General features: G+C 36.7%; 1 protein-coding gene and 1 pseudogene across 1 annotated transcript; both read right to left on the bottom strand.

The window, feature by feature from the left end:
- Positions 1-692: 692 nt before the first annotated feature.
- Positions 693-31,814, bottom strand: Taf7l (TATA-box binding protein associated factor 7 like). The gene is made up of 13 exons (XM_027933804.1): positions 31,559-31,814; positions 27,055-27,122; positions 26,201-26,279; positions 21,695-21,828; positions 20,473-20,599; positions 20,208-20,263; positions 15,111-15,152; positions 14,280-14,352; positions 13,828-13,938; positions 13,160-13,393; positions 12,852-12,964; positions 11,632-11,698; positions 693-757 (listed from the first exon to the last, which is right to left on the bottom strand). The coding sequence occupies exons 1-13, from the start codon at positions 31,812-31,814 to the stop codon at positions 693-695; spliced, it is 1,425 nt and encodes a 474-aa protein (XP_027789605.1).
- Positions 28,632-28,902, bottom strand: LOC114091873 (U6 snRNA-associated Sm-like protein LSm1 pseudogene; annotated as a pseudogene).
- Positions 31,815-60,948: the final 29,134 nt, after the last annotated feature.

The raw sequence follows: 60,948 nt of genomic DNA, 5'->3' as shown, positions 1-60,948 counted from the left end.
TAAAAGAAAAACATATTGGAGATTTATTTATATCATTTGATGTTCTATAACTGGACCTGTTATCAATAGGATGTGTAAAGTTTTATGTTACTTTTTACATTGAGGTATGATTCTTTAATTGTAAAAATGAAAAGACCATTCTGGACGCTTTGCCTGATTGTGACCAGACTCCTCATTGTCTCCCTCGTGGCATTCATCGTGGCCACAGGGATGGGAACTGGACTTGCTGGCCTCTGTACTTCTTTACAAATGTGCAATAAGCTTTCTCAGCAGATGATAGATGGTATGCACCATGTTGCCAACACTATCTTAGACCTGCAATCTCAACTCATTCCTTGGCTACAGTTGTCCTCCAAAACCGTCATGACCTGGACCTACTTACCGCTCGAGAAGGGGGACTATGCCTATTCCTACAGGAGGAGTGCTGCTTCTATGCCAATCGCTCTGGTATCGTCCAAGACAAGATCAAGAGACTACAAGAAGGCCTTAAAACCTGTTGGAATGAACTGCAATCTAGCTTTCTAAGGACTGGACTAACGGGTGGGTGGCTCCCTTATCGAGCCAGAGCTGTTCAACTGATGGTGGTCTGGCAGCAACACGCTGTCTTACAAGATGCTGACTGGGAACCCTATGAGGTTGGTCATGCCCCTACCAGGACAAACAGGTGTAAGCCGGGAGCAGAAAGGTGTCCTTCACAGGCGATAGACATCTCCCTTTCTTAAAGCTTCCCATTGGGTCTGCCGACCCTGCAGGTGAACTGCCAGAAGAGCCAGAGTGGTAGTCAATGACGGGTAAGATCCCCAGAGGGGGACGACCTAAGACAGGCACACTCTCAAGTAAGGCAAACACCTGCTAATAAAACAAAACAGGGGAGATGTAGGTCATAATGTAACGTGGGGCATGTTGCATCAGAAAAGAGGAAACTTAACTTGCTGGCTGCTACCCGCTTCCCAGTCCTGGGGCCACATGTGGCTAAGAGAGCACCTAGCGATTAGCCAGAAGGCATTGCCCTGGGTTGTGATGAAGAAAAAGACCACCTCTAGGATAGGCTCAGAACCCCTCTGCCCTCATGGACATTACTGCCTGTAGGATGGGTGTAGATGTAAATTCTCCCCACCTTTCTGACCTGATTGGCTCCTGTACATTATATTAGCTGTGTATGTTTTCTCATTAAATGAGATCCTGCTTTGACAGTTCTCCCTGGAGCGTCTGATTGTCCTCCAGGGAGGGAGGGCTGGATGTGGGTGGCCAGTCGACCTTTACCTTTCTTGGCATGCTCCCCCAATCTCTCCCACAGGTCAGGAGGGAATGGGGGACTAAAAACCCCGACAAGAGCCCATAATACAAAGAAAGAAAATCTATCCTTGCCAACAGTTTTGAGCACCTCTGGAAATAAGCCCTTTATTTCTCATTACGATTTATCATATTTTTCCACATGCCCCTCTTTTAATTTTTAATTTAATTTTTCACACACATATACATATATATTTATTCATATGAATTTACTTTAATTGCTTTCTTCATCACCCATTTATTATTTAGCTTTGGTCTGACTTAAGTGGGATAAAATTATATGTGGGTTTGAGTTGATCTTACATTTGTCCCTATTATTAGGCCTACTATTACCACTTCTTTACTCTCTTCCCCCACTAGTAACCAAATTTTCCTGTTGCCTCTTCCTCTCTTTCATTTTTTTTTTTAAACCGAGGATTGAACCCAGGGGCCCTTAACCACTGAGCCACATCCCCAGTCCTTTTTATGTTTTATTTAGAGACAGGGTCTTGCTGAATTACTTAGGGCCTTGTTAAATTGCTGAGGCTGGCTTTGAACTCACAACCCACCTGCTTCAGCTTGCCGAGCTGCTGGGATTACAGGCATATGCCACTGCACCCAGCCCTTGCTTTCATTTTTAAAATTACTTTTAGTTATTTTTTACTCCTTCTTTATAGCCATCATCTGCTACCTATCTCCTGCCTCTTCCCTGTTAGTATTTTAAATATCTCAAACTTTATCTTGCCTTCCTACCCTATTTTCTCTTCATTTAATAAACTGTAATTGTAATATCTGATAAAATAATACAGTTTTTGTAATTCCTACCCCATTTATGTTGTGATTAAGTGGATGTTGTAGTAGACACCTGGTGTATAATGCTCGATCTAGTTCAGTTTTCTTTTTTTTTTAATGTTGGAGCTGATATTAAATGCTGACCCTACCATTCCTATGCAGGTAGCAGTTAGTGTTATAGATATCAAAACAGACACCAGACATTTATCTTAAGGCTGTACATCTGTTGCTAACATTAGTGCTATTCCTGGCTCCCCTCTTCCTCTAAGAGGGGCTAGGAAGGGATTGAGACATTTCAGTTTTGTTAAGTAGAGATCCTGCTGCTGAGCAATACTCACAACTCAGTCAAGTAACAGCAAATCTCACCCCACATGATCTAGCCCCACCTGAGCCCCAACAATATTTCAACACAGAACTGGGAAGACAAAACCCCTAAACTAATAACCTAGCCCCAAGGAGGAACAACCAGAGTGGGACCTCAGGTCTCATTCCCGGATACATATTCATACATCAAAAACAGGGAGAAATCTCAGAACAAAAAAATATAACTACATATAAAAGGACATATGTATGAAAGAGAAAGAGGAATCCATTTCAATTGATGCACAAGTCCAGGACCTCTGAAAACATATGAAAAAGGCAAACAAATCTTCTCCCTACAAAATTTACAATCTCCAACAAAGGATCCCACATATACAAAAGTGGATGAAATTCTAGATAAAGACTATGGAAACTGTTTATTAAGGGGCTGGGGTTGTGGCTCAGTGGTAGAGTGCTTGTCTAGCATGTGCGAGGCCCTGGGTTCAATCCTCAGTATCACATGAAAATAAATAAATAAAATTTAAAAAGAATTGTGTCCAACTACAACTAAAAAAATTTAAAAACTGATTATTAAAATGTTCAATAAACTAAAAGAAGCTCTAAGGAATGAATTAAGAGAGCAAATACAGGAGATGAAAGATCATTTCAATAAAGAAATAGAGATAATGAAAAGAAACCAATCAGATTTCTTGGAAGTGAGAGACACAATGAATCAAATTAAAACTTCATTTGAAAGCATCACCAATAGATTAGATTGTGTAGAAAATAGAACATCAGGTCCTAAAGATGGGGTATATGAACTTGAATACCAAGTATACAATAAAGAACAAAAAATAAAAGACCACGATCAGAATATACAGGAACTCTGGTACAGCATCAGATAATAAATTCAAGAGTCATTGGAACAGTAGAGAACATGGAGATATAGGCTAAAGGCATAAAGAACATCTTTGAATGAAATGGTAACAAAAATTTCCCCATATCAGAAATGAGATACACATCCACATACAGGAGGCATATAGGACCCCAATTAGACAAGATCAAAAGAGAACCTCTCCAAGACATACCATAATCAAACTGCTTAACATAGAAAATAAGGAAAGAATATTGAAAGTGTCAAGAGAAAAACATCAGTTCATATTTAGAGGCAAACTAATAAGGCTCTTTTCTGACTTATCAATTCAGAGTCTAGAGTCAAGGAGGACCTGAAATGATATATTCCAAGCTCTAAAAGAAAACAATTGCCAGTGAAGATTGCTATATCCAGCAAAGCTATCTTTCAAAACTTAAAAACTTTCCATGACAAGGATAAACAACACCAGCACTACAAATATCAGAGATATACTGCCATAGAGAAACAACAACAAAAAAACCTCAAAGATCCCTCCAAAATGAAGACCATTAGAAGGACAACAACTAAATGAAAATCAAGACAGATTTAAATACAGCCATCAAACCAAAATGTCAGGAAACAACACATACTCAAATAACACTGAATGTAAATGGTCTCAACTCCCTAATTAAAAGACATAGATTTAGTAACATAGATTACTAAATGGATTAAAAACAAGATCCAACTACATGCTGTTTGCAAGAGACTCTTCTAACAGGCAAAAACAACCACAGGCTGAAAGGAAAAGGATGGAAAAAAATTCCATGCAAATGGGAGTCCAAAATCAAGCAGGATTAACTATTCTCATATCTGACCAAGCAGATGTCAAGCAAAAATCAATCAGAAGGGACAAAGAAAGCCAATACATACTGGTAAAGGAAACAATGAACAAGAAGATGTAGCAACAGCAAATATATATGTCCAATGTCAGTGTACCAAATTACACTTAAAAACCCACTTCTTGACATTAAATCCCAGATGTGCCCCAATACAATAATATTTGGTGCCAGGAACAGTGGCACAAACCTGAAATCCAGTGGCTCAGGAGGCTGAGGCAGGAGGATTGAGAGTTCAAAGCCAGCCTCAGTAATTTAGTGAGGCCCTAAGCAACTCAGTGAAACCTTGTCTCTAAATAAGATACAAAAAAGGGCTGGGGATGTGGTTCAGTAAATAAGTGCCCCTGAATTCAATCCCTGGTACCAAAAAAAAAAAAATTGGGTGATTTCCAATCATATATATTCCAAATAATATAAATTATTATTTATAATACTATAAATTTCCAATTTATAGTATTATAAATAATACTATAAATCAAATGAACGGAATAAATATCTATAGAATATTTCACTCTAAAACAACTGAATTTACTTTCTTCTCAGCAGCTCATGGAACATTTTCCAAAATAGGCCTTATTCTTGGTCACAATACAAGTCTTAGTAAATACAAAAACTAATATTGTCCTATGAGATCATAATGGAGTGAAATTAGAAATCAACAGCAAGAAAAATAATAAAAACCACATAAAAACAACAGAGATTGAACAATACTCTTTAAAATGAGGAATGGATTATAGAAGAAATGAGAGAAGAAATCAAGAAATTCTTAGAAACAAATGAAAGCAGAGACACCAAAATCTCTGGGACAGTATAAAACAGTTCCAAGAGGAAAATCTATAGCATTGAGTGCCAAATTAAAAAATATATCCCAAATAAATAAGTTTATGCTCCACCTCAAGGCCTTAGAAGAAAATTAGCAAACTAATTACAAAACCAGTAGAAGACAGGAAATAATTAAGATCAGAGCCAAAATTAGTGAAAAAAAAAAAAAACAATACACAAGATCAATGCAACAAAGAGTTGGTTCTTTGAAAAGATAAAGAAGACTGATGAATCCTTAGCCAAACTAACCAAAAGAGAGAGAACCAAATTTTAAACAATTAGAGATGAAAAAGGAGATATAACCACAGACATTTCTGAAACCCATGGGATCATTAGAAACTATTTTGAAAATTTACATTCCCATAAACTGAAAAATCTAGAAGACACTGTCAAATTTCTAAATACATATGAGCTCGACAAGTTGAACAGGAAGAGAGAGAAAAATCTGAACAGACCAATATTAAGTAATAAACCTGAAACAGCAATTAAATGCTTTCCAACAAAGAAAAGCCCAGAACCAGATGGCTTTCAGCTGAATTCTACCAGGTCTTTAAAGAAGAACTAATACCAGTCTTTCTCAAATGATTCCATGAAACTGACAGAGAACACTCCCAAATACATTCTATGAAGCCAGTATAACCCTGATACAAAAGCCAGACAAAGATACAGGAAAGAAAACTACAGACCAATATCCCTGATGAACACAGATGCAAAAATCATTAATAAAATAAGCATTCAAAAGATATCAAGAAGATAATATACAACATGATCAAGTGGGTTTCATCCCAAGGATACAAAGTTGGTTAAACTTGCACTAATCAATAAATGTAATTAACCACATAAATAGAATTAAGGACGAGAATCATATGGTCATCTCAATAGATGCACAAAAGGCCTTTGATAAAAATCCAGCACCCAATCATGTTGCAAACACAGGAGAAAATAGGGATAGAAGGAGCTTACTTTGACATTATAAAAGCTGTATATGACAAACCCAAGCCAACATCAAACTGAATGGAGAAAAAAATGAAAACATTTCCTCTAAAATCAGGAACAAGACAAGAATGTTTATTCTTACCACTTCTATTCACTATAGTTCTTAAAACTAGTCAGAGCAATCAGGCAAGAGAAGGATATTAAATGGATACAAATAGGAAAAGAAGTACTTACATTATCTCTGTTTGCTGTTGACATGATCTTACATATAGAAGACCCCCCCCTCAAAAAAAAAAAAAAACTCCACCAGAAGACTTCTAGAGCTGATAAATTCAGCAAAGTAGCAGGATACAAGATCAACATTCATAACTCAATAGCTTTCCTATATTCCAACAGTGATTCTACTGAGAAATAAATCAGGAAATTTATCCAATCTGTAACAACTTAAAAAATATTTGGGGATTAATCTAACTAAAGAGGTGAATGATCTCTACAATGTCAATTATAGAACACTGAAGAAAAAAACTGAAGAAGACTTTAGAATATGAAACCTCCCATGTTCTTGGATAGGCAGAATTATCATTGTCAAAATGGCCATACTGCCAAAAGCAATATACACGAATCACCATCTAAATACCAATGATATTCTTCACAGAACTAGAAAAAAACAGTCCTAAAATTCATTTGGAAGAATAAGAGACCCAGAATAGCCAAAGCAATCCTGAGTAAGAAGAGTGAAGCCGGAGGCATCACAATACCTGATCTCAAATCATACTACAGAGCTATAGTAACAAAATCAGCATGGTATTGGCATCAAAATAGAAATGAACACCAAAGGAATAGAACATAGAGACAAATCCACATACTTACAGTCATCTAATACTTAACAAGTGTGTCAAAAATATATATTGGAAAAAAGGTAGCCTTATAACAAATGGTGTTAGGAACTGAATATCCATATATAAAAGAATTAAACTAGATCCCTATCATTTACCTGCTAAATATACCCAATTAAAATGGATCAGAGACTTAGGAATTAGATCAAAAACCTTGCAGCTGCTAGAAGAAAACACAGGGTCAAAAATCCATCATATTAGTTGGGCACAGTGGCACATACCTGTAATCCCAGCAGCTCAGGAGGCTAAGGCAAGAGAGTTGCAAGTTCAAAGCCAGCCTCAGCTACTTAATGAGGCCTGAAGCATTTCAGCAAGACCCTGTCTATAAATAAAATGTTAAAAGGGCTGGGGCTGGGGATGTGACTCAGTGGTTAAGCACCCCTGGGTTCAATCCCTGGAGGAGGAGGAGGAGGAGAAGGAGGAGAAGGAGGAGGAGGAGGAGGAGAAGGAGGAGAAGGAGGAGGAGAAGGAGGAGAAGGAGAAGAAGAAGAACAATCATATTGGTATAGGCACTGACTTCCTTAAAAAGATCCCTACAGCTCAATAAATAAAAATAGGAATCAATAAGTGAGATGGCATAAAATTAAAAAGCAAATAAAATGATTTAAAAGTGTGAAGAGAAAGCCTATAGGAGAAAATCTTTGCCAGCTACTCATCTGAGGAATACTATCCAGAATATATATAAAAAACTCAAAAAGCTTAACACCAAAAAAACCAAAAACCAATAACCCAATCAATAAATGGGCAAAAAAATGAAAGAGACATTTCTCTAAAGAATATATGGTCAATGAATATATCAAAAAAAAAAAAATCAACATCCCTAGGAATCAGGAAAATGCAAATCAAAACTTCTTTGTGACTTTAACATACCTCTTTCACCACTGGATAGATCTTCCAAACAAAAACTAAACAAAGAAACTACAGAGCTAAATAATACAATCAACGATTTAGACTTAACAGACACAGAGTATTTTATCCATCATCAAGCAAATATACCTTCTTCTCAGTAGCACATGGATCCTTCTCTAAAATAGACCATATGTTATGCCACAAATACAAAAAAAATAAAGATACTACCCTGCATTCTATCAGATCTTAATGGAATGAAATTAGAAATCAATGAGAAAATTAAAAATAGAAGCTACTCCAACACATGAAGACTAAATAATATGCTACTGAATGAACAATGGGTAGCAAAAGACATCAGTGAGGAGATAAAAAATTATTAGAGAACATATCAAAATACATAAATACAACATATCAAAATCTCTGGGACACCATGAAGGCAGTACTAAGAGGAAAGTTCATTGCATTTAGCTCATTCATAAAAAGAATAAAAAGTCAACAAATAAATGACCTAACATTACATCTCAAAGTCCTAGAAAAGGACGAACAAATCAACTCCAAAAGCAGAAGACAGGAAATAATTAAAATCAGAGCTTAAATCAATGAAATTGAAACAAAAGAAACAATTGAAAAAAAACTAACAATGAAAAGTTGCTTCTTTGAAAAAATTAATAAAATTGATAAACCCTTAGCCATGCTAATGAAGAGGAGGAGAGAGAAAACTCAAATTACTAATATTTGTGATGAAAAAGGAAATACCACGACAGATACTATTGGAATACAGAAGATAATTAGAAACTAGTTTGAAAATTTATACTGCAATAAAGGTCTAAGACATCAACAAATTTCTAGAGACATATGATCTGCCCAAACTGAATCAGGAGGACATAAAAAATTTAAATAGATCAATTTCAAGCAATGAAATTGAAGACACCATCAAAAGCCTACCAACCAAGAAAAGCCCAGGACCATATGGACTCTCAGCTGAGTTCTGCAAGACCTTCAAAGAAGAACTAAAAACAATACTTCTCAAATTATTCCATGAAATAGAAAAACAGGGAACCCTTCCAAACTCATTCTATGAGGCTAGTATCACCCTGATAACAAAACCAGACAAAGACACATCAAGGAAAGAAAGCTTCAGACCAATATCCCTGGTGAACATAGACACAAAAAATTCTCAATATAATTCTGGAAAATTTAATACAAAAACATATTTAAAAGATAGTGCGCCATGATCAAGTGGGGTTCATCCCAGGGACGCAAAGTTGATTCAACATACAGAAATCAATAAACATAATACATCATATCAGTAGACTTAAAGCCAAGAATCATATGATTATCTCAATAGATGCAGAAAAAGCATTTGACAAAATACAGCATCTCTTCATGTTCAAAACAATTTAAAAACTAGGGATAGTAGGAACATACCTCAACATTGCAAAAGCTATCTATGCTAAGCCCAAGGCCATCATCATTCTAAATGATGATGAATTCCCTCTAAAAATTCCCTCTTTCACCACTTCTATTTGAAACTCTAGCCAGAGTGATTAGAAAGACAAAAGAAATTAAAGGGATACAAATAGGAAAAGAAGAACTAAAACTATCACTATTTGCCAATGACATGATTCTATAATTAGACGATCCAAAAATTCCACTAGAAAACTTCTAGAACTAATAAATGAATTCAGAAAAATAGCATGATGTAAAATCAACACCTATAAATCAAATGCATTTCTATAAATAAGTGATGAATCCACTGCAAGAGAAATTAGGAAAACTACCCCATTCACAATAACCTCAAAAAAAAAAAAAAGAAAGAAAGAAATACTTGGGAATCAATCTAACAAAAGAGGTGAAAGATCTCTACAATGAAAACTACAGAACACTAAAGAAAGAAACTAGACTTTAGAAAATGAAAACATCTCCCATATTCTTTGATAGGCAGAATTAATATTTCCAAAATGGCCATACTACCAAAATTGTTATTCAGATTTAATGCAATTCCTATTAAAATCCCAATAACATTCTTCATAGAACTAGGAAATGCAATCATGAAATTCATTTGGAAAAATAAGAGACCCAGAATAGCCAAAGCAATCCTTAGTAAAAGAGGCATCCAATACCAGACCTTAAACTATACTACAGAGCAATAGTAATAAATACAGTATAGTATTGGCATCAAAATAAACATGTAGACCAATGGTACAAAATAGAAGACACAGAGACAAACCCATATAAATACAGTTATCTCATAGTAGACAAAGGCGCCAAAATCATACATTGGAGAAAAGATAGCCTATTCAACAAATGGTGCTGGGAAAACTGGAAATTCATACGTAGCAAAATTAAATTAATCCTGTCTCTCTCTCTCTCACCCTGCACTCAACTCAAAGTGGATCAAAGACTTAGGCACTAAAACAGAGACCTTACACTTAATAGAACAAAAAGTAGGCTCACATCTTCATCATGCCGGCTTAGGACCTGACTTCCTTTACAAGACTCCTAAAGAACAAGAAGTAAAATTAAGAATCAATAAATGGAATTGATTCAAATTAAAAAGCTTCTTCTCAGCAAAGGAAACAATCAATAACGTGAAGAGAAAGCCTACAGGAATCTCCAGCAATTAGAGAAATTCAAATCAAAACTACTCTAAGATTTCATCTCACTCTAGTTGGAATAGCAATCATAAAGAATACAAGCAATAATAAATGTTGGCAAGGATGTGGGGAAAAAGGTTTACTCATACCTTGCTCGTGGGATTACAAATTGGTGCACACCACTTAGGATAGTATGGAGATTCCTCAGAAAATTTGGAATGGAACCACCATTTGACACAGCTATCCCACTCCTCGGTTTATATCCAAAGAACTTAAATTCAGCATACTACAGTGATGCAGCTACATCAATGTTTATAGCAGCCCAATTCACAATAGCTAAACTATGGAACAAACCTAGATGCCCTTCAACAGATGAATGGATAAAGAAAATGTGGCACATATACATAATGGAATATTAGTTAACCTTAAGGAAAAATGAAATTATGGCATTTGCCGGTAAATGGATGGAACTAGAGAACACCATGCTAAGTGAAATAAGCCAATCCCCCAAAACCAAAGGCCAAATGTTTCGTCTGAATCTTTACTTTGAATCTTGCAGAGGGGAGTGAGGGTAGGGGTGGGGCTAAGGGGATGGAAGTATGGTAGGATTAGACAGACATTATTACCCTATATACATGTTTGATTACACTACTGGTGTGACTCTGCACCATGTACAGCCAGAGGAATGAGAAATTGTGCTCCATTTGTGTACACCGTCATGTTTAACTAATTACAACAAATTTTAAAAAATGGAAGGGAGGACCAGTAGAATAGAAGAAGATGATAAGGGGGAAGAAGAGTATGTAAAAAAAAATCCTTATCATGCCTGCAAGGGACCATACACTGCAGCTTCTGCCACTTCTCCAACTTTATGTTAAGCCACTCTCTTCCTTGTTTAAATATTCCATAGGTCCTCAGAGAGGCCAAATTGTTTCCCAATGTGAAAAATTATATTTATTCCACCCAAAGAATCTTTTTATCCCAGTCTTGGGTTGGACTTATTCTTCAGGTCTAGGCTTAAATATGGTTTTCTCAGAGAGGTCTATCATGATCCCTCAATTTAATTTAAGATTCTCTTTATTCTAATAGCACCATTAACTTTTTTTCCTTCATAGCACTTCCTTACAATTTTTACCCTTATATTTGTATGATCATTTGTTTGCTGTCAGTATTTCCTGCTAGAGTGTTAGCTCCGTGAAAACAACATTGTAACCCAATGCTTTTTCATTCCATAGGCCATCACTGTTAAATGAGTGAATTTTCACAAGGACCTTGATCTATCCTGATACCCTTATTAGAAGATTTGTCCACCACTATTCCTTTGAGAGTAATAGCCAAAAATAACAATAGAAATAAGATTAGTTGTAGGGTGGGGAGTTCTTTGTATCAAATGTTTTCTGGTTAATTTAAAAACATACTTCTCACCTGATCATTTTTTTGTTTTTCCTGTATCTTAAGCCTCTCCAGCACAGAGTGTAGATGACTCTGGAAAACAAATTGTATGAATGATTACTGCTGAGTCTCAAAGGAAAAGAGAACCAAGGGAAACAGTTCGTTAAATGATTTGATAAGAAAACTGTCAGTTACATAAAATACACTCCTTTTCAAGAAATTAGTGTGTAAAAACTACTCCCTAACTATGTGCTATCCTCTTTGATTTTATACACTCTACACAGCAGGCCTTTTCTAGTTTAGCATAAATCATTTGGCAATGGGGACCTATTAAAGAAGCTGTCTTGGATTCTAGTGCTAATTTCTCCTCCATTTCTGATTCCTACTCAATTTCCACTCACTACAGCAGAATATTGCTAATCTTAACTAATAGCACTCGTAGTAACAATAACTATAATAATACCACATACCTATATTTTTCAGAATATGTTCATAGCTATTATCTTTGGATATTCTAAAAGAAAACTCCCAAAGTGGGTACAGCTTGTGTAAAGTTGCTCCCCTTCTATGACTACCGTTCTACAGGGAATGAAATCTCGTAAATAATTCTCCAGATGCTTCAGAATTTCTCTCACTATCATGAGGGAAGCAAATGTTGCCTAAACACACATTTTCCTTTTGTTGATGCTCTTAAACATGTAATAATAAAAATAAGGCAACATATTTGTTCTTATTTAAGCATGCATCAGAAAAATTTTAAAATGAATTTAGCTAATTCTTTTCACTGAAATGAGTACATTTTGGTACAAATAACAGGGTTAAATCTATGCCCTAACATTTACTGTGATTCTTAGTTACTTAAACCTCTTTGAGGTTCAATTCTTTAATTATAAAATGGGAATGATGAATGTATCTGTTTCAGAGCTCTGAAGATGAAATGAGATGATACAAAGCTCTTTATGTAAAAAAAATAAATAAAAGCTCTTTATGTGCTAATTGCATAGTAAATGCTCAATACTGGCATTTCTTTTGTCAAGTCACCTGTTACCCTCTACGAAATGCTTACATTAGATGACCAAAATTATGTAGGTAAAATGAAACAGGGTTTTTATTGGAGGTTTCTAAGAGGTTTTTTATGTTCATGAATGAATAAAAATACTGTATAAATATATGTGTGGAAATACAAAGATAGAGATTTTGAAAGTAAGATATCAGGATTTCTTTATACCAGCCATCAAGAACTTACCTTGAGAGTCAGGTTTTCCACTTTTCTGATGAGATCCTTTTGTCTTTGTGCTTTGCTCTGAATCAGCTGGAGCTTTTTCTCCTTGTAATGAATGTGCTTCTGAATCTCCACAACTAACAGAAGTAGAGAGAGACTTTATATGTTTGAATGTAGCCTAAACTAACAGATTGAGATTCAAGTAAAGTAAAACCACTAGATATCTAAGCAAGGACTCTCAAATTTGGTCTTCCATCTGTTGTGTATTTAGCCTTAGGCTTTAGCACTGCCACTCATCTCTATCCCATCCCTTGTCTTTTCCTCTAACTTACCTATTGAATTGATACTTTCCTTTGTCTCATACTGGCTACATTCAAAAATTCTGGCCTGTAGCTCCCTTTCTAGAGCCTCTTCAGAATCATCTTCCTCGATCTCTTCCTCTTCCTCCTCCTCATCTTCATCTTCATCATCCTCTTCCTCCTCTTCCTCCTCCTCCTCATCCTCATCCTCGTCATCATGATTATTACTGCTGGAATCACTGAACATCTCCAGAAGCATATCATATTCTATTGGTTTTAAACAAAAGGAAAATGAAAACTCTGAAGCTTTGCAAATGACTCCCACTCCAGATACAATTATACTCCTTACCCTCAAATCCACTGGGCAACCAGAGGATTTTATAAATGTTTTTTTTTTTCTTGTAGGAAGATTATTCCCTTCATGAAATAAGGAGAGGAAATACAAACACTAACATTCATTTATCTATTCCATGACCAAGACATTTAGAGAATCTAAGGGTCCATAGGAAGTTGAATACCAGGGATGGATGGGAGGTAGAATTCTAATCTAAAACACTTAAGGCACTGGAGAACCAATAAAAGGGAAGAAGGACAAAGGTATCCTTTTTCTATGACTGGCCTGTGAGTCTCTGAATAATGATCTGGCATACAGTTAATGCCTGCACCTATCTGAAGCTCCCGCTCTGTCTTTACTAAAATACCTGAGATATGGCCCTGCTTGTAGCCACTCATTCCTGGGGATATTGGAAAGCCTGGAATGCAGCCTTGACTTTCTATTTCCTTGGTTTCATCATCAGCAATGACTTCCCATCCTGAAAGGAAGAGGCAGTCAAGGGAAAAACAGAGGGAAGGGAGAAGGCACTGTTGAAATGGAAGAAGCTCTTTGCTAAAAGTGCTATTTAATTTCATCCAACTTTAAATCATTTGTATCTGTATTCCTAGTGTGGAGATGTGGCTTATATTAAATTACACAAGTAAATAAATTTCTATTACATGTATTTACTGTTCCTAGTTATTAAGTAACATTTCTCAAAAATCTCAAGTACTGTATATATACTTCAAAATTGGTTCACAAATACTGGAAGTGACATTTGTCAGCACATGCACATGGGGTGGAATAGACTATACAGAAAATATTTGGTACAAAGGATACGGGCACTGACAGCTTCAGCATCTGAACACAGCAGTCTCTTCACTTCTTTCTCCACATCTGGAGAGTCAATGTACTGAAGCAAAGTACAGGAGGGAATACCAGTGGCTTCATTTGACAAGCTATGTTTTGCAGGATGGCTTTTTTCCTATATACCAAGGAATTTGAATGATTAGTGCTCATCACATTCTCATCCTAGATGCTCAAAGTTCTATTTTATTTATTTTTATTTTAGTAAAGACCTCCTTCAGAGGTACAATCCTTAGGCTCAGTTATTACTTATTTGCCCTGATTCTTACTGGCAAAGAACTATAATACCTATTAGTTATTTAGAAATAATTTGGTTTAAAGATCCAAATTCCTAGATTTCACCTCCCAGTGTCTTTATTATTAGAGATGTTCCTATAAAAACTTAATCCTAACTACATGTTCTCCCTTTAATCCAGCTTTAGACAATTATCTCCACAGCAACCAATTTGTCATGCCACAAATAGAAATCAAGAGGAAATAAGCAATTAATTGTAAATAAACGTTGGTAAGAGTGAATCCTGGCTTCCAAGGAGTGGCTTTTGAAATAAAATCAGATAAAAAGCAGACTGGAATATACAGGGCCACTGGCCACACTGTATCTTTTCATTTAGGAATTACTGGACATTCAACAATGAATTCATTATTCAGGAAATCAAATCTAGTATATGTATATGGGGAATGGGTGTTAAAAGTGAGAAGGAAGGCTCAGAAGTAACCTTTACAATTTATATTATTTGTTTGAAACTAGTGAGCTATTTAAACACATTAAAAGTAAATGATGATGTTACATTATGATTTTTCTACCTCAGTAAAGGTGATTTCTTCAATTTGCTTGAAATCAGCAGTCTATGAAATAAAACATAATAAACATAATAAAAAGTTACTTTATGATTGCTCTATTTCAGTAAAGCTTCAAGAGCGCTATAACTATTCTTTAAAAAAATTTTTTTAAGTTTAGTTGGACACAATACCTTTATTTTATTTATTTATTTTTATGTGGTACAGAGGACTGAACCCAGCACCTCGCACATGCTAGGCAAGTGCTCTAATGCTGAGCCACAACCTCAGCCCCATACAACTATTCTGAACTTAGTTTTACATTTAGTAGGCCCTCAATAAATGCTGCTGACTAACAAGAGTATAAAGTCCAGGCAACACATGGATTAAAAAAACTCAAGAGTAAAGATATCAGTTCTCCCCAAACCGATCTATAAGTTTAATGAAATTCGGATCAAAGCAAGGCTTTTTGTAGATACAAACAAGCTTATTCTAAAATTTATACAGAAATGTATAGGCTCTAGAATGGTTTAAACCATCTTGACAAAGAAAAATGAAGTGAGAAGTTTTCTGATTTTTAAACCATTGCTTTGAGATGTGCTGGAGAGATTGACACATGGATCAGTTGAACAGAATAAAGAACCCAGAAATAAATACACACAAATACGTCCAACTGATTTTTGGCAAAGGTGTGAAGGAAAGAATACAATAAAGGAAGAATAATAAATAGTGCTGGATCAACTGAGCATTCTTAAGCAAAAAAAAAAAAAAAAAAAATGAACCTGGAACTAAACCTTATACTTTTACAAAATTAACTAAAAAATGGATTGGAGACTTAAGTATAAAATGTAAAACTTTTAGAAAAGAAAAAGGAGAAAGTATTTGGGATCTGGGCTAAGAAAGACTCCTTAGATTTAACACAAAATGCAAGATCCCTTAAAGAAAATAAATTTAATAAATTAGACCTCATCAAAACTAAAACTTTTGCCCTTCAAAAGATCCTGTAAAGAGGATGAAAAGACAAGCTACAGTCTAGGAGAAGATACTGGCAAACTACATATATGATCAAAGACTTGTATTCAGTATATAAGGAAAACTCTTCAAACACAACTATAAAGTCATTTCAGAAAATGAGCATAAGGCATGAACAGATGCTTTACTAAAATGTATATATCTGTGCAAAATGAACACATGAGATATTCAATATTGTAGCTATCAGGGAAATAAATACAAATTATTATTGTAATGAAATCACTATATACCTATCAGGATGGTTAAATTTTTAAAAATGGTGATATTATGGCTTTTGGGGAACAAAGGCAGAATGTTACAGTTTAGATGTGGTATACCCCCCCAAAACCCCATGTGTGAGACAATGCAAGAAGGTTCACAGAGAAATGATTGGGTTGTGAGAGTCTTAATCCAATTAATGAATTAATCCTCAGGGATTAACTAAGTGGGAACTGAAGTGGTAAGGTGTGGCTGGATGAGGTGGGAATTGGGGGTGTGGCTTTAGGTATATATTTGGATCTAGCGAGTGGAGTCTCTCTGCTTTCTGATCACCATGTAAGCTGCTTTCCTCTGCCACACTCTTCCTCCATGATGTCCTGGAGCTGGCCTTCTATGGACTAAGACCTCTGAAACTGTGAGCCCCCAAATAAACCTTTCCTCCTCTACAATTGTTCTGGTCATGTCTTTTAATCACAGCAGTGGAAAAGCTGGCTAAAACAGAAATTGGTACCAAGAGTGGGATTGTTGCTGTGACTAGCCTGACCATGTGGTTTTTGATCTTTTGGGAATTGGTGAGAGGAATTTTGAGATGTGTGGCAGTGCAAGCTGCTTTAGATTGTTGTAAGTGGAGTTTACAGGGATATTATAGGGAAGCTCAGAAGACCAGAATGCCAATAGGATCGTAGTCAGTGAAGACAGGGCTCAAGAGGGTTCAGAAAAGGAGAACTCTATTGGAATTTGGAGTAGAGGCCATTCATACCATTCATGTTATGTTCTGGCTGAGAAGTTGTCTACATTTTGCCCCTGTCCTGAGACTTTCTGTGGAGATGATTTTAAAAGCAATGGACTTACTTTTTTAAACGTTTTTTTAGTTGTTAGTGGACCTTTATTTTTTATTTATGTGTGGTGCTGAGACTCAAATCCAGTGCCTCAAACATGCTGGGCAAGCACTCTGCCAACTGAGCCACAACCTCAGCCCCCAAGCAATAGACTTCTTAATCTGGTAGAAGAAATGTCTAGGTAGCATAGCATTCAGATGTCGGCACAGATATTGCTGGCAAATTTTAGCCAAATTTATTGTGATATTCAGGAGCAGAAAGCAGAGCAGAAATATTTGAAAAACTTGAACTTGAAAGGCAGGAGTAAAACTGGAGCTAAGAAAGTTGCAGTTGTTAAAGACATTACTGACACTAAAGAAATGCTAAGGACTTTGCCTAGAGACTATTAGAAAGATGGCTTTAGGGCATCTCAGGAGCTGGCAAGACCACACCTCTCTCAGGCTCAAGGGAGTAAAAGTGAAAATTCTCTTGAGAAGAGACCAGTGAGGAATCCTTCTGTACAAGGGGACCTGTAAAGCTTTTTTCAATATGCTCAGCCACCCAGACACTGAAAGGCTGCTGCAGCTAGGGTCCGTGGAGGCTTGGTACTGCTCAAGATGGCAGCAGACCTTGGCGTCAACCACATGGTGCTGGTTCTGCAGGAATGCAGGATGCTGGAGTTAGGGGGTCATGGAGGCTTCCACCAAGATTTCAAAGGAAGGCCTTGGAAGCCAGGCAAAGTACAGCAGGGTCAGAGTCCCTGCAAGCACTCTCTGAGAAAGCAAGGTATGGAGATTTGAGGAGGTAGCCAAAGCTGCCATGGAGACCCCGAGATTAAGAAATGCCAGTGACATGGGATACTGTCCTAGGAAAGCTGCAGGAATTGAGCAGAGACAAGCCAAAGAAAAGCCACTTGCATTGTAACCAACATGGCCACAGGGGTGGAGTTATAAAAGCATTTTGGAGAGAACATCACAATGCCACGTGCCCCAGATCCTGGACATGGAGCTACAGGACTTGTTTGCCCAGCTGGATTTCCATCTTCCCTTGGTCCTATCCATGTCCCTAATTTGGAAATGGAAATGTTTACTCTGTACCATTATATACTGGGTACTTGTTAACCGCTTTTTAATTTTACAGGAGCTCACAATGTGAGTTGTCTTGAGCCTCAGAAAAGATTTTGGACTTGAACATTGAGCAATCTCTGAACTATTGAGACCATGGGGACTCTTGGGAATGGACTAAATGTATTTTGTATCATCAAATAAGTATGAGCCTTTGGGGGCTCGGGATGGAATGTTATGGTTTAGATGTGGTATCCCACAAAAGCTTATATGTGAGACAATGCAAGAAGGTTCACAGGAGAAATGACTGGGTTGTGAGAGTCTTAACCCAATTAGGGAATTAATCCCCTGATAGGGATTAACTAAATAAGTAGTAACTAAAGTGGTAGGGTAGGGCTAGAGGAGGGGGAAATTGGGCGTGTGGCTTTGGGGTATATATTTAAATCTGGTGAGTGGAGTGTCTCTCTGCTTCCTGATCACCATGTAAGCTGCTTCTCTCTGACACACTCCTCCTCCATGATGTTCTGACTTACCTTGAGCCCTGAGAAATGGAGTCAGCCTTCTATGGACTAAGACCTCTGAAACTGTGAGTCCCAAATAAACCTTTCCTCCTCTGCAACTGTTCTGGTCAGGTCTTTTAATCACAGCAGTGAAAAAGCTGACTAAAAGATGACAACACCTAATGTTGATGAAGAGGTAGATAAACTGAATCACATTTTTGGGGTGGAAATATAAAATGGTACCTTCCTCTGAAAAAAGCATTGCAGTTCCTTATGAAACTAAATATGTAACTGCCATACAACCCAATAATTGCACTTTTGGGCATTTATCCCAGAGAATTGAAGATTTATGTTCACTCAAAAAACCTGTTCACAGTTTTACTTATAATGGTCAAAAACTAGAAACAACCCAGATGTCCAGTTAAACACATTGGTACATTCATATTAATGAATACTACTAAGCAATAAAAAGGAACAAACTATTGATGCATGCAAAAGCTTACATATAGTGTAAGGGCATTATGCTGAGTAGGGAAAAAGCTACTCTCAGATATTATATACTGTATGTTTCCACATAGATGATATCCTAAAAATTACAGAGATGAAAAACCAAGAGTGTAAGGTAGAAGGGAGGTGGGTATGATTATATAAGGGCAAGTTAAGAGATCCTTGAGGTGATGGAACTGTAGTATTCTAACAATGTAGGTGGGTACATAAACCTTCACATGGGATAAAACTGCATAAAACTAAATACATGCACCAAACACACGAGTACAAGTAACATGGGATTTGAATAAGACTGGTGAACTGTAATAATGTTAGTTTCCTGTTTATAATTATTATATTATACATTTGAAAAATGATATAATGGGGGAAACTGGGAAAGGGGCACATAGTAGCTCTCTTTTATTTCTTAAAATTATATGTGAATCTAAAATTATTTCAAAATAAAAAGTTCAATTGAACAAAAGAAGTCAAACTACAGTACTCCTGTAGCTCACCAAAGTTTCTGCAAGCCTGAAGTAAGGTAAAGAATATAACCACAATTCCCAAATCTCAGGTTCTATATGGGTTCATTTTAAAACTATATCTTGAGGGCTGGGGTTGTGGCTCAGTGGTAGAGCACTCACCTAGCATGTGTGCACCCTGGGTTCAATCCTCAGCACAACGTAAAAATAAATAAATAAAATAAAGGTATTGTGTCCAACTACAACTAAAAATAAATATTAAAAAAAAACCTATATCTTGAAATCCAAAAATAAAATCATGAGTTTCAAATTCATGGTCTTTTCCAGACCTCTAATAACTAGCCTTAAAAACAGGTCTATTTTTATTCATTGCTATATTCCCAATGTCTAACACACAGTGTCAAGCATTTAGCCCACTTTCAAATGTTTAATGAACATATAAATGAATGAGCAAATTAATTTTTAATTGACTTTCTTCCTTTTCTTCCCCCTCATTATCCTCTTCTCATCCACCCAGCAGACACACAAATAGCATGAGACTCACCTTTTTTTTTGTTTTCCGGAATCTTTTCTTTCTGACATTCTTAAGTGGTGGAGTAACTAAAATAAATACAACATGGTGAAACATACTTATAACTGAAGGTATTTACATGTCTATCAGAATTTGATAGAGGGATCATACTATAAGCTACTGGTTCATGACATGCCTTCCTTTAAGAGAGTTTGTGAGTCTAATAAACCAGGAAAGAGGTCCCTGATTCAGCAGATAAATACAGTCAGCCAGAATGAGCAAGGGGCAGGTGACTTACTGCCATGCTTCCAGATATATTTTTTTTCTGTTTCCCTTTCGTTATTCCCGGTTATATTGACATCAGTAGAGGTAATTGGTTCTTCCGGAGAAGAGTGAAGATCACCATCAGCACTGCACACAAGCATCTACATGCAAAGATAAAACATAAAAATAAATAAATAAAATAAAGGTATTATGTCCAACTACACAATACCTTTTAGTAGCAAAGATAAAAAGTTGACTATAGCCACAAATCTTGGGTTAATAACGAATCATGAACATTCTTACCACCATATATCCTGGAGCACAGAGAAGACTGATACTTGGCATTTCCAGAAAACCTAGTATTATGTAATATACATTCATATTCTCTCTCTTGCTTTCAAATTCTTTCTCCCTCTCTCATTCTTATTCTTTCTCTCTCTCCCCTCTCTCTCCTCTCTCCAACAGCACTGTATATAGACTGTGAACTTTTTTTTTTAAACTGGAGTGTTTACCATTGCAGAGAGAATATGTTAAAAATGCATACATCTTAGCATTTTGATCTAGAAAAGAAATTAGAAAGCAATAATAGAGATGATGAATAAGAACCAATTTAAGGGCTGGGGATGTGGCTCAAGTGGTAGCGCGCTCGCCTGGCATGTGTGCGGCCCGGGTTCGATCCTCAGCACCACATACAAACAAAGATGTTGTACGCCGAAAACTAAAAAAAAAAAAAAAATATATATATATATATATATATTACAATTCACTCTCTCTCTCTCTTAAAAAAAATCAGAAAATTAAAAAAAAAGACCCAATTTAAAGCTCCAGAGTTAACATACTACTTTAGTAGAAAGTTCAGAAGATTCCAGCTGTTTGTATTTTTAAATTTTTTTTTAGTTGTCAATGAACCTTTATTTTATTTATTGATATGTGGTGCTGAGAATTGAACCCAGTGCCTCACACATGCTAGGCAAGCACTCTGCCACTGAGCCACAACCCCAGCCCCGTATCTTTTAATTAATAAAAGTCACTATAAATGGCAAGTAGGTGATTTTAAAATATATTTGAATGAAATAAGGTAGGGAAATTTCAAGATAAAACACTAAATCAGAAGTTAATATTTTTTTCCTGTGCAATTTATCTGGAAATCAGAAATGGCAAGTAATCTTTCACCAAGTAGAAAGGAGTAATGGGAGAAAACAAAAGGGATTCTTGAAGGATGTGAGGGCTAGAATACTAAGATAATTAGTTCATACCTGGGAAATATCTGCAGTTTTATAAAAGGCTTTTTTATCAAGAGTTTTCAGGCTTCCAATGACACAAGGCAAATCAACCAGCTTAGCAGATAGTGAGACATCTTCTACCTCAACAACTGCATGACGTCTATCAACTAAAGAGAAGTAGAGAAGATTAAAGTTGACATTTTCCTGATGAATTCCTAAGCCTCCTAGGTTTTAAATAATGAAGACTTATGTGGGACAGATTAGTTTTTCAGTGAAACCCACTATTTCTCAAAATGTTAGGACTGTGTACACAATTGGTAAATTCTGAGAGAAAAGAAGGGAGAGTACATGGAGTTCATTATCCCAGCATATGTCACTCATTCAAAAGTAGCTAAGTTTCTTGGTAATGATTGTGAACTAAATTTGGTTGAGGGAGAAAATTTATCATTTTCATCCAGAAAGGCAAATTCTATTCACTTAAATAAATTCCTTATTTTATTTATTTTTAATTTTTTTTCATGGATCACTTTCTTTTTATAGAAAGGATAGAATATCATATATATTCTTTTTAGCATTCCTCTTTTAACTTTAACAGTGTATTCTGGAAGGCATACCATATCAGTTCATTGAAATCTTGATCATTCTTTTTTTAATAGATGCATAGTACTCCTTATGGATTTATCATAGTTTATATATTCACTCACTTAATATCTCTCCCATATATCTACATTTATATCAAAACTTTACAAGTACAAAGCATTCTATAATGAATAACCTCCTGCATACATATTTTTATTTTATTGATGAATGTATGTCTTCAGGGTACAGGCCCACAAAGTCACTTGTTGGACTGAAAGGTAAATGTACCTGTAATTTTATTAGGTATTGCCACATTTCCCAACAGAAGGGTTAAACAATTTGCATTCCTACCAGTAATGTATGGAAAGTGCCTGTTTCTACACAACTTTGCCAACAGATACATTCTTTATTTAAAACTTTTTTTAGTTGTAGATGGACACAATATCATTATTTTATTTATTTTTATGTGGTGCTGAAGCTCAAATCCAGTGCCTCACACATGTGAGGCAAGTGCTCTACCACTAAGCTGCAGCCCCAGTCCCACATTCCTTATTTCTTAAGAGACATTCAATAATGTCATCATATATGTGTTTTCAAAGGGTTGGATGAAGAAAGAGTGTGATCTTACATTGATGCTACATATCAAGTTAAAATCTCTAGTTGGGAGGGGTTGGGGTTGTGGCTCAGTGGTAGAGCACTTGCCTCGCATGTGTGAGGTACTGGGTTTGATCCTCAGCACCACATAAAAATAAATAAAAATTAAAAATTTTCTAGTTGGCTTCACAATGATAAAACTCTATACTTCAGAAATGTTCTGAACTCTAAGTCATGCTCAAATGTCTCAAATATGAATAAAAGAGGATTTTGGTATAATTTTCTAATATTAAGTGAAAACAGAAGATGCAGAACCATGTTTAACAAAATCTTTTTGTGTGAATTAACTTTAAAATACAGAGAGATAATTTATAGTATTATATATAAAACTTTCTCTGTAAGAAAACACAAGAAGAAAGAATTAATACTGGCTATCTTTGGAATCAAGGTTGGGACACTGAAGCAGGCAAGCTTCATTTTTCCTTTTGAATTCATCTGTTTTGAGTTTTCTAACCATGAACTTGTATCATCTTTTATTTTTAAAGTGAAAATAGAGTTAAGTGAGTAGTGGGATTATGGGCCACATTTTATTTTCTTCTTTATACACTTTTCTGTATTTTAAGAAAGCTAACAAAAATCTATCTATCTATCTATCTATCTATCTATCTATCTATCTATCTATCTATCTATCTATCGGTACTGAGGATTGAACCCAGGGGCACTTAAACACTGAGCCACATTCCCAGCCCTTTTATTTTTTATTTTAAGACAGGGCCTTGATAAGTTGCTTAGGGCCTTGCTAAGTTGTTCAGGCTGGCCTTGAATTTGCAATCCTCCTGCCTCAGCCTCCCAAACTGCTGGGATTACAAATGTGCGCCACCACACCTGGCTAACTGTTTATTTATTTGGTGTGTGTTTTAAGCAGACAAACTCTAGGTGAAAGCATTTATTTACTTTTTCTTTGAGCTTTTTTAGAATTAACATGATTTTTAATTGACAATTATATTACATTTATGGGGTACAATATGATGCTTTGATATATGTATACAATGTGGAATGATTAAATCAACCTAATTAACATAGCTTTGCTTAATATTTTTTGGAGTGATACATTTGAAATTTACTTTTTGGGGGAGGGTACCAGGGATAGAACTCAAGGGCACTCAACCCCTAAGCCTCCACCCCAGCCCTATTTTATATTTTATTTAGAGACAGGGTCTCACTGAGTTGCTTAGTGCCTTGCTTTTGCTGAGGCTGGCTTTGATCTCACAATCCTCCTGTCTCAGCCTCCTGAGCTGCTGGGATTACAGGCATGTACCACTATACCCAGCTGAAATTTACTTTCTTGCTAGGCATGGTGGTGTGGCCTATAGTTCTAGCTACTTGGGAGCAGAATTATTGATTAAATCTAGGAGTATAAGCACCTCGGCAGCATAGCAAGCTCCTATCCCATAAGAAATAAAAAGAAGAGAAATGAAATTAACTTTTTTGTTATTTTGAAATATATATTATTACTGAGTATAGTCACCCTGCTGTGAATGGATCTGAAAACTTCTCCCTTCTGTCTAGCCAAAACTTTGAACCTGCTGACCAGCAACTCCCTATTCCCTCTCTCTTCCCCCACCAGTGCTCACCAGTCTCTGGTAATCACCAATCAACTTTTTGGTATGAACTCGATTTTTGAGATCATACTGTATTTGTTTTTCTGTGCCTGGCTTATTTGACTTAGCACAATGTCTTCAATATTAATCCATGTTGTTCCAAACGACAGAATTTCACTCCTTTTAAAGACTGAATAGTATTCCCATAGAGTACCAAAATTTTCTTTATCCATTCATTCTTTGATGGACACTTAGGTTGATTCAATATCTGAGCTATTATGAATAGTACCACAATAAATATGGGATTACAGCTATCCCTTCAACATACTGATTTCAATTTCAAATTTTAATTTATATTCCCATAAATGGAATTGTGGGATCATACGGTAGTTCTAATTTTAGTTTGTTGAGGAACTTTCATACTGACGGCTGTAGTGATTTACATTTCTACTAACAGTGTGCAAGGGTTTCCTTTTCTCCACATCCTCATCAAAACTTATTTTTCTTGCTTTTTTCCATGTTTTATTGGTACATTATAGTTGTACATAATGGTGGTATTTGTTGTTACATATCCATACATACACACAATATAATTTGGCCAATATCTTTCCCCAATATTTACTATGTCCTCCCCTTTTCCCTCCCCCTGGTTCCTTTCCTCTACTCTCTTGATTTTCCTTTGATTTTTATGAGATCCTCCCCTTGCACACCTTTCTTTTACATTTTCCTCTCTAGTTTCCACATATGAAGGAAAACATGTGACCTTTCACCTCCTGAGTGTGGCTTATTTTGCTTAACATAAGATTCTTAAGTTCCATCCATTTCCTGCAGATGACATAATTTCATTTTTCTTTATGGCTAAATAAACCTCCATTGTATATATATACCATATTTTCTTTATACATAATCTGCTGATGGATACCCAAGTGGGTTCCATGGTTTAGCTATTGTGAATTGTGCTGCTATAAACATGGACATGCATGCATCGCTGTAGTATGATGATTTTAATTCTTTAGGATAAATATTGAGGAGTGATATAGCTGGGTCAAATGGGGGTTCCATTCCTAGTCTTTCGAGGAACTTCCATACTAATTTCCATAGTGGTTGTACTAATTTACAATCTCACCAATAGTGTAAAAGTGTTCCATTTCCTCCATATCTTCTCCAGCATTTTTTATTGTTTCTATTTTTTTTTTTTTTTGGGTACCAGGGATTGAACTCATGGGTACTTGACCACTGAGCCACATCCCTAGTCCTATTTTGTATTTTATTTGGAGAGAGGGTCTCACTGAGTTGGTTAGCACCTTCATATTGCTGAGGCTGGCTTTGAACTGGAGATTCTCCTGTCTCAGCTCCTGAACTGCTGGGATTACAAGCGTGCACCTCTGTACCCGGCTATTATTTATATTTTTGATGGCTGACACTCTGCGTGTGGCTCTCTAAACCATGATTCCATCAAGACAGAGACTATATTCCATTCTTTTTTTTAAAAAAAAAATTTAGTTGTTGATGGACATTTATTTATTTATTTATTTATTTATATGTGGTGCTAAGAATTAAACCCAGTGCCTCACACATGCTAAGCAAGTGCTCTACCACCGAGCCACAACATCAGCCCCAGTAAGGGAGTCAAGCTCAACACCACAGTGGTGGCTACCTAATCTATTCTTTTTCACATGTTTAGTACCTAGCACAATGCCTGGCACATGGCAACCACTTAATAAATCATTATTCAGTGTATGGTGAATGGATATTAACTACTTACGAGATAAGTCAATTTTTAGTTTATCCTTCATTTTGACACTTCCAGAATGTATTAGGCTCCTGACAGTAGAAGCATGCTCCTACAAAAGAGGTAAATTGAAAAATCACAAGTGTTAATTGTGTATTCAGCATCAAATAGAAAAGATATATCAAATAGAACCCTCCCTTAAATAAAACTTTACATATCCCAAATGTTTCTAACAATTCTATGTACCAAGAGAGACAACTCCAATTTCATCATTATCTTTTAGTAGCTATAGTTAGTATCTTCTCTCAGCTCTAAATTTCTGCCCCTCTCTACTACCCTTCAGTAGTAGTTGCTAAGGAAAGGCTTTGCTACCGTTTACTAGGTATATTAATTAACCCCAACTGGGGAACTATCTTTTTGAGCCCCATCCTTAACACAGCTTCCTAAGCTAAATAATGTTTGAGTATGTGTATCAATGGGGGAAGAGATTCAAACACAATGTTTGAGATGAGCTTTGATAGCCTTGCATGGTGATCAGTTCTCAGGAGACAAAGTTCTGGTCCTTCTCACTGCCCCTTTTGAAGTGACAAAAACAATTTTAGAAGCCTTATTTTGGCTTTCCAGGAATAGGCTGTTAGTGTTTGTGATAAGTGACTAGATATGTCCCAGTTGTTTTACCAGGGAATCAACCCATGTGATAGTTGACATGTATAGGAGGAAAGAAATGCTGCTAGAAGAATACACACAAGAGTAGGACTGCTTAGTAGAATATGATTCCTGGGAAATATTCTCAGTTTTTATAGCTTGAAATAGAAATGTTACAGAATCCAAGCAGAACTATACTTTTACATTGAAGATATTCTCTCTGAGACACAAAAGTTTCTTACCGGAGGCAGACGCAATATAAACTGGTTCTCAAGTTCATGAGGAGGTTCATCCTGATTTTTACTCATCTCTGTTTTGGGGTTCATGAAAACAAAAGAAAAAAAACAAAAACAAAAACAAGAGAAAGTCACTAAAAACTCCTCTTACTCCCTCTGCTGACCACTTTTGATAGTACTGGTTAAATTATACAAGATCTTGCCCATAATCCTCACTGGAATGATTTGTACAGTTCAGCAACATCTTATTTCACATATCTTGATTATATCTAAAATTCCACCATATCTCCCCTCCAAATGTACAAATTTTCCTAAGTCAATCTAAATTACATGATGTAATCTGATAAACAAATGAACTGAGAGCTGTTATAAAAAATGATTTGGTCTTCTTAATGATATTCTTAGACTCTCCAGTAAGGGAGTCAAACTCAACACCACAGTGGTGGCTACCTAATCAAACTAAATTACCTCTGCATGGAAGAATATACAAACTAAAGACTAAACTCAATCCAGTAATCACTTGCAGAAGTGTTCAAGGATGTTTTGAAATTAACAAAGTTTAAATTTTCAATATTTCATCCACTCTAATGGACCAATAGGAATTAAGCAATCCATAGGAGAGTAGGCAGATTTTTATGACTCTAGAGGGAGCATCAATAGCACTAAGCTACCTTGGGGAATTTAGGAGTCCAGCTCTCATGGCTAGACTGTCATTATGAGTATACCTAACTTCGTGGAATGGATGCATTTATGAAGGAGTGATATGAATAGAATAAAATCTCATTCAGTTTATTCATTGTGAACATTTATTGTATACATTCTATGTGCCTCGTACTACACTGAGTGCTTTAAGCCTATTATTTCATTTAATCCTTGAAACCACCACTTGTTTGAAATACCCCTAAAAGCTATTTAAGTCAATCCTAAGAAGGATCCCTTTATTAAAAAATACACTTTCAGATCTAAATAGAATGAGAAATTTATCTCTGCAATTTTCTTTTTTGTAAAGTGAATATATATATATATAATATGGGAAATGCAATAAATTATGAAAAATAAATGCTGATATTAAAATCAAAAATACACTTTCAGCAAATAAATAATCTTGACCAAGTAGATAGGGTTTCTGGACAAATAATAATCATATATAATTACGGAGTACTCAGTGATGTTAGTGATCCATGTATACAATGTGGAATGACTGCATTTAGCTAATTAACATATCACCGTATATACCTATAATTTTTTTGAGATTCATATTTTATTTACAAGTCAATGAAAAATGTCCTCTGTAAACTCTACTTTGGGATATGAAAAGCAATATAAACATGTGGTTGCTGGCTGCACAGTGAAGTATGTGAAAGGATTCCATGCCACTATTTATTTAAACAATGACTCTGTTATTTAAAACAAAGCAAAAACAAAATCCCACATAATTTCTTCATGTTGCATATGTGAAATAATGAAAAATAAAAATGACTTTTCAAAACTCTACAGTCTGTTCAAATGTGTTGGGTGACCAAGATGTCACTTTCATTCAATGACAGTCCCTACTCTCCAAAGCATAGCCTCTGAGCAATTACTTAATACTCATCAAGAGTATCTGCTTGAGGAATGGACAGATCCTGATCTTTAAGGGCTTGAACTTTCAGCTTCTCTGCTTCTAGCTTGGTCTGCTGTTCAACCCTCTATTCTTAGATTTCTACAATAGACACTTGCAGGAGAGGTGTATCACTCTCCTTTTCCATGTCCAAATTGATCAATGCTTCTTATAAAGCCTCCATCTTGAAGCAGGACCAAGTGCTTTTTGTCGATGTCCTTGATGAGTCTGGCAGTGCCAGGGATATAGTTCATTTTGAGCTGAGATGAGGCTGTAATGTACAGCAGCCACTGAAATTGCAGCCTTGGTAGGACCAGAACAGGAATGTCTTGTCCCAGACCGCTACTTCTGCCTGGCTTTCAGCTGCTGGGGTCTGCCCAAATACTTATAATTTATTCCTCCTTGCTAAGTGCTACTTTCTACACTTTAACTAACATCTCTCCATCCCCCCACTAGCCTTTTGTGACTATCACAGTACTCTCTGCGTTTATGAGTTTGATTGATTTAAGGTCCACATGTAAGTGAGAATATGTGGTTTTTCTCTTTCTGTACCTGGCTCATTTCACTTACACAATGTTCTCCAGGTTCATCTATGTTGCTTTCAAATGATGAAAATTCCTTTTTAATGCTGAAGAGTATTCCACTGTTATATAAACCTCATTTTCATTATTAATTTTATCTGTTGATCAACATCTAGGTTGATTCCATAAATTGGCTATTGTAAATAATGCTACAATGAACATGGGAGTGTGGGTATCTGTTTCACATACTAAATTCAAGTCCTTAGAATACATCCCCTGAAGAGGGACTACAGGATCCCAAGTTAATAATTATTTATAATCTTTTTCCCATTTATATAGGATGTATCTGTAATGGCTTGCACTTTGAGAATTAGGGCCCATGCTTCTGCGGAAGGCTTTTTCTCAAAGGTGAAAGAAAGCAATTACATACATGAAACCTGACAAAGGCCTCTTATGTTCTAAGGACATTATGCTATGCAGGAAATTATAAGATCTTATATCTTTAGTTGGAATAAAAACTTCAGCTAATGAACTAATACTAATAATATTGATATTAACTAATACTAATAATATTAATATTAACTACTACTACTACTAATAATAATAATAGTATTAGCTAATGAGCTAATACTCTGTAGACCATTAACTGGGATCTGAGTTTTGAATCTGAATCTCACATAAAAGCACTGTAACCTTCTCTTACCACACAGAAGTAGCTCTGGGTCACTCTTAGGGTGAAGGAATTTATTAGTTATGATTTAACTCCTTCAGTATAACTTGAGAAACTATCAGATAGGTATCAAAAGTATGAAGAAGAAAAAGAAAGCACCAAGTGATCAGCAGCTGAAAAGCAGACACACAGGGTGGGAATGGGTGATACATTATTTGTAATAGTTATTTCTTCTCTTTTTGCTTGTGTGTGTGTGTGTGTGTGTGTGTGAGAGAGAGAGAGGGGGGGGGGAATATAAGGAAAAGTTAATTAAATAAAGTAAATGAAATAATGAATCTTGGAGTTGGGTTCATTGCCTAATGGGAAAAAGTAAAGAATAGTTATGGTTGGGAGCAGAAACACAGATTATTCGAAGAACTAGCTACTAAGCAAGATTTTATCTGACCTGTAGTAACTTTTAGATTTCTCAGCAGAACTAAGATTAGCACATTTTGTTCATTTTATTGCTTTTCTGACAACTCATCTTTTTTATGAAAGAAAGAATTTAATAAGTGAAATTATTTAAAAATAGTTCCTGTAAATCACCCAAATAAAAGGTCTGGTGAAGAGAAGATGGAAACCCTGATTGGAATGAGTTTTAATTAATTTTAAATTTGTTACCTTCATTAACCCAAATAAAGGACATCTACTTTTTTCCCAGTAAGAACTGTTTGATGCCTAATTAAATTCACAGGTTCACCCTCCACCATCAGCCCTAGCTCCATCTCACTTTAATAGAATTACAATTTGAATTTAACTAGACGGAGCCTGTTTAGCAGCACCCTCCAGGCAGTGCAAGTCAATGCAAACCTAGGTCAGTATTTTTTTTCACGTTTATGGCCGTAGGCTACAGTTTGGAGGCTGTAACCACTATCTCTCGGTCCTTATTCCTGGAGCACTAAGATTCCAAAGGTAAAGTTCCGCTTACCTTGAAAATCTCGCATAGCCTTCACACCTCACCATCCAGGATTGCTGGAGCGGGCAACACGCCAGAACCCCCTGCCCACTGCCCAACTCACCCACTCCTCCGCCGACTCGCGCTCCTACCGGAAAGGCTGTGCGGGTTGGGACCCGCCTCTCTTGCCAGGTGGGTTCCCGGCAAGCCACGAGAAGGCTCCCGCTGGGGCCCTACGGGCGTCGGAGCTGGAGGCACGCGGAAGAAGCAGCCGACAGGTTGAAGAGCCCCGCTTGCGAAAGGAAAGGCAGGCCGCTTCCCCGAGGCAGCCGGCTCCCGCGTTTGGGGCGGGAATGCTTGAAAGGCGTTAAGCATTGAGAGAAAGCAATGACTTAGGGGCCACGTGGAGCAAGACCGAGGCTTTCAAAACAAGTTACTTTTTACACATAAGGGGAACGTCTGGCCACCAGAGAATTTTTACCAGTACAAAGTAAAAAGAATGGTGTATTTGACTGCTTCTTGATTCCGTTAGGTCGGACAATTTGTCACTAGGCTAGGTGACCTCATTTGATGACAAATACACCACCATGCAAACTCATTAGATAGAGTCCCCTTCAAACTCCTTTAACATGATAAGCCACTCCCTTTTCCTCTTCAAAATCATTCTTTTATCTACATATTTTTATGTACATATTTCTACCACAGTGGGGGTGGGTAGCAGTTCGCTTCTCCCAAAGAAGATACCCAGATTGTGGGGTGGGGGGAGAATTTTAAAAGCCACTTACCTTTGACTTCCTGTGGGTTTTCCAGAGTAGTTTTGTCAGCTGGTGTGGTGCTACTATCGGCATCGGTTTTAGCACCTTGATCGGCAAGAATTTCTGTGCCTTTGTTGCCGTCAGTTTCCGCGCTGCACTCGCAAACAATTTCAGCACCATGGTCCACAGAAATCTGGGACTCTTGGTAGTTCATTACTTCCAATGTTGGAGCTATTGTTGAATCATTTTCTGAGGAATTGGGGACCTCTCCCTCAGGGCACTCCATGATCCACTACGTTGGGAGTTGGAATCATAAAATGGCTTCCAGTTTAGTCATGTGACCTGGAGTATTCCAGAACTTTCATAAAATGATGACAGAGTTATGTTTCTTAAAGACAGAGATACCATTAAAGACATTTTGATGCTTGTTAAAGATTGAAGCTGTAAATTCTCTACAGCTGACCTCTGATCTAACACAAGTGTAAGGAATATTTTTGTATAACAATTTCTTATAGATATGTGATTTTTTTTCATTCAGTTATGCTAGACTATTAGAGATTTAGATCTAGACAAAATAGTTTTGATCCCTTTTAGAACCCATCCACTGATCTTTATTTTGGCATTATACTGTCAGGCTACCAAGGGACCAGTTTTGCATTTAGTATAGAATATGCCTGACTACCTTTAATAATGACTTGAAGGAAAATTTTATTTTTGATTAATAAAATGGCTTAGTAATTGTTTGGAATCATATACGTAATATAAATAATGTAATTAACGTTCTTTGTGATGGATGCTACGAAGCTCAAAACCAAGTTTGCAACTCTCCTCTAAAAACTATGGGCCTTGTTGGCATCTTTCAACCTTTCCCTTATTTTAAATACTACTTTCTTTAGGAATCCCCTAAAAATTTTATCTTGCACAGTAAATAACAGTGAAAACTGCTCACCCCCCCTTTTTAAGAATAAGATATAAATGTTATAAAATGAAAATAGTGCCCTGACAAAAGTGTCTCAGGAAGCATCCCCATGGGTTAATGAGGACAACACAGTGAGAAACTGTTCCCTAATAAATTCAATCATCCAGAAAATGTTAATTGATAATTTAATGTGCCAGATCTGACTTGAAATACTTATCAAATGCCTAAAATATGGCTTATCATAAGAAGGAGGCAAAATTATCCTTAGGAAATTTACAATCTAGCTGGTCACAGTGTCACATGTCTTTAATCCCAGCAACTGGGGAGGCTGAGTGAGGCAGATGGCAAGTTCAAAGCCAACCCCAGCAACTTACTGAGACTCTGTCTCAAAATAAATAAATAAAAGTGGCTGAGGATGTACTTCACTGATAAAGCACCCTGGGCTCAATTCCTAGTAGAAGAAAAAGAAGGTGGGGGAGAAGGAAATCTACAATCTAGTTTGAAATACAGGTATACACATATGCAATTTTCCACTTATTGCTAGATTTCCAACCACTTCTTAATTAAAAGGGGAATGAGAAGTGGAAAAAGGATAAGGCAAGAATTATGGTTTCTCTTGGTAGAGGAGAAGTGATCCAAGAAGCAACATGATGTACAGATTTTAAAAGTATCATGTACATGCTATCATATTGTCAAGTCCACATAGGATATATTTCTGGTTGTATTCTGTCATGATGCTGTTTCTTTCCATTAAGTTAATCTACATCCTTTCTCCCTTGGAAAACATTCCTCTCCATCCCCAAGTATAGCCTCAATAAATTTCATCATTTTAGCAAATATGAGTTGTGTATGCTGCTTTAGAATAAATTAATTGAGTTATGTACCAAGAAATCTTCTAATGTCAATAATAACTAACATTCATTGAGCACTTTTGTGTATTATTAGGCTCTTGGCTAGGGCTTTATATGCATTATCCAATTTAACCCTCACAATTGTGTTGTGAGTTTGTTTTTTCATATTTTATAATTTCTATGATGACTTAACTGAGATTTCAAAAGATTAATTAACTTGGCACATTCCACACATCTAGTAAATGACAGAATCAATATTTACTTGAAGATAGGTCCATTTGACTCAATGTGTCTACCTACTCAGATCTCTCCCGCATAATTAGATGTTTAGTTATCTCCCATCACCCCCTCACCCCATCCCCTGGTAACTTCTACTTTCAGTCTCTATGAATTAATCCATTCTAGATACCCTTTATGCAGTATTTGTCCTTTTGAGTCTGTTTTCACTCACTTAGCAAGATGTTCTCCAGGTTCATCTGTGCTGTAGCATGTATCAGAACTTTATTCCCAGCCAGATGTAATGGAGCACTCCTTGCTTGTAATCCCAGTGACTCAGGAGGCTGAGGGGGGGAGGATCACAAGTTGAAACCCAGCCTCAGCAACTCAGTGAGGTCCTAACCAACTTAGCAAAACCCTGCTTCAAAATAAGAAATAAAAAGGACTGAGGATGTAGCTCAGTGGTTACATGCCCCTGGGTTCAATACCTGGTACCAAAATAAACAAATAAATAAATAAATAATTTTATTCCTCTTAACATGTCTCATGTTTATGGATTAAGACGATTAATATTATTAAAATGTCCATACTATCCAAAGCAATCTATAGATTCAATGCATTCCTCTTTCAAATACCAATGACATTCTTCACTGAATTAGAAAAAACAATCCTAAAATTCACATGGAAACATAAAAAACCCTGGATATCCAAAGCAATCTTGAGCAAAATCAGCAAAGCTGAAAGCATCACAATATCTGATTTTAAGACATACTACAGAGCTATAGTAACAAAAACAGCATGGTATTGGTGTAAAAACAGATACATAGGCCAGGGGTACATAATAGACTACTCAGAAATAAATCCATGCATCTTCAGCCAGCTGATTCAGAGGTTGTTAATAAAGTTTAAGGAGTTTTATTTTAATTGTTTTAATGCTTTTTTTTTATGTTCAGAGTGTTTAGGGGAATATAACTTTTTTTAACTGAGAATTGAACCTTATCACTGAGGTACAGCCCCAGTTTTTAAAGGTTAGTATAATACAAATTTTAATTTTATTCTAGGGCAGTATAGTTATATATAGTAGTAGGGTTCATTTTGATAAAATCATATATACGTGGAATTTTTATTAACTCCATTTCAGTTCCCATTCCTTCCACTTTCTCTCCAATTCTCCCTCCCCTATTCTCTCTACTTCCTCTACATTACTGATCTTCCTTTTGTTCATTTATTTATTTTTTAACATTTATTTTTTAAAAGTAGTTGGACACAATACCTTTATTTTATTTATTTATATTTATGTGGTGCTGAGGATCGAACTCAGGACCTCATGCATGCCAGATGCACACTCTACTGCTGAGCCACAACCCCAGCCCCTGTTGATTTATTTTTTACTAATTTTTATTTCAGCCAACTGATTTTTGACAAAGTTTCCAAAAACATACATTGAAGAAAGGACAGCCTCTTCAACAAATGGTGCTGGGAAAACTGGATATGCACATGTAGAAGATTAAAACTTTACCTCCATCTCTCACCCTATACAAAAATTGACTCAAGGGCTGGGGTTGTGGCTCAGTGGTAGAACGCTTGCCTAGCATGTGTGAGGCATTGGGTTCTATTCTCAGCATTGCATATAAATAAATGGGAAAAAAAGGTCCATTGACAACTTAAAAAACAACAACAACAAATTGACTCGAAATGGATCAAAGACCTTAATGTAAGACCTGAATACACTGAAATTACTAGAAGAAAACATAAGGGAAACACTTCAAGACATTAGAACAAGCAATGATTTTCTGAATAGGATTCCAGTAGCTCAGGAAGCAAAAGTAATAATTGACAAATGATGACATCAAATTAAAAGCTTCTGCATAGCAAATGATTCAACAACGTCAAGAGACAATCTATGAATGGAAGAAAACCTTTGTCAGCTAGTTATAAAAGAGTGTCAAATTTTGTCATGAGATGATAGTGTGTTTTTCCCATTAATTTTATAAAGTGGTATATTACATTGATTTTCATATATTGAAACATTCTTGCATTCCTGGAATAAATTCCTCTAAGCCATGGTGTATTACCCTTTGAATAATTTGCTGAATTCTGTTTTTGAGTATTTTGTTAGGGATATTTGCATATTTGCAAGAATATTGGTCCGGAGTTTTCTTGTAGTGTCTTTGTGTGGCTTTGATTTTAGGGTAAGCTGACCTCATAGTGTAAGTATTTTGGAAGAGTTTGAGAAGGACTGGTGTTGAGTTTTTTTGTAAATGCTTGGTAACATCTCCTTACTAATTGTAAGCCTGTTGTAGAATCTTAAGCAAATTTACTTTAACAATAAGATGCTTGACTTAAAGGAAAAGCTAAGTCTGTTTAATTAGGGTAATTTGCCCCTACTTAATGACATATTGCCCTATATACAACAGCTATATACAAAATGTTATAAAATTGTTCTAAGTTTTACAATGACAAATGAAAAAAAAAAAAACTTAAAATTCTCCAAACAAGGTATACAAGGATTTTTGCATGCTTTTCTTTTTGTTGTTGTTAAAGCAGAGCAAAACAAGTTACTGGAATATAAGAAGCTGAATGAGCCTGCCACTAATGGAGAAATGATAATTTCACAGAACCACTGTTTTTCCCCATTCCATTTTCATTTGATGTCAATCGAAACATACTATCAGCCAGTTAGTGAAAAAAAAAATACAATGTGCTTGTGCACAAACACCAGTTAGTTTATGTACATTAAAGGAAGGGGGAAGGAAAAAATGAAAGAATAGAAAACACTATTTTATAGTAATCAGGATGTGGCAGAACCAAATTGCAGTTTCCTAATTGAGAATGTGTTTTTGGTCTATAGTGGGTTCCCATTTTAGTAGACAACTCCTGTCTGCAGCTGGAATATATTGATTGCATTTTTTTTGTACCAGTGATTAAACCCTGAGGTGATTAACCACAGAGCCACATCCCAGCCCTTTTTGATATTTTATAGAAACAGGGTCTTGCTGAGTTGCTTAGGGCTTCACAAAGTTGCTGAGGCTGGCTTTGAACTTGTGATCCTCTTACCTCAGCCTCCTGAGTTGCTGATATTATAGGTGAGTGCTATTGCACCTGGCTATTGATTGTATCTTAATCTTCCATATCCAACTCTGCAGGTGTGTCTGTTTCATTGATTGGATACTTAACAGATCACAATCTGATGTACCTCATTAACAAACCTTGTTGTTCTCATTAAACTTTCCTTAGTTTACTAAGTGATGTATCTTAATCTTTTTGTTTTCTTTTTGCTGTTCTGGGGATTGAATCCAAGGGAGCTTTACCGCTGAGATACATCCTCAGCCCTTTTCATGTTTCATTTTGAAACAGCATCTCATAAAGTTGCTGAGGGTCTCACTAAGTTACTGAGGCTGGAATTGAATTTTTTTTAGTTGTAGATAGACACAATACCTTTTTTTTAATTTATCTTTCTGTGGTGCTGAGGATCAAACCCAGGACCTTACACATGCTAGGCGAATGCTCTACCACTGATCCACAACCTCAGCCCTAGAATTGAAAGTTTGATCCTCCTGCTTCAGTCTGCTGTGTAGCTCAGATTACAGGTGTGTGTCACTATGTCTGGTTTACAGCTCTTAGTTTTAAACTGCACCACAGAACCATCCTGCCTTAGATTTCAAAACAATGTAGACCCTAATCTCACTCTTGACTTCTTCCATGTTTTTTTTTTTTTTTTTCCCAGCCACGGCCAAGCCAGAATGTCCTTAGCTACTGCTTCACAAAAGATGTACCAGGTCTGCGTTGAATGAGTACTGTAGTAGCATAAGGAGTGGCAGTAGAATTGGGCAGCATCAGTAGAAAGGGGATAGCTGTTGAGATTTTCTATTTCTTTATGATTCACTTTTGATATATTGTGTATTTCCAGGAACTTGTCCATTTCATGTAGGTTATGTTCAATTTGCTGGCATACAATCATGAGTAATAGTCTCTTATAATTCTTTTTATTTCTATAAAATCAGCAGTAATGTGCCCACTCTCTTTTCTGGTAATTTACCTTACCTGTCTTTTCTCTTAATTAATTTGGTTAAAGGTGTCTCAATTTTGTTGCTGTTTTCAAAGAACTTACTTTTGGCTTCATTGATTTTCTGTATTGTTTTGCTATTTATTTATTCCCACTCAACTTTTTCCTTTTTATGCTAGCTTTCGGTTTAGTTTGTTCTTCCTTTTCTGGTCTTAACGTTTAAGGTTAGGTTGCATATTTGAGATGTTTTTTCTTTTTTAATGTCAGCATTTACATTTATTAATTTCCTTCTTAACACTGTTTTCACTGGATCCCTTAAATTTTGCTATGTTGTGTTTTCATCTTAATTTGTCTTATTTTCTTTTTTCTCTTGTTATTTATTCTTTGACCCAATGATGTTTGAGTATGTTATTTAATTTGTGAACTCTCCAGTTTTGCTTCTGCTCTTGACCACAATTTGACTGTGGTCAGAAAAGATTAGAAAAAAAATTCAGCCCTTTTAAACTTATTAAGAATTGTTTTTTGGTGTAATGTATGCTTTATCCTGGAGGACAGTCCATTTTCAATTGATAAAAAAAAGGTGTACTCTGCGATCATTGGGTGGAGTGTTCTGTATATATCTGTTAGGTTCGATGGATATATAGTGTGCTTTATGTCCTTTATCTCCTTATTGGTATTGTTTGTTTTCCATTGCTGGTCTTCATCCCAGGGCTTTGCACATGCTGGGAAAGTTCTCTATCACTGGGCTATACCCATGGCCTCATTACAGATATTCTTTCTCATTGTTTTACCCATTATCAAAAGTTGGGTGCTATGGATTAAAAAGTGTCTCCTCCAAATTCACATGTCAAACACCAAAACCACACTCTGATTGTGTTACATAGGACTTTAAGGAGGCAAGTAGTTAAGGCTAAATGAGGTCACAAGGGTGAATACCTAATATGATCCAGGATTTGGTAGCCTTATAAAAAGAGAAAAAAAGATAAATCTCTCCATGTGCAAGCACTGAGGAGGACACAGAGAGAAAATGGCCATCTGCAACCCAAGGGGAGAGCCTTCACCCAACAACTGACCCTGCTAGCACTTTGATCTTATGTTGTGTTTTCATTTTCATTTGTCTTATTTTCTGATTTCTCTTACTATTTATTCTTTGAACCAATAATTATTTGAATATGTTGTTTAATTTACAAATATTTGTGAATTCAAATAGTCTAGAACTATGATGAAATAAGATTCTGTTATTTAAGCTACTGAAGCAAATAGGATTTTGTTATTGCAGCCTAAGCTTACCAGGACATGGGGTATCAAAATCTCCTGCTGTTATTGAAGATCTATTTTTCCATTCAAAATGTCAATCTTTGCTTTATATATTTGGGAGCTCTGATGTTTGATGCATTGATTTAGTTAGCTTTTGTCTCTGTAACCAAAAGATCTGACAGAAACAATATTAGGGGAGGAAAAGTTTATTTGGTGCTCAAAGTTTCAAAGGTCTCAGGCCATATGAGGTCAACTCAATTGCTCTGGGCACCAGGTAAGGCAGAACAAGACTTCCAAACTCATTCTATGAGACCAGTATCACCCTGATTCCAAAACCAGACAAAGACACATCAAAGAAAGAAAACTTCAGACCAATATCTATAATGAACATACATGCAAAAATCCTCAATAAAATTCTGGAAAATCAAATACAAAAACATATCAAAAAGGTAGTGCACCATGATCAAGTGGAGCTCATCCCAAGGATGCAAGATTGGTTCAACTTACAGAAATCAATAAATGTAATTCATCACATCAATAACTGAAAGAAAAGAATCATATGATTGTCTCAATAGATGCAGAAAAAGCATTCAAAAAAATACAGCACCCCTTCATGTTCAAAATACAAGAGAAACTAGGATAACAGGAACATACATCAACATTGTAAAAGCTATCTATAATAAACCCCAGACCAACAACATTCTAAATGTAGAAAAAACTGGAACAAGACAGGGATGCCATCTTTCACTACTTTTATTAATTAAAAAAATCCCAATGACATTCATCATTGAAATAGAAAAAGCAGTTATGAAATTCATCTGGAAAAATAAGGGACCCAGAATAGCTAAAGCAATCCTTAGCAAGAAAAGTGAAACAGGTGATATCACTATACCAGACTTTAAACAATAGTACAGAGCAATAGGGAAAAAACAGCATGGTATTGGCACCAAAATAGACTTGTAGGTCAATGGTACATAATAGAGGACACAGAGACAAACCTACATAATTTGTCAAAAAAAATAAGAAAATATAATCCCTTCAACAAATGGTGCTGGGAAAACTGGAAATCCATATGCAACAAAACGAAATTAAACTCCTATCTCTCACCATGCATAAAACTCAACTCAAAGTGGATGAAGGACCTAGGAATTAAACCAGAGACTTTGCAATTAATAGAAGAAAACGTAGGCCCAAATCTCCATCATGTTGGATTAGGCCCTGGCTTCCTTAATAAGACTCTTACAGTGCAAGAGTTAAAATCAAGAATCAATAAATGTGATAGAATCAAACTTAAAAGCATCTTCTCAGCAAAAGAAACAATCAGTGAGGTGAATAGAGAGCCTACAGAATGGGAGTAAATTTTTACCACTTGCATGTCAGATAGAGCCCTAATCTCTAGGATATATAAAGAACTCAAAAATCTTAACACCAAAGAAACAAATAACCCAATCAATTAATAGGCCTAGAAACTGAACAGACACCTCTCAGAAGATGATATACACTCAATCAACAAATATATGAAAAATGTTTGACATCTCTAGCAATTAGAGAAATGCAAATCAAAACTACTCTAAGATTTCATCTTACTCCAGTCAGAATGGCAGCTATTATGAAGACAAACAACAATAAGTGTTGGTGAGGATGTGAGGAAAAAGGCACACTCATACATTGCTGGTGGGACTGCAAGCTGGGTGCAGCCAATATGGAAAGCAGTATGGAGATTCCTTGGAAATATGGGAATGGAACCATCATTTGATCCAACTACCCCACTCCTCGGTCTATAACCAAAGGACTTAAAAACAGCGTACTACAGGGACACAGCCACATTAATGTTTATAGCAGCACAATTCACAATAGCTAAATTGTGAAACCAACCTAGATGCCCTTCAGTAGATGAATGAATAAAGAAAATGTGGAATATATACACAATGGAATATTACTCAGCGTTAAAAGAGAATAAATCAGGGGCTGGGGTTGTGGCTCAATGGTAGCATGCTTGCCTAGCATGCATGAGGCACTGGGTCCGATTCTCAGCACCACATACAAGTAAATAAATAAAGGTCCATCAAAAACTAAAAAAAAAATTTAAAAAGAGAATAAATCATGGCATTTGCAGGTAAATAGATGGAGTTGGAGAATATAATGCTATGCGAAGTAAGCCAATTCCCAAAAACCAAATGCCAAATGTTTTCTCTGATATAAAGATAATGAATCATAATGGGGACAGGGGGTGGGGAGCATGGGAGGAAAGGAGGGACTTTAGATAGGGCAAAGGGTGGGGGGGGAGAGAGGGGGCCATGGGAGTAGAAAAGATGGTGGAATGAGATGGACATACCCTAAGTACAGGTATAAAGACACAAATGGTGTGAATATACTTTGTGTACAACCAGAGATATGAAAAATTGTGCTCTTTATGTGTAATATGAATTAAAATGCATCATGTTGTCATATATAACAAATTAAATAAATTAAAAAAAAAACAGAAAAAAAAGAAAAGCTGCCCATTTTGAGGCCTATGTTTTTCATTGCCCCAGCAAGCTGGTAACTCCCCTGGCTGCATTGAATGTATTAGGTAAAAAAGCGGGACTCTTCATGTGGGTCTTCTGTTAACATCAGTATCATTTTTATGGTCTTTCTTTATTCTTAATTTAAACTCTTATATCCCCCAATTATTTCTGATAGTATTTCACTTGTACTGAGGATATTCTTTAATTTACCTCATTTCTTTGTTAAGGATAACTTTTAAATTTTAAAGTGTTTAGAATATACTGTATATTTCAGTGAATAATTTTCTCATGTAATAAAGTCCAATCAACTAATGTTCTTGAATTGCTACTTCTGTAATAATTTTTGTTTAGTTTAATTTACCTATCTTATGTGCCCTTTGCTGCTTTTTACTTTGTTCCCAGGAGTTGACCAATAGAATTAAACTGACAGCCATTTTCATTCATATTGAAACACTAGAAAAGTTTCATGCAATACAGGACATTGTAGTGAAGTTGGTCATTTCTACCATATTGTCAAGTGTTGTCTACCCTAAGTCTAGAGATGGAATTCTAGGTTTCTTTACCTTTTATATGTTTTCCTGCTGTTAAATTTTATCTTCTTAATTTTTGAATGAGCAATTGAATATTCATAGAAAGGTGCTTAATGCATGTTAATTCTTCCACACGCTGTTGTACTGGTGATCTGTGCCCAATAGAGGCGCAGATTTCTACCTTGACATGAGTGGCTGAGGACCTTAAAAGATCCAGGTACTGATGAAGAAACTAGAACATAGTTTGTATTTCAACATCAGCGTTGAGAAAGCTCCACATTAGGACCAAGAACTACCTTCCATAAACGGAAGAAAGCTCAGACTGAAGAAACAGATGGACCACTCCGGGTTGTTAGATAGTCAAAGATATTTTCAGAGGAAATTTACAAATGAGGCAGTCTTGGGCAATAGCAAGAAGAGTATGTTTCTGTACTTACAATGCATGCTTTCTGCCATGAGAAGAAAGAAAAAGTCACTGATGACATATTAAGCCATCTGGTTGCTTTCCTAATCTATTTAATCTCACTGTTTGAAGGGATCATTTGGGTGCTCTATAATCTGGTGTTCCTAAGGGTATGGGGGTACGATGTTCTGAGTAGCAGCAGAAATCTTGAACTGATGAGTATGCTTTCCTGGTTGCTGCATTTTATAATTGTTTTCTCAATCACATGACCAAAGCATAGTTTCACAACAATCATTTTTTAATTTTTATTTCAAAATCAGTTAATTGAAGTTAGAGTATGACAAGGTACAATTTATTACAGGAATACAAGAGTGATTACACATAAAATTTATCATCATAATGCATTCTATCAAAAACTTAAAGGAAAATACCCTATAATAAGCACATAAGTAAATGATTAAAAGTAATTTGATAATATCCAACAGGAATTCCTAATAAAAAATTAAGTAAAATAGGAATTGGAAAAAACTACTTAAATACATCTTTACTAAAATGCAATCACAAATAGTAGCAAAAAAATAAAAGATATAAAGCATAAGACTAAAATCATTTTTATTACAAGCCAAGACTATAAAGACATACATATTATTTTCATTATTATTTAATATTATTTTGGATTTTCAAGACCTGTGCTATTCAGTACAATAGCTACTAGCCATTTCAATTAATTACTATATTTAAATTAATTAAAACTAAACTTTAAATTTAGTTCTTCAATCTCACTAGCCACATTTAAAGTACTCAATAGGTACATACATTTAATGGCTACTATATTAGACAGCATAGCTGAAGAAAATTTTCATCATTACACAAAAGTCTATTGGACAATGCTATTCTTTTTTGCTTTTTCTTTTTTTCTGTGGTGGTACTGGGGATTGAATCTACCATTGAGCTACATCCATATCCTTTTTTTTTTGAGACAGGGTCTCACTAAGTTGCCCAGGCTGGCTTTGAACTTGTGATCCTCTTGCCTTAACCTCCTGCAATTGCTGGGATTACAGGCATGTACCACCATGCCCTGTGACAATGCTGTCCTTAAGAATGAAATAAGGACCAGGCATAGTGGCATATGCCTGTAATCCCAGCAGCTTGGGAGACGGAGGCAGGAGGATCATGAGTTCAAACGCAGCCTCAGCAATGGTGAGGTGTTAATCAAATCAGTGAGACCCTGTCTCTAAATAAAATATAAAGCAGGGCTGGGGATGTGGGTCATGATCAAGTTCCCCTGAGTTCAATCCCTGGTACAAAAAAAAAATAAACAAACAAATGAAATAAGGTAAGAAAAAATATATATATTGGGTATATATTGTGGGATATATGAGATAAAATGATCTATCTCTTTTTAATAAATGTAGGTGCTAGTCAACTTTTACTTAATGTAACCTAACAAGAACAACCAAGAGGAGGTAAGATTTATTTTGAGCTCAAAGATTCAGAGGTCTTGGGGATGAGTTGTAGTTCAGTGCTAGGGTGTAAGGCACTGGGTTCAATCTTCAGCACCACATAAAAGTAAACAAAATAAAGGTATTGTGTCCATTTACAACTACAAATATTTTTTTAAAAAAAGATTCAGAGGTCCCTGTCTATAGTCAGTGACTCAATTGCTCTGTGCCAGAGGTGAGGCAGAACATCATGGTAGAACTGTGTGGCAGAGAAAATCTGCACACAAAAAAAGAGAGAAAGAGAATACATGTGAGGAGCCAGGGATAAAATATAGTCCCCAAAGACATGCCCCCAGTGACCCATTTCCTCCACACCTCACCTGCCCACAGTTATCACATTTAGTACAATCAGCTATGAGTGGATGAATCCATTTGCTAGATTATAAGGTCAGAGCCCTAATGATTGCCTAAAGGCCCCACACCTCTAGAATTTTGATATGTTTGGGATAATGCTTTCAAAACATGAGCTTTTAGGGGGAGATTTTTGTGTTGAAACTGTAACCATACACATAGAAAACCAGAAGGACTTTAGTAAAAACTATAACAAAACAATTTGGATTCAAGATAAATACACAACAATAAACAATGTTCAATATTATAGCTATACATGTCTAGAAAAGTATAAATGAGAAAAATATTATATTTACAATAGCATCAAAAATAACTTATAAAATGCTTTGTAGTAAGTTTAACCAGAAAGACACAGGGCCAGTATTAAAAGCTATAAAGTTTCATTATAAATAAAAACAACCTCTGAGCTCCTGTGCATTGTTCTTGAATGAGAGAGAAGGATCATAAGTTTGAAGTCAGCTGAGCCACTTAATGAGACACTGTCTCAAAATAAAAAAAATAAAAAGGGCTAGGAATGTATCTCTTGGTAGAGAACTTACATATTATGTACAAGGCCCTCAGTTGCAGTTCCAATACATCAAAATTAAAAACGTAAAAAGGTAACAATGGAAAGTCTACTAGACTGTGGGTACAGTGCAGAGACAGAGGAAATCTTTCTAGCAGACTACATATCCAAAGTTACATGAAAGAAGATAGACCTATTCAACTATAAAAACATTAAAAGTATAATTTTAGAAAGATAAAATAATAAATTAATACTGATATTTCCATCCAGGCACCATGACATGTGCCTCTAATCTCAGTGACTTGGGAAGCTGAGGCAGGAAGATTGAAAATTTGAGGCCAACCTCAGCAACTTAGAGAGGCCCTAAACAATCTAGTGAGACCCTGTCACAAAATAAAAAAGGGCTGGGGATGGGGCTCAGTACTAAAGTACCTCTGGGTTTAATCCCCAGTACTGAGAGAGAAAGAAGGGGGGTATGTGTGTGTGTGTAGAGAACGAGAATGAATGAATATCATATTGATATTTCCAGTTCAAAATTAAAATGATTGAATCTTTATCCAACTTCTTTGATATTATATTTGCATCTCTTTTATGCTGAAAAGCTTGGTTACTAGTGACATTAACATAATTATTTATTCTATCGACACATCTAATAGTTTTTAGTAACAATCCCAGTATTATTATTAATAAGCATAATTCTCAAGTATAAATTAAGATTTCTTTGTGATTCTTTTTATATTTGGGGCTTGTCTCACCAGTTTATACAAATTACTGTACTTTAAAGTAATATGGAGCCAGGTGCAGTGACACACACCTGTAATCTCAGTGGCTCAGGTATTGAGGCAGGAGGATCCTGAGTACAAAGCCAGCCTCAGCAAGTTAGTGAGACTCTGTCTCTAAATTAAAAATATATATATATATATATATATATATATATATATATATATATATATATATATATATATATGGGCTTGGGGTGTGGCTTAGTGGTTAAGTGCCCCTGGGTTCATTCCCTGGTAATATATATGTATTTTATTATACTGGTGTAAAATGGACTTATATACTGTTCTATGCCTTGCTTTCCTCGCTTCACCATAGATCCTGGAGATTACACCCTAGTGGTATATAGAAATATTTATTATTTTTATAGCTGCATAGTATTCCATTTTCCAACATTTAATATTTTATCCAGCAAATCTCCTAGGATGGACATTCAGGTGTTTTAAGACTGGCAAAATGTATTTCTGGTGAGCATGAGGGAAAGGGTATTATTACACACTAATAGTAGAAATATTTAATATTTCAACTATCACATGTAATCTAGTCCTATCAATTGAAAAATTTAAAGATGCATATAATATGCTACCATTTTAAAAAGCAATGATCAAAAAGCATTTATCCATCTATCAGAATAGGTGAAAAATGGAAAGATACATCTTATTATATTAATTAGATCCTATTTAATATTGTGGCATAAAATTTTACATATAGGAATAAAATATATTGTTTGGCCTATATGAAAAGAACTTTAGCCCTTTGATGAGAAACATCAAAGATGACTCAAAAGAGGCATCCTGTATTTCACAAAGGAAAGAATCAATATTTTAAAGTGTGTTCTTAAGTTATTTACAGTTATATTGGAATTGCAAAGCATTTTATTTTAGAAATTAGTAAAACAGAATATTCTGATTTTCATGTGAAAGAAGAGACAATTTTTAGAAAGAGTGAGGAATACTTGCCCTACTAGATATTAAGATGTATTTTAAAGATGCAATAGATAACAAAATGAGGCAATGTCACAAAAAACATGAAGTGGTAAAAATGACCAAACATTCCAGTTTGCTCAGGATTGAGAGGCTTCCTTGGACATGGGCTTTTCAGTACTAAAGATAGTCCTGAGCATCCTGAAATGACAGGTCATTTTAACAGTGAAAAAGAATAGAAAGCCCAGAAACACACCTGAAATAAGTCATAGGGAATCACAGATTTGTGGGGAAAAGATTTTGTAAGACATAGTGCTCAGGGAAATGGTAACTATTTGGAAAAAAATAAATTCAATGCCTACTATATACCATATTTCAAAATAAATTCCAGATGGAGTATTGAATTATATATCAATTTAAAAAGTTAAAAAATATAAAATAATAAGAAATTATATGGATAAATATTTTCTTCATTTTGGCATGTGAGGGACTTTCTAAATATAAATGCAGCAGAAGATATTACAGGAGAAAATAGATGCCAGAGACATTAATGAACAAGGGCAAGTCGTAGCAGCTGCAGTAAAACAGGCTTTAGATGCCAGGCCAAGAACATGCTACAATTGTGAACAAACAGGACATTTTAAAAGGAATTGCCCCATAGGAGGAGGGTTTAACAAAACTAGGTATCAAAGGAGTAGAATACCGGGTATTTGCCCACGATGCCGTAGAGGGAGACATTGGGCTAATGAATGCCGTTCTCAAACCACCATAGAGGGTACTCCATTATCAAAAAACGAACAAGGACCAGGTGTTTATCCACAATATCGTGGAGAAAGGTATCGGGCTCCGTTGCCAAAAAATGGACAGGGAGGCCCAATGTTCCGGGGCCCACGACCACAAATATACGGGGCACTGGAGGAACCCAGCAACCACATCAGGGTAGTGCCCAGGACACATTGTCCATCAGATCCCTCATCAGACAAACCAGAGGGAGCGCAGGGTTGGACATCTGCGCCTCCGCCAGAGCAGTACTAACTCCAGAGATGGGAGTTCAAATCATTCCCACAGGGGTAAAAGGACCTCTTCCCAAAGGAACAGTAGGCTTATTATTGGGACACAGTTCTTCTACTCTAAAAGGACTTATGATAAGTCCTGGGGTAATTGATCCCGATTAAAATAAAAATTATAGCCAGTTCTCCAAGGGTATATCAGTAATTTCACCAGGAGATAGAATAGCACAGTTACTAATAATACCCAGCCTGCATGATAAATTTTCCAGTCGTACTGTAGAAAGAGGTTCCAAGGGATTAGGCTCCACAGGTGTAGATTGGGCTATGCTTTCTTTAAATTTAGATTCTCGCCCCATGCTAAAACTAAATATTCAAGGACATGAATTTAATGGGCTACTGGACACAGGTGCAGAACTTAGCATCATATTTCGTCAAGAATGGCCAAAACATTGGCCATTACAATAAGCCACTCAAATGCTTCGAGGCCTAGGAGTGACGACTAATCCCCATAGAAGTGCAATGGTATTAGATTGGAAGGATCCTGGAGGATATGAAGGAACTATACAGCCATATGTATTGGATCATCTTCCCGTAAATTTATGGGGATGAGATGTCCTAGATCAATTAGGTTTGACATTAACAAATAACATCAATCAAAATGCACCCACTATTATGACTAGACAAGGTTTTAGGAAAGGAAAAAGATTAGGAGAACAAGGGCTGGGGATGTGGCTCAAGTGGTAGCGTGCTCGCCCGGCATGCGTGTGGCCCGGGTTCGATCCTCAGCACCACATACAAACAAAGATGTTGTGTCCGCCAATAACTAAAAAATAAATATTAAAATTCTAAAAAAAAAAAAAAAGATTAGGAGAACAAGATCAAGGTATAGCAGCACCAATACAAATAGATCAAGGAACAGAAAGACATGGGTTGGATTTTCAGAAGGGGCCACTGAGATAATAAAAATTACTTGGAAATCAGAAAGACAAGTATGGGTTCCCCAGTGGCCCCTGACTAAAGAAAAGATACAAGCAGCCCATGACCTGGTCAAACAACAATTAGCGGAAGGACATATACAACCTTCTGTATCTCCCCATAATACTCCCATTTTTGTCATCAAAAAGAAATCTGGTAAATGGAGATTATTGCAAGATTTAAGAGCCATTAATATTGAGATGGTTATTATGGGACCTGCTCAATCGGGGATTCCTCAATTGTCTGCTTTGCCAAAAACCTGGTATGTTTTAGTTATAGATATTAAAGATTGTTTTTTTTTCAATTCCAATTCATCCTGAGGATAGTCCACATTTTGCATTTACTATCCCTGCACTGAATCATGAAGGTCCTGATCAGAGATATGAATGGAAAGTACTCCCTCAAGGGATGGCTAACAGCCCAACTATGTGTCAAATTTATGTTAACAAAGTAATCCAGCCACTTAGAAATCAAAATCCTGAACTACAAATATTTCACTATATGGATGATGTATTATTAGCACACAAAGATAAAAACACATTGCTAGAATGTTATGCCTCACTTACAAACTTATTTAAAAATTATAATCTAGAGATAGCAATAGATAAAGTACAATTCAATTTTCCAATTAATTATTTAGGAGTTCTATTATCCTCAACCATGGTCCATCCACCAAAAATTCAAATACGAGTAGATCAACTCAAATCACTTAACGACTTTCAAAAGTTATTAGGAGACATAAATTGGATAAGGCCTTATTTAGGTATACCAACAGGATAGTTGGGACCTTTATTTGATATCCTAAAAGGTCCATCAGATCCAAATTCACCCCGAATGTTAACACCTGAAGCAACAAAGGCATTAAAAATCATTGAAACATATATGGAAAATATGCATTTGGATAGAATTGATATAAGTTTGTCTTTATTATTTATTGTACTACCAACAAAAAAATATTCCTACAGGAGTATTTTGGCAAGAAGGTCCATTATTATGGATACATTTATCTTATTCTCCTAACACTATTCTTACTAGGTATCCTGAGGCTGTAGGACAATTAATACTCAAAGGAATAAAAGCAGCAAAGGGAGTGTTTGGAATTTCTCCCAATAAAATTATTACTCCATATACTATGAATCAAATTGATGAGTTAGCTAATGAGTTAAATACTTGGGCAATAATCATGTGCAAATCTAATGTTTCATTTGATAACCACTTACCATCTAATCCTTCATTGTTTTTTTGGTCATTGCATCCTATAATTTTTCCAAAAATAACAAGAAAAACACCTATCATGAATGCTCCAAATATATTCACTGATGGGTCAAATAATGGTACAGCAGCAATAGTTACACCTGATCAAACTTTTACATTTTTAGTACCCAAACAATCAGCTCAAAAGGTAGAGCTTAATGCAGTATTACAAGCTTTTGTGATGTTTAAAGATTCTGTATTTAATTTATTTTCCGATAGTCAGTATATAGTTAATGCTATAGTATCCCTTGAAGATGCTGGTAGGATTTCCTCTTCCTCTACTGTTTTCTCTTTGCTTTCCACTATACAAAGTCTAATCTGGGACAGAAAAGATCCGTTCTTTATAGGACATATCAGGACACATACAGGATTGCCTGGAGCCCTTAGTTTGGGCAATGATTTAGCAGATAAAACTACACATGACATACATATTTTCTCTACACTAGAAGAAGCTACAAATTTTCATAAAAAGTTCCATGTCAATGCTAATACTTTACAAAAGCATTTTAAAATAACTAAGGAACAAGCTAGACAAATAATAAAACAATGTCAAAATTGTGTGACCTTTTTACCACAAGTTAATCTTGGAGTCAATCCTAGAGGACTGATACCTAACCATATTTGGCAGATGGACATCACACACTTGCCAGAATTTGGAAAATTAAAATATTTGCATGTTACAGTTGATACTTCTTCTGGATTTTTGATGGGCTCCCTTCATGCCGGAGAAAAAACTAAAGATATTATAGCTCATTGCTTACAAAATTTTGCCACTGTGGGCATTCCAAAACAGTTAAAAACAGATAATGCCCCTGGTTATACTTCTACCTCTTTTAAACAATTTTGCTCATCATTTGGCATTAGTCATATAACAGGAATCCCATACAATCCACAGGGACAAGGCATAGTTGAAAGAGCTCATCAAACTATTAAAATGTACTTATTAAAGCAAAAAGAGGGAATTGGGAAGGGGTATATATTCCCCAAAGATAAACTTAAAATAACCCTTTTTACTCTAAACTTTTTAAATTTGGACTCATCAGGGCTTAGTGCTGCAGAAAGGCATATGTGTCCAAAAAATGTACATAAGCCCAAGGTACTTTGGAAGGATATTCTAACAGGACAATGGAAAGGTCCTGACCCAGTAATTGTCTGGAGTCGGGGGTCTGTTTGTGTTTTTCCACAGGGAGAACAGCAGCCAATTTGGATTCCAGAGAGATTAACTAAGGTCCTGACCCAGTGATTGTCTGGAGTTGGGGGTCTGTTTGTGTGTTTCCACAGGGAGAATAGCAGCCGATTTGGATTCCAGAGGGATTAACTAAAGCGATATCTACAGACCAAAAAGAAGATGATTTGGCTCAAATCCATAATAGCTGATATCCAAAACTCCTGTTTGGCTATCCTTACATCTGCGACAGAACCAGGATGCTTTTTTCAATATCTATTTTATTATTACCCTTTCCCACATCATGAAGTTCTATTTTGTTTTTTGAGCTCATACAGACCTAGGTAAATGTTTTGCTGATCAGTTCTATTTTTTGACTATAGAGTTTTTAAACATTGCAATGGAGACTTCACCTGTAAAAAGTTATAAGGCCTTTACTATTATGTTATGTGTTGTATGTATTATATTATGTGTGCACACTTGTGTTTTATGTTGTATGTTTGTATGTACGTATGTCCATATATCATATATGATGAGTGCTCATGAAAAAATGGATCCAAATATTTTTTTTTATTCATGTGATTTAAATGGTTTAATTTAAATTGGATAAACAGCTGTTGAGGATTGTTTTAATATGTGAACAAAAAAGGAGGTTAACAGATCTGTTTGTTCTTTCACCTTTCCTTTTCATTAAATTTAATAATTCTGTTCAAGATAATGTAAATTGTTAAGAAAATTGTTTTCTTTTAGTGCCTTCTGGAATGTTACATAATTTTTTCTTTAGCCATTATTTCCAGAATTCCTATCTTCATCCCAGTGCCAGTGAAGACAAAGATAAAACCAATCTACAGCTTCTGCAATAGCCATCACTGAACAGCTGGCAGAACTTGCCTGGACTATGTATCACTTGTATGCATTGTGAACTCAGTTGTATGCATTGTGAACTATCTGTTGGTGCAGCGACTTGTGGTAGTGTTGGGGTATTTTTGCTGATGGTGTCATCGGTGGTACAATTTTTCCAAAAGGAGCCATCACTGAACTGCTTGCAGAACTTGCCTGGACTATGTATCACTTGTATGCATTGTGAATTCACTTGTATGCATTGTGAACTATCTGTTGGTGCAGCGACTTGTGGTAGTGTTGGGGTATTTTTGCTGATGGTGTCATCGGTGGTACAATTTTTCCAAAAGGAGCCGTCAATTGGCTTGGTGTATCTTCCTCCCTTCTGCTTGTCATGGTCGTTCAGCTAAAATTTGGGGGCCAACAGAGGTGAGGCAAAGAACCTCACCCCCACCACTGGTACAAAGACCTATCCACAGGTGTGGCTGTATGCTGGACCGGTAGTCAATAACGGGTAAGATCCAATTGCAGTGGTACCAACCTAAGACAGGAGGCTGATGCCTTGAGGTCAGCTCATCCGATGATGGGTAAGGACCATATGTACTATTGGACAACCTAAGGCAGACACAGTCCCTAAGCCACATGCTTGTTGTTTAAACAGAGAGGGGGAGATGTTGAGAGCCACAGGTGAAGGGGCCCCAGCAAACTTCCAGCTGCCAGCAAACTTCCAGCTGCCAGCTGATGATTGGCTCACAGAGGCCCCAGCAAACTTCTAGCTGCCAACTGATTGGCTCCTCTGTGGTGATGCTCATTGGGCTGTTTCCCCGCCCTTTCAGACCACGGAGCTGCTCATTGGGGGACTTTTTTGGCTCCGCCCACGCAACCCAGCCAATCGGCCTCAAGAGCAGGAGGAGTGGGGGAGGTTGAGAGGCTTGTGGGAAGCCGGTGGTGGCAGTTGGGCTCTGAGGGTTTTTCCTGAGGAGCTGTGTGGTGTGGTGTGTGTGTTCTAAAAATAAAGTTCGTTTCTTTTGACAAGTGGCTCCTGAATTGTGCCCAGCCAGACTGCGGCAATACTGATATATTTGAATATAAAATTTTAAATACCAACATATAACAGAAAACAGTATTCATAAAATGAAAGAAATTATAAATTGGCCACTTTTATGTGGAATCTGGAAAACTCAAACTCGTAGAAACAAAGAAGAGAATAGTAGTTGCCATGGGCTAGGAGATGTGGGAAATGAGATTAGTTAAAGGATAGGCTATGGTTTGGATATGGTTTGTCTTCCAAGGGTTCATGTACTGGAGGCATGGTCCCCAGTGGGTGTATTAGGAGATGGGGTAGAACCTTTAAGAGTTGAGACTTTATGGAAGGAATTTAGGTCATTGGGAGCATCACTTTTGAAAGAGATTAATGCTGGTCTTAAGAAGTGGATTCTTAAAATAGCAGGTTTTTATAAAGAAAGCAAAACTGGCCCCTTCCTGGTCTCTGGATTACCATCTTGTAATGTGACCTCTTCTGCATATGGCTTGTTCCCTTTCCGTTTCTCTACCATGTCATGATACATCCAGGGAACATTTGCTATGCTGTTGAACCCTCCAGCCACTAGAATCATGAGCCAAATAAGCCTCTTTTCTTTATAAAGTATCCAGCCTTAGGAATTTTGTTATAGCAATAGAAATTATACTAAAATGTGGCATTTATACACAATGGAATATTACTCTAAAAAATAATAGCACTAAAAAATAATAAGATCATGGCATTTGCATGGAAATGGGTGGCATTAGAGCAGATTATGCTAAGTGAAGTTAGCCAATCCCAAAAAAACAAACGCCAAATGTCTTCTCTGATATAAGGGGGATGACTCAAAATGGGGTAGGGAGGAAGAACATGGGAAGAAGATTATCTCTAGATAGGGAAGAGAGATGGGAGGGAAAGGAAGGGAGAAGGGAAATTGCGTGGATGGTGGAAGGAGACCCTCATCGTTGTACAAAATACATGTATGAAGATGTGAAAAAAAAAGAAAAAGAATTTCTTTCCTTTTCATGAAAAAAAAGAAATTATACTAATAGAAGGTAGAAACTTTCAGTTAAAAGAGGAATAAGTTCCAAGGATGAATATACAGCACAGTTATTACAATTAATAATGTTATACTGTTTATTTGAAATTTGTTAAGAGAGTGTATCTTTAATGCCCTCATTGCTCCCCCAACAAACACTATGACCATGTGTGGTAAAGGATGTGCTGATTTTATTGAAATCATTATAGAATATATATGTGTGTTCACTTTTCATTGCTGTGACCAAAATATCTGACAAGAACAAATAAGAGTAGGAAAAGTTTATCTTAGACTCATGGTTTCACAGATTCAGTCCAAGGTTGACTGACTCCATTGCTCTGGGCCTGAGGCAAGGCAGAACATCATGGCAGAAAGCTGCATCGGTGGAAAGCTGCTCAGCTCATGGTAGCCAGGAAGCAGAAAAAGTGAGACAGGAGCCAGAGATAAGATATAGCCCAAGGGTACACCCCCAGTGACCTACTTCCTTGAGCCATACCCCTTTTGCTTACAGTTACCACTCCATTCAAATTATTAATCCAAATCAAATGGATTAATCCACTGCTGGGATTACAGCTCTCATAACCCTATCATCTCATCTCTGAACATTCCTGTATTGCCTAAAAATATGAGCTTTTCAGGGTACATTAAAGATCTAAACCAGAGCCAGGAACAATGCCACATGCCTGTAATCCCAGTGGCCTAGGAGACTGAGTTACAAGGATTACAATTTTGAGGCCAGTCTCAGGAACACAGCAAGGCAGTACGCAACTTAGCAAGATCCTGTCTCAAAAAATTAAAAAAGGACTGGGGAGATAACTCAGTAGTAAACCACCCCTGGGTTTCATCCCCAGTACCGAAGTAAACAAACCCAACTTAACTTTCTGCCCCAGGTCCCCAAAATATCATGCCCATCCTACAATGCAAAATGCATTCAGTCCATCTCTAAGAGCCCTGCAGTCTTTACAATTCCATGGCTGCCCCAAAGTACAAGTCCAAAGTCTTCTCTAAGACTCAAGGCAAATTCTTAGTTGTGAGCCCCTGTAAAAATCAAAAGCAAGTTACATACATCCAATATACAATGGCACAGAGTAAGGATTCCATTCCAAAAAGCAGGAATAGGGACATAGAAAGAAGGAATGGGACCAAAGCAAGGCTGAAATCCAACTGGGCGAACATTAAGTCCTATAGCTCCATGTTCAGCATCCAGGGCACATGGTGGTGAGATGTGCAGTCCTGGCCCTTTGGCTTTACTGGCTGCAGCCCACATTGCCTCTGTTGGTCTGGCTCTGCTCACTTCCTGTAGCTATTCTTGGTAGACATTCCATGTTCCTGGTATCTCTTTTTTTTTTTTTAATTTTTTATTGTTGGTTGTTCAAAACATTACATAGTTCTTGACATATCATATTTCACACTTTGATTCAAGTGGGTTATGAACTCCCATTTTTACCCCATATACAGATTGCAGAATCACATCAGTTACACATCCATTGATTTACATATTGCCATACTAGTGTCTGTTGTGTTCTGCTGCCTTTCCTATCCTCTACTATCCCCCCTCCCCTCCCCTCCCCTCCCCTCTTCTCTCTCTACCCCCTCTACTGTCATTCATTTCTCCCCCTTGTATTATTTTTCCCTTTCCCCTCACTTCCTCTTGTATGTAATTTTGTATAACCCTGAGGGTCTCCTTCCATTTCCATGCAATTTCCCTTCTCTCTCCCTTTCCCTCCCACCTCTCATCCCTGTTTAATGTTAAACTTCTTCTCATGCTCTTTGTCCCTACTCTGTTCTTAGTTACTCTCCTTATATCAAAGAAGACATTTGGCATTTGTTTTTTAGGGATTGGCTAGCTTCACTTAGCATAATCTGCTCTAATGCCATCCATTTCCCTGCAAATTCTATGACTGTGTCATTTTTTAATGCAGAGTAATACTCCATTGTGTATAAATGCCACATTTTTTTATCCATTCGTCTATTGAAGGGCATCTAGGTTGGTTCCACAGTCTTGCTATTGTGAATTGTGCTGCTATGAACATCGATGTAGCAGTGTCCCTGTAGCATGCTCTTTTTAGGTCTTTAGGGAATAGACCGAGAAGGGGAACAGCTGGGTCAAATGGTGGCTCCATTCCCAGCTTTCCAAGAAATCTCCATACTGCTTTCCAAATTGGCTGCACCAATTTGCAGTCCCACCAGCAATGTACAAGTGTACCCTTTTCCCCACATCCTCGCCAGCACTTGTTGTTGTTTGACTTCATAATGGCTGCCAATCTAACTGGAGTGAGATGGTATCTTAGGGTGGTTTTGATTTGCATTTCTCTGACTGCTAGAGATGGTGAGCATTTTTTCATGTACTTGTTGATTGACTGTATGTCCTCCTCTAAGAAGTGTCTGTTCAGGTCCTTGGCCCATTTGTTGATTGGGTTGTTTGTTATCTTATTGTCTAATTTTTTGAGTTCTTTGTATACTCTGGATATTAGGGCTCTATCTGAAGTGTGAGGAGTAAAGATTTGTTCCCAGGATGTAGGCTCCCTATTTACCTCTCTTATTGTTTCTTTTGCTGAGAAAAACCTTTTTAGTTTGAGTAAGTCCCATTTGTTGATTCTAGTTATTAACTTTTGTGCTATGGGTGTCCTATTGAGGAATTTGGAGCCCGACCCCACAGTATGTAGATCGTAGCCAACTTTTTCTTCTGTAAGACGCCGTGTCTCTGATTTGATATCAAGCTCCTTGATCCATTTTGAATTCACTTTTGTGCATGGCGAGAGAAAGGGATTCAGTTTCATTTTGTTGCATATGGATTTCCAGTTTTCCCAGCACCATTTGTTGAAGATGCTATCCTTCCTCCATTGCATGCTTTTAGCCCCTTTATCAAATATAAGATAGTTGTAGTTTTGTGGATTGGTTTCTGTGTCCTCTATTCTGTACCATTGGTCCACCCACCTGTTTTGGTACCAGTACCATGCTGTTTTTGTTACTATTGCTCTGTAGTATAGTTTGAAGTCTGGTATCGCTATACCGCCTGATTCACACTTCCTGCTTAGCATTGTTTTTGCTATTCTGGGTCTTTTATTTTTCCATATGAATTTCATGATTGCTTTCTCTATTTCTACAAGAAATGCCGTTGGGATTTTGATTGGCATTGCATTAAACCTATAGAGAACTTTTGGTAATATCGCCATTTTGATGATGTTAGTTCTGCCTATCCATGAACAGGGTATATTTTTCCATCTTCTAAGATCTTCTATTTCTCTCTTTAGGGTTCTGTAGTTTTCATTGTATAAGTCTTTCACCTCTTTTGTTAGGTTGATTCCCAAGTATTTTATTTTTTTTGAAGATATTGTGAATGGAGTGGTTGTCCTCATTTCCATTTCAGAGGATTTGTCGCTGATATACAGGAATGCCTTTGATTTATGCGTGTTGATTTTATATCCAGCCACTTTGCTGAATTCATTTATTAGCTCTAATAGTTTCTTTGTAGACCCTTTTGGGTCTGCTAGGTATAGAATCATGTCAACTGCAAATAGTGATAATTTAAGTTCTTCTTTTCCTATTTTTATGCCTTTAATTTCTTTCGTCTGTCTAATTGCTCTGGCCAGTGTTTCAAGAACTATGTTGAACAGAAGTGGAGAGAGAGGGCATCCCTGTCTTGTTCCAGATTTTAGAGGGAATGCCTTCAATTTTTCTCCATTCAGAATGATGCTAGCCTGAGGCTTAGCATAGATTGCTTTTCCAATATTGTGGTATGTTCCTGTTATCCCTAGTTTTTCTAGAGTTTTGAACATAAAGGGATGCTGTACTTTGTCGAATGCTTTTTCCGCATCTATCGAGATGATCATATGGTTCTGATTTTTAAGTCTATTGATGTGGTGAATAACATTTATTGATTTCCGTATATTGAACCAGCCTTGCATCCCAGGGATGAATCCTATTGATCATGGTGCACAATTTTTTTGATATATTTTTGTATCCGATTCGCCAGAATTTTATTGAGGATTTTTGCATCTAGGTTCATTAGAGATATTGGTCTGTAGTTTTCTTTCTTTGAAGTGTCTTTGTCTGGTTTAGGTATCAGGGTTATGTTGGCCTCGTAGAATGAATTTGGAAGTTCTCCCTCTTTTTCTATTTCCTGAAGTAGCTTGAAAAGTATTGGTATTAGTTCTTCTTTAAAGGTTTTGTAAAATTCTGCTGTATACCCATCCGGACCTGGGCTTTTCTTAGTTGGTAGTCTTTTGATGGTTTCTTCTATTTCCTCAATTGATATTGGTCTGTTTAGGTTGTCTATATCCTCCTGACTCAATCTGGGCAGATCATATGACTTAAGAAATTTATCTATGCCTTCACTATCTTCTAATTTATTGGAGTATAAGGATTCAAAATAATTTTTGATTATCTTCTGTATTTCTGAAGTGTCTGTTGTGATATTGCCTTTTTCATCCCGTATGCTAGTAATTTGCATTCTTTCTCTTCTTCTCTTCGCTAGCATGGCTAAGGGTCTGTCGATTTTGTTTATTTTTTCAAAGAACCAACTTTTAGTTTTGTCAATTTTTTCAATTGTTTCTTTTGTTTCGATTTCATTAATTTCAGCTCTGATTTTAATTATTTCTTGCCTTCTACTTCTTTTGCTGTTGTTTTGCTCTTCTTTTTCAAGGATTTTGAGATGAAGTATGAGATCATTTATTTGTTGGTTTTTTCTTTTTTTAAGGAATGAACTCCAAGCAATGAATTTTCCTCTTAGAACTGCTTTCAATGTGTCCCATAGATTCCGATATGTTGTGTCTGTGTTTTCATTTATCTCTAAGAATTTTTTAATTTCCTCCTTGATGTCTTCTATAACCCATTGATCATTCAGTAACCTATTGTTCATTCTCCAAGTGATGTATGCTTTTTCCTTCCTTCTTTTATCGTTGATTTTCAGTTTCATTCCATTATGATCAGATAAGATGCATGGTATTATCTCTACTCCTTTATATTGTCTAAGAGTTGCCCTGTGACATAATATATGATCTATTTTTGAGAAGGATCCATGTGCTGCTGAGAAAAAAGTGTAACTGCTTGATGTTGGGTGGTATATTCTATATATGTCAATTAAGTCTAGGTTATTAATTGTGTTTTTGAGTTCTATACTTTCCTTATTCAACTTTTGTTTGGAAGATCTGTCCAATGGCGAGAGAGGTGTGTTGAAGTCTCCCATGATTATTGTATGGTGGTCTATTAGACTCTTGAACTTGAGAAGAGTTTGTTTGATGAACATAGCTGCACCATTGTTTGGGGCATATATATTTATGATTGTTATGTCTTGTTGGTGTATGGTTCCCTTAAGCAGTATGTAGTGTCCCTCTTTATCCCTTTTGATTAACTTTGGCTTGAAATCTATTTTATTTGATATGAGTATGGACACTCCTGCTTGTTTCCGAAGTCCATATGAGTGATATGATTTTTCCCAACCTTTCACCTTCAGCCTATGTATGTCTTTTCCTATCAAATGCATCTCCTGTAGGCAGCATATTGTTGGGTCTTATTTTGTGATCCATTCTACTAGCCTGTGTCTCTTAATTGGTGAGTTTAAGCCATTAACATTTAGGGTTATTATTGAGATATGAGTTGTTCTTCCAGCCATATTTGTTTATTTCTGTTACTAAACATGGTTTGTTTTTCTCTTTGATTATTTCCCCCTCTTTACTGTCCTACCTCCCACTGTTGGTTTTCATTGTTATTTTCCATTTCCTCTTGCTGTAATGTTTTGCCGAGGATGTTTTGAAGAGATGGTTTTCTAGCTGCAAATTCTTTTAACTTTTGTTTATCGTGGAAGGTTTTAATTTCATCATCCATCCTGAAGCTTAATTTCGCTGGAAACACAATTCTTGGTTGGAACCCATTTTCTTTCAGTGTTTGAAATATGTTATTCCAGGATCTTCTAGCTTTCAGAGTCTGTGTTGAAAGATCAGCTGTTATCCTGATTGGTTTACCCCTAAATGTAATCTGCTTCCTTTCTCTTGTAGCTTTTAAAATTCTCTCATTCTGTATGTTGGGCATCTTCATTATAATGTGTCTAGGTGTGTATCTCTTATGATTTTGCACATTCGGCGTCCTGTAGGCTTCTAGGATTTGGGATTCTGTCTCATTCTTCAAGTCTGGGAAGTTTTCTCGTATTATTTTATTGAATAGATTGCTTATTCCTTTGGTTTGGAGCTCTATACCTTCCTGTATCCCAATGACTCTTAAGTTTGGTCTCTTTATGTTATCCCATATTTCTTGGATGTTCTGCTCATGGTTTCTTAACAGTCTTGCTGAGCTGTCTATGCCCTCTCTCACCATTTTGTCTTCATTGTCTGATGTTCTATCTTCTAAGTGTTCTACTCTGCTGGTAGTATTCTCAATTGAGTTTTTAAGTTGGTTTATTGCTTCCTGCATTTCTAGGATTTCTGTTTGTTTGTTTTTTATAACCTCTATCTCCCTGTATAGTTGATCTTTTGCTTCCTAGATTTGTTTGTGTAATTCATTGTCGAAGTGATCTTTCATTGTCTGATTTTGCTGTCTAATGTCTTCCTTGATACTCCAGATCATCTGAAGCATGTATATCCTGAATTCTTTATCTGACATTCCATCTGCTGCAGCTGTTACCTCTTCTCAAGTTGAGTTGACCTGCATTGCTTGTGGTCCTTTCTTTCCTTGTCTTTTCATACTGCTTGCGTTTCTTTCTGCTTGGTGAAACTGTTGTGTTTTTGAAAAATTTTCCCCCTATATATTTATATTGCTCTTGTATAGTTGAAAAGTCTCCCTTGCAGGGTTGGGCGGCGGTCTGCCTACCTTGCAGGCGTGGGTGGCGGCTCTGCTCTGCCCCTCCTCCAATTGGTGTGAGGTGTCTACCATGCCCGCGGACCCCTGGGCCTATTCTGCCGGTCGGTCGCAGGTCTGCCTACCTTGCAGGCGCGGGCGGCGGCTGTGCTCTGCCCTTACTCCAATTGGGGTAACGTGTCTATCACGCCGGCGGGTCGCTGGGCTTATTCCGGGTGCGGGAGGCAGCTTTGCTCTGCCCTTACTCCAATTGGGGTGTCGTGACTACCACGCCGGCATGTCACTGGGCCTGTTCCGGGCGCGGGCGGCACCTCTGCTCTGCCCCCCCTCCAATTGGTGTGACTTGTCTACCACACCCGTGGACCGCTGGGCCTGTTCTGGGCGCGGGCGAAGGCTCTGCTCTGCTCCTACTCCAATTGGGGTGACGTGCCTACCACCCCGACCGGCCGCTTGGCCTGTTCCACCGGTCGGTCGCAGGTCTGCCTACCTTGCAGGCACGGGCGGCTGCTCTGCTCTGCCCCTACTCCAAATGGGGTGACGTGTCTGTCGCACCGGCAGGCCACTGGGCCTGTCC

This window comes from Marmota flaviventris, chromosome X (genome assembly GCF_047511675.1).
Source record: "Marmota flaviventris isolate mMarFla1 chromosome X, mMarFla1.hap1, whole genome shotgun sequence".
NCBI classification, from domain to species: domain Eukaryota; kingdom Metazoa; phylum Chordata; class Mammalia; order Rodentia; family Sciuridae; genus Marmota; species Marmota flaviventris.
The sequence above is the reverse complement of the archived record's forward strand: the minus strand, read 5'-3'. Positions and strand labels throughout refer to the sequence as shown.

Coding starts and splice junctions, on each gene's coding strand:
- Taf7l (XM_027933804.1), bottom strand. CDS start 31,814: ATGGAGTGCCCTGAGGGAGAGGTCCCCAATTCCTCAGAAAATGATTCA. Junction 20,600..21,694: donor AAACTGCAGATATTTCCCAG/GTATGAACTAAT, acceptor CTTTGCATGTAG/ATGCTTGTGTGCAGTGCTGA. Junction 13,939..14,279: donor TGCTGAAGCTGTCAGTGCCC/GTATCCTTTGTA, acceptor TCTTCCTTTCAG/GATGGGAAGTCATTGCTGAT.